Here is a 72,089-nt window from a genome sequence, read left to right on the forward strand (position 1 = left end):
TACTTTTAACTTACAATACCTTAATTAACTTACAATAATTACTTATTGTAATTAACTTAATTAACTTACAATACCTACAAATGTGATTGACTGCATAATTTTGAGCAGGCTATGTGGGTATAGTACTCCCACATCTGGCTTCAGGAGTACTATAACCCCAGGCAAAACGTACATTAGTGATTAGTGATGGGGGAGCCCCTCTTTTTGTGACAGAACTATGCACTGGCCACTTTAATAGCACCTGGCACTTTATCATCTTGGCGGTATAGTTTTTATGGAGGTTTAAACTTCATATCTATCATTGCAGGTTACCTGGATGGCGTTAATATATATTGCACTTTGCACTTTTTTGAAAATGGTTGCATAAAGGAAATGTTATGAGTAAATATACAGTATATCACTCAGGTTTCCTAATATGTTTACATTACCTGTACATGATATACTGTCTACTTATGCATACCTCTTATACCTTGATATTGAAATAGTAAGACAACGTTTGTTGTGCCAAATAGATACTTTGCTGATAGTTTGGTCTTCTGTTTTTATGACCATCTGTCCGCTTTTTTATGTGTGCGACTAGCTTCTGCACTTAATAAATTCATTGCACAGATAAACTCTTTTTCTCCCGTGTATATAGTGACAGGCATAGGCCTCTTGCTCCCAGAACACTGGTTCTACAGACAAGGCACCACTTGAAGACCCATATTGGAGTCTTGATATTTAAAAACATTGAAGCCAGACAACAGGACAGTTGGACAGTGGCATCAATCCTCCCCCATTTCCCTATATTGGGTTTGAACACTAGAAAAATATGGTCCATGCAATACACAGGATGTGGGTCGGCATTTTCATTTTAAAAAATCAAGAGATGCATGAGTGATATGCGTAGGCCTCTTACTCCCAGAACCCTGGCACTTCAGACAAAAGAGAAATTTGAGACTCATCTTGTAGCCATGAGATTAAAAACCTTTCAGGTAGAGAGCAGGACAGCAGCATTAATCCCCGCTCCCCAATTTCCCCATTGTGCGTTTGCACACCAGGAATGTGTGGTCCATGCAACACACAGAGTGTGGGCTGGCATTTTAATTTTAAAAATTCAAGAGATGCATGAGAAACAGCCATGGGCATCTTGCTCCCAGAAACCTGGCACTACAGACAAGACATAACTTGAAGGCCTAATTTGGAGTCTTGATATTTGAAAAAAATGCAACCAGACAGCAGGTCAGCATCACGGTAGCATAAATCCCCCCATTTCTCTATAGCGTTTTAGCACAGCAGCAAAGTATAGTCATGCAACACACAGGATGTGGGCTGGTATTTTCATTTATAAAAGTCAAGATATGCATGAGTGACAAGCATAGGCCTTTTGCTCTTATAACAATGGCACTACAGGCAAGACAACTTGGAACCCCATATTAGAGTCTTTATGTTAAAAAGTATTGCAGCCAGATTGCAGGAGAGCAGGACAGTCACATCAATCCCCCCATTTCCCTAAAGTGTGTTTGCACACCAGCAAAGTTTGGTCCATGCAACACAGGATGTGGGTTGGCATTATCATTTTAGAAAATCAAGATATGCATGTGTGATAGGAATAGGCCTATTGCTCCCTTAATCCTGGCACTACAGACAAGACACAATGTGGAGACCCATATTGGAGTCTTGATATGTACAACACTGCAGTCAGACATCAGGACAGGGGACTCAATCCCTCCCACTTCACCATAGGGTGTTTGCACAGCAGGATAGTATGGTCAATGCAACACACAGGATGTGTCCTCTGTGTCTTGGGCATATAAATGCGCATCCTCAGTCACAACTATGGCTGTAGTCAGCAGCGGTCATGGGTCTGCAGTTCGCAAGAAGGGTTGCCTAGCCTGGGCTTTTTTGGAAAATATAAAGAATGACCCCACTGTCGTTGTCTACCAACATTATAAACAACGAGTTAGTAGAGACAAAAAATCAAATAATTTGACTACTGCATGCATGAAGCGACACCTGTGCAAGCCATCTTACTGTGCTAAAATGCGGACAAACGGGCGTACCTAACCACCGACCGCCAATCAGCTGTGTCTGTTGCTTTTTTCTCCTCCTGCTTCACTGTCAAAACTATTCTCACACAGGTCTCCCACCACATAACTTACACTTGTTTACCCGTTAATGTCAGGGTGAGTGAGAGCCTGTCACCTGTTATGTAAGTGACCATGCCTGATGTTTTTGATATATGTGAGACACTGAGGCCACATCCTGTTTGTTGCATGGATCATCCCTCCCTGCTGTTCAAACACTACGGGGCAATTGGAAGGGTGAGGGACAATTGATACTACTGTTCTGCTCTCTGCCTAAAAGGTTTTTAATCTCAAGACTATAAGATGGGTCTCCAAATTGTCTTTTGTCTGTATTGCCAGTGTTCTAGGAGCAAGAGGCCTACACATTACACTCATGTATCTCTTCATTTTTATAATGAAAATGCCATTTCACATCCTGTGTGTTGTATATACCATACTTCCGTGATGTGCGAACACAGTATGGGGAAATTGGGGGCAATAGATGCCACTGTCCTGCTGCCTGCCTGCAATGTTTTTAAATGTTAAAACTCCAATATGGTTCTCCAAATTTAATTTTGTCTGTAATGCCATGGTTCTGGGAGCAAGTGGCCTACACCTGTCACTCATGCATCTCTTGATTTTTTTTTTTTAATTAAAATGCCATCCCACTTCCTGTGTGTTGCATGGGCCATACTTCTCTGCTGTGCAAACACACTATGGGGAAATGGGGAGAAATGATGCCACTGTCCAGCTGTCCTGATGTCTGCCTGAAAGGTTTTTTATTATCAAGACCCCAATATAGGTCTCCAAGTTGTCTTGTCTGTAGTGTCAGGGCTCTGGAAGCAAGAGGCGTATGCTTGTCACTCATGCATCTCTATTTTTTAAAATAAATATGCCAGCCCACATCCTGTGAAATTGTATGGACCACACTTCCCTGCTGTGCAAACACACTAGGGAAATGGGGCGGATTGAGGCTGCTTTTCTGCTGACTGGCTGCAATACTTTTAAGTATGAAGACTCCAATATGGGTCTCTAGGTTGTGTCTTTTCTGTATTGCCAGGGCCTTGGGAGCAAGTGGTTTACACCTGTCACTCATGAATCTGTTGAGTTTTTTAAAATGAAAATGCCAACCCAAATGCTGTGTGTTGCATGGACCATATTGACCTGGTTTGCAAACACATTATGGGGAAATTGAGCGGATGTAATTTATACCACACTCCTGTTGTCCTGCTGTCTGCCTGAAAGGTTTTTAAATATCAAGACTCTAATATAGGTCTCCAAGTTGTGTGTTTCTGTAGTGCCAGGGTTCTGTGAGCAAGAGGCCTATGCCTGTCACTCATGCATCTCTTCATTTTTTTAAAATGAGAATGCCATCCAACATCCTGTGTATTGCATGGACCATAATTTCCTTGTGTGCAAACCAATTATTGGGAAATGAGGGAGAATTAATGCCATTTTCCAGCTGTTCTGCTGTCTGCTGCAATGTTTTTAATCTCAAGACTCTAATATGGGTCTCCAAATTGTATTGTGTCTGTATTTCCAGAGTTCTGGGAGCAAGAGGCCCTTGCCTTTCACTCATTCATCTCTTGATTTTTAAAATGAAGTTGCCAGCCCACATCTTGTGTGTTGCGTGGACCATAATTATCTGCTGAGCAAACACACTATGGGGAAATTGGGGGGGGGTAGCAATTGATGCCACTGTCCGGCTGTGTGCCTGAAAGGTTTTTAATTTCAAGACTACAAGATGGGTCTCCAAATTGTCTTTTATCTGTAGTGCCAGGGTTCTGGGAGCAAAATTGGTTGCAGTGAGACAGCTGTCACTCAGCGTGGGGGCGTGTCTGACTGCAACCAATCATAGGCGCCGGTGGGTGGGGAAAGCAGGGAATCCGTGATGGATTAATGAGTGGCCGGCATTTTCAAAAGAGAAGAAGCCGCCACAGTGTTAACGCCGTGCAGCGCCGCGCCGGTGATCGTGGATCGGTGAGTATGAGATAAGGGGTGGGAGGGAGAGACAGACATAGATAGAGAGAGAGATAGAGACACAGACAGTGAGAGACCGACCGACAGACGTCACACAGTGGCCAGCCAATAGAAGCGGAGGGACGGAGATGAGCGGGACATAAACATCCCGCCCACCTCCTTCCTTCCGCATTGCTGGCGGCTGCAGGTAAGCTGCAGTTCATCATTTCCGGGGTGTCACATGGTGCGATATGTGCTGCCTCGGGAATGATGAACAACCGTAGCACAGATGGACGTTTGATTTTTAGAAAATGAGCGACATGTCAACGAGCAACGATAAGGTGAGTATTTTTGCTCGTTCACAGTCTCACGTAGCTGTTACATGCTACGATATGTCAAACGATGCCGGATGTGCGTCACTAACGTCGTGACCCCGACACCATATCGTTAGATATATCGTAGCATGTAAACGGCCTTAAGCCGGCCCCGTCTTATGCCTCAGTTAAGTAAAGGGCTGGTTTGACAAGTGAAAATTGCAGCCAGATGTACCCATTTAGGGCCCCATAGGGTCGAAAGTGGAGTTGGCATATCTGGTACCTCAGGGTATCATCCAAGATCAGAGTATATATGATAATAGATGTATATTAGTATGTTTCACAATTTACTATTTAAAGCTAATTTTAGAATACATTTGAACTCTTTTAAGATGCATTATATCAATATTTAGTCTCGGAAAATTCTCTGCCATGTGGAAATTCCCCTTAGTGAATAATCTCTGGGCAATTTTCTGTGACTGTTTTATATTTTAAAGTGCATTGTGCCCTTTCTGCCTGGTAATATAATGCAGAAACAGGATGCCTATTGTTAAATTTAAAAAATGCAAAGTAAAAGCAGTTGTGCGTAATTTGCAATGAAAAATTGAAACTGGTTTTTGATGTGAGGTTTTAGCCAAGCTGTGCGGCACGGCTTTTATTGAGGTTGACCTGGATAAAAAGTTGTTAGAAGTTGTAATTGTGGTTCACAAAGATCATGGAAAGAATGTATAATCCGCAACCTAAGAAGAAGTAATATGAATGAATTACTTCAGGGAAACATTTATAATTTCATAGGAAGCAGTTATAACGTTTTGCAGGAAGATAGAAGCAAACTAAGCAGCAAATTATTTTAATTACTGTCTAAAATTAAAAAAAAATGTTTATAACAAAATAACCAGAAATTATCTTATGTGATAATATTTGAGGGTTAATTTTTTTAAGTAATAAGAATGCATACAACAAAGTATATTTATTTATGTATTATTTTCCTTCCTTTGGATTATTCCTTTTATTGACTAAATAAGCATTAATATCAAAATGTCACTAAACTTAACTCCAACGCTGGTCAAAAGTTATGTCAAACTAAAACATGTACTGTATATCCCCTGTAAGGATTTACTTACTATGGCAATGCTTGAGGTAGGCACAGGCATGACATTGTTGGAGCAAAACAGGAAGGTTTATTATAGGTCCCAAAGCTTCAGCAAACAAGCATTTAATACGGTCTTCTCTTGACAAAAAGGTAGAAAATAAACTAAACAGTCCATATACCAGATCCAGATTCACAGAGCAGCCTCACCCGAGCAGAGTTCAATGCCCAGCAGATAAGTAGAGTGTTCAACATTCATATCAGGATCACAAGCGTCAGTCTCAATCAGCTGCTCAGCTCCACATCAAAGCCAATATGCTCCACATTTGCTGGTTTCTTCCCAGCTACAAGACTGCTCAGACTTTAGACCGACACTTTAATATTAAACCTTCTTATTTTCATTGGTCAGCTGCAGACTGCTTCAGCTACCAAGCTGACTCTTGCAGACTTTACTCAGACAGACTGTCTCAGTTGCAAAGTTTAACTATGGGTACGATTCCACTAGCGTATAGCTTCCGATGCGATAGCATCGAAGCAATATGCTGATGACTCTCAGCTGCGGGTGGAAGCCAATGGTCATGCGACAGTGATGCGATCTTGCGATTGTATCACAGTTGCGGAGAAGATGGAGGGAGCACTTTCTCCCCCTCTCCTCCGCTGCCTGTCTCTTCGCATATTGCACTGCACTCGGATTACATGTAAGTGCAGTGCGATGTTTCACACGCTCCCATAGACTTGTAAGAGGGTGCGTGAGCCGAGATTCGCTGCCAAATGCAGCTTGCTGCAATTCATTCCGCATCCTGCTATGGTATGAAAAATCAATTGCAGATGGAACCTGCCCCATTGTTTGCACTGGTGCAAGTACAGTCCGATGTTTTATCGGATTGTACTTGCCCGTGCAAAACACAAGTAGAACGTACACTGGCTTTCAGAAACTGACTCCCCAAGATAATCTATTCAGACAGACCCTTTGTCTTAGCCAGCACATGCAGTTCCCTCAGAAACTCACTCTTTCTGAGAATCTATTCTGACACACTCTCTGTCCCGGCTTCCACCTGCAGCCTCCTCCCAGAACAAAGTTTCCTTTTCTGTGCAGCCCCTTCAGCTGAACACATGTCTGGTTCTATAAAAAAGATTTCAGGTGCATTTCAAATCAATACATTCAGAGATAGGTTTTAATCCTTTATCACACTGACTTCACTACTGCCATAAATGGGTTGTTCATTTTTTACTAAATGCATATATTTCAGACTAAAATTTATTTTTGTAGTTAGGTTTCATTAAACATTTCGCACCAATAGACTTTTACAGTCTCTTTGTTTTCCTGTATAGTCATTTTTTATGTGATCTTGTCACTGATGTCACATCTTGATGTGACCTCTGGGAGATCTGAGATTAGAAAGTCACAATTCATTATTGATTGCACATCCTCATTGCTGCCTGCCTAACTCTTTTCATGTATTGAAGTGGTTTTACTTTCCTTCAGTTCTGAAAGGGATAAGGACTCTCTTCCTTCTGGCTTAGAACTTGTAGCTGTTATCTCAGCTGTAGCACTTTTGGACCCCACCCTTCTGCTATATGTATGTCCTACTGGCTGCCTTTCAGTGCCAGTTATATTCTTTATACTGAGCACTTTGAAGGAAGCTGCCTCAGGAGAAGCTTAGTAGTTCATTCAAGTTGCTACAGCAAAGTTCCTGCTGGAGCATTTGAAAATTTATGTTTTGTTGTGTACTTTTATATCTGTCTGTCTTACCTATCTTGTGTTGTCATATTGTAATAACAAGACTAGGGTCTTGTTTGCCTGCACACTTCTCAGGTTGAGTCTAGGGCTAGCAAGGTCCTAGACATGTGACAAAGATGGGGGAAGGACCTATATAGGGATGTTAGGGGAGCACAAGGCTCAGCTGCAGGTGAGTGTTAGGAGATGACACCTAACCCCCTCTTCCTAATGTCAGAGCCTTTTGTTATCATTTTCCCTGGTGTTCCCCTCTTTGTTGCACCTCACATTGAATGTTCCCTTGCCCATGTGTTACATTATAACCAGGCAACATTTTTTTTGGCAGGATTTGTCATGGATCTTGTCTATGCTCCTGTAGACCAGCTGCAGACTCTATCTTAGGTCTGGTTGGTCTGCGGTCTGATTTCCTTAAGTCTACAGTGGCTACCCGAGGTCAGGCAAACAGTTATGCTAAGCCTCAACCCAATGGGGCACTCCCAGACAGATTTTCTGGGGGACAAGACACATTTGTGGTTTTCCAGGAAGCATGTGAGCTGCACTTTAAACTTAAGCATTACTCATCTGGGAGAGAGGAACAATGGGTGGAGAGTATTATCTCCTACCTGCAAGGTGACCCATAGATCTAGACATTCTCTCTCCAATCCAACTGTGTCACTTTGGACTGTTGAGGTTTTTATGGTCCTAAGCCTGGTTTATGATAACTCAGACTGCATCTCCCTTGCTGATTCTAAACTCCATAGGTTCAAGCAAGGGATGGATTTTTTAAATCAGGGATGTGTTTTCTTCTGTGGGTATGGGGGTCATTTTATAGGGTTCTGTCGTGCTGTACATAAACTCAAAAAAATTGTGAAAACTTCTGACCTTAGGTTTTGTGGAGGACTACAACCTTGAAATGCATATTTTCTCCACATGTACACCTCAGTTTTATTCACTCGCTAAAACTGTGGGTAAAAAATATGATGCCATTTCTGTCTTGTTAGATAGTGGGGCAGGAGCCAATATGGTGGCTTCTTGGTTTTCTTGAACCCATATTCTCTTCTGTACTGAGTTGGTGAAGCCCATACCCATCTTTGCTATTTACTCGGCACCACTCGGTCAGGGAAGTATTATGCAGGCTGTGCATAATGTAAACCTTCATATAGGGCTCTTCACATAGAGCTCCTTTTTTGCTATGTCTTAGAAGGTCTCCCCACCCCACTGTCCTGGGCCTTTCTTGGTCGGTTTTGCACAATCCTGTAGTTGACTGGCAGTCTAGGGAGATAATTAAGTGGAGTAATTCCTATAAGGATAACTGCCTGTGTACTATTATCTCCACTGTTTCGACTAAAACTATACCCTCTTTTCTGTCTGATTTTGTGGCTGTGTCTCAGAAAAGGGGTGTTAGGAACTGCCTCCACATTGTGTGTATGATTGCTTACTTAACCTGCTTCCAGATGCAAATATTTCCAAGGCCAGATTAAATAATATTGTTACCTCTGAAAGGCAAGCTATGAAAGATTATATCTCGGAGAGTCTTGCTAAAGGTCATATTAGACCCTCCTTTCTCCTGTGATGGTGGGGTTATTATTTCCTAAGAAAAAAGATGGGATAATGTGTGACTGTTAGCAATATAAGTTAATTCAAATAGATACAAACAGGGACCCTTACCCTCTTCCGCTCATTCCTGACTTATTCAGTCAGATTGTTTGAGCTAAGTGGTTTTCCAAGGTGGATCTCAGGACAACCTATAATCTGATTAGAATCAAAGAGGGGGATGACTAGAAAACAGCCTTTAATACTCCAGCAGGGCATTAGGAAAACCTTGTCATGCCTTTTTGTTTAACTAATCCTCCCGCTGATTTCGGCATTTTGGTGGCCAAGGTTACTTCAGGATGTGGTCGTTTTTGTGTGTACCTGTATTTGTTATGCACGTTTTAGGACCTCACATACCCATCCATCCAGGTCCTTGCTATCACAGAATATACCTGATAAATCATCCACACATTTATCCATGGTTTTTACTGATCGCCTGTTTTCTGCTTGAAAGATTGTAATTTTAGTAGTGATGCAAAGGTTTAGTAAAATGATCCATTTCATAGCCTTACTAGTTCTTCTTAATACTAAAACCTTAGCCCAACTGTTTGTTACTGAAATCGTGAAGGTTCCCTTTGATCTGGTGTCAGATCAGGGTATCCTGTTTGTATCGAAATTTTGGAAGGAATTTTAATTCTTGCTTGGAAGTACATTTATCCTTCCCATTGGCATTTCATCTTCAATCTAAACATCAGACTTTCACTTACTTTCATCCTAATCAAAGTTTGGACACGTACCTTTGGTGTTTTGTGTCCAATTATCAAAAAGATTTGTTGTCATTAGGGATGATAGAACCCTAACTGTAAAGTTTGGTGTCCAAACCGAACACCTCATGTTTGGTGCTGAACACCAAACACAGACTTTTGACTGGTCCAGTTCCTGTTCAGATTTGTCATCCAAATGAAGCTTGTTGAAAGGCTGCAGAGCAGCCAATCAGCAAGATTTTAGGCTTTGGGAACTTTTAGAGCCATAGCAGCCATGCCAAGCATTGGCTTGGCTGTGATTGGCCAGTGAAATTACTGTAAAAAATTAAAAATTAAAAAAGAAAGACAAATGGTTAAAGCAAAACATACTTACCAGTCTCAGCGGCATAGCTGTATCACTGCTTCCAGGTCTTCTCATTACATTGCATACATATTCACTGCTTTCCCGGCCCACTGTGTGTGACAGCATCTGTGATTGGCTTCAGTCAGACTACTGGCGTGTCGGCATCTCTGCTTGGTTGCCCTCACAGAGGCTGTCTGACTGTCTAAGTAACGTGTAAAAATAATGAAATAATTGAAACAAATATGTAGGGTGCCCCATGTATAGATACCCAGCGCAGATAAAGCATATGGTTACATATAATAAAATATATATATATATATATATATATATATATATATGTATGTGTGTTTGTGTGTGTGTGTGTGTGAAAGACATGTGATTTAACTATATGGCGGTAAGGTAGGTAGGTTCTTCATTTGTAACATGTGTGTTACATTTCTTTAATTAACACTTCTTGAATATGCTTGTATCCAGTCTTTTTGTATACATGTTTGTCAGTTTTTGTATTGATATGCCTATGAGTAAGGACGTATGTCCGAAACACGTAAGACAGGGCTGTATGCCTAGAATATGCAATTTTATGAAAGGATTTTAATGTGTCAATAAAGTCTTGAAGAATTTTATGAGGAACTTCTCTTGCAGTGCTATGTTGAACATCCAGTTACCAGTATGAGAGAGTGTCGGAGCGATAATACCAAATTTAACACACATGCTCTAAATTGACTCCTGAGACCAGAGGCAATCCAGAAAGGAAAAAGACCGCACTCTCCACTGTGCCGAAAAACCTTCTTTATTCAAAAAGGTGCACAGTAAGAGGCAAGAAAGGAGCTAGGTGCAGGCTCCTCACAAGGACGACGGCCGTTTCGCGTCTGATTACGCTTCGACTGGTCCACATGGAGAGACGGGAAACGGCGCCTTATAAAGGAGTGCATTTAGTCAACGTCACTGCCATTAAAGACATGAAAGACATGCAATCACTCAAGTACAAAATAAAACATTTACATACAGTGTCCAATTTCTTTAGACAAAATAATATAAAGTACTAAAACAATCTAAGTACGGAGGCAGGGAGGTGGACTATATAAAAACAGAAAAATCATTCCTATCGTTTAAACCCAATTCTCCTTGGGCTTTAAATTTAATAATTAATCTCGCTTCGGTCTGCAATAATAATTTGTGAAGATTACCTCCCTTTGCAGGAAGAGTGACCCTTTGCAATCCGGCAAAATGTAATGTCTCTAATTTGCCCTCATGACTTTCACGGATGTGCTCAATCAAGCGAGGAGAGCCTTTACCTGTGAGAATGGAGTTAAAATGCTCCTTGAAGTGGACATACAGAAACCTTATCGTTTTGCTGATATAAATCTGCCACATGGGCTGTAGATGATATACACAACTAATTTTGTTTTGCATGAAATGAACTGTTTTACAACATGGGAGTGAGGACCAATCTGAAGGGGATTGCTGGTGAGATGCAGATTACAAAATCTGCAATTCCTGCAGCGATAATTGCCTGACGGACAATATTTGTCCAATCACGTGGTTTGTGTTTGGTGGATAATATTTTTTCACCACCTAGCTCCTCTCCTGCCTTTTACCCTGCACCTTTTTGAATAAAGAAGATTTTTCGGCACATTGGAGAGTGTGGTCTTTTTCCTTTCTGTATTGCTTCTGGAATTCTCATTCTACTTGGACGAGCACCCCCCAGCCATGATCATTTGGTGCCCGACCTATGCTCCATGCAAGTGCGTGATACTGCAAGGTAATACCCAGTGGTGTGGGACTGTTTTTTTCATTCATGATGCTCTTGACTCCTGAGACCAAATAACATGAATGAGTCACATGAAATCGGAGGAAGGAAAATCATATCACATTTGAACTGACTTGAGATGCCTAAGTGACAAAAGTGACATCATTCTAAAAACTGCACCCACAAACTGCTCAAAGCCACATACAAAAAGTTTGTTAACCTTTATGGTGCATCACAGGAACTATTGCAATGTTGGAGGAAAACATGAAAATTTAACTTTTTCCTGCAAAACTGTAATTTTTGCACCAAATTTTGCATTTTTACAAGGGTAAGAAGATAAAATGCAAGTTCAATTTGTTGTGCAATTTCTTCTGAGTACACTGATCCTCCAAGTATGGTGGAAACATACTGTTTGGGTGCATGGCAGGGCTCGAAAGGGAGGGGGCGCCATTTAAATTTTAGAGTGCAAAATTGTCTGGGAAGAATAGCAGATGCCATGTTGTGTTTGGAGAGCCCCTGACTTATGATCCAGGGTTGCCTGTTGATTGTGCGGGTTTTGGTGTGTGTGAGGGGGTCAGCTGATGCGAGAGCTGCAGAGATGGTGCTATTGTATAAAGTGGCAGCAGCATCTGCATCTTGTGAAGAAGCTATGTCTGCAAGAGGGAAAAGAGACTGAGAAAGTGCGTGTAAATCAAGGTGATTGAGATTTCTGCGAGGGTGTGAGAGTTTGTGGAGGGGGGTTGTGTACTTGAAGAAGAGAGGGAAAAGAATGTTAGTAGGTTGTGGTCAGACAGGGGGAGAGGCGCGTTTGAGAGGTTAGATAGGGAACAGAGGCGAGTGAAGATGAGGTGCAGCGTGTGGCCATCTTTGTGAGTAGCTGCAGAGGACCATTGGGTGAGGCCGAAGGAGGAAGCGAGTGTTAGATGTTTAGAGACAGATGAGTCAGACGTGTCAATGGGGATGTTAAATTCACCCATGATGGAAATGTAGTAGCCAGGGGGTGAAATTATCAAAAAAGGCAGTGGCTGGCCCTGGAGGGTGATAAATGACAGCTATTTGGGGGTCGGAAGGGGCGTAGATGCGTATGAAGTGCACCTCAAAAGAGGGGAGAGTAACAGAGGGTGGTAGTGGAATTGGTGCAAAGGAGCATTGGTTGAACAAGAGCAAACCAACTCCTCCACCATGCTTATTACTGGGGCGAGGGGTGGGAGAAAGTTGGAGACCGCCTCAAGAAAGTGCAGCAGGAGAGGCAGTGTCAGAGGGGATGAGCCAGGTTTCTGTGATGCCATGGAAGGAAAATGTATTAGTGATGAAAAGATCATGAATGTAGGAAAGTTTATTGCAGACAGAGCAAGCGTTCCATAGGGCTCCTGTTAGTGGGACTGGGGCAGCGGGGGCTGGGTGAATGGGTAAAAGGTTAGAAGGGTTGCGGAAATTTGTGTAAGATTGTGGATAGCAGTTAGATGTGACAATGGGGATGTGGTGAGGAGAGCCAGGATTTGGAGAGATATCCCCAGCAGTGAGGAGAAGCAGAGAGAGTTTTAGTAGGTGGGAGCAGGAGAGGCCATGAGATGGCCGTGTATGTCTGGAGACACAGGGTGTAAAGTGGAGGATCAGATCTGAGGAGAGGGTGAGGTGAGTGGGAAAGATGGAGTGAGAGATGACTAGTTCATTACAGGGCGTAGGGATCAGAGGGGAAATTAGAAAGTGAAGTATTATAGGGGTGAAAGTAAAAAGACACATAAACATTGTTTAAAGCGACTATGTATCCAGTTACCTTCTGGTACCTTCTGGCCCAATTCGGTCTAATTCATTTTCTGCACACTTATAGATCCACACACCGACAATGTCTAAGCCGACAATGTGAGCCACATAGATAGTGTTAGAAAGCACTCAGGTGGATCACAGAAGGGAGGGGCTGGTACTCATTCTGATTACTTAAATCAAAGCTAAGCCCAGCTGTGGGGTAGCATAGGCACAGATAACAAGTAGGTCATAAAGAAAAGTGAGAATGGAGGTTTCATGGAGTGGTCAGTACACACATACCAGATGCAGAGAAATCAGGATACATAGAAGGAAAGGCAACTCATGGGAAAGATGGGTAGTTGTCACACATACCAGATGCAGCGAAAACAGGATACATAGAACGCAACTCATGGGAAAGATGGGTAGTTGTCACACATACCAGATGCAGAGAAAAGAGGATACATAGAAGGCAACTCATGGGAAAGATGGGTAGTTGTCACACATATCAGATGCAGAGAAAACAGGATACATAGAAGGAAAGGCAACTCATGGGAAAGATTGGTAGTTGTCACACATACCTGTTAATAGAGTAGACATGATGGTTAGATGATGGAGAGAAGAGATGATGAATAAATAAGTGCATAATATGGAATTCGGTCTAATTCTTTTTCTGCACACTTATAGATCTACACTTAAGGATCCACACGCTGACATTTAAAAACTGTAATACTTGACAAAAGGGGCGCTATTAAGTACTGACCATGCAAGGTGCCCAAAGTTTTGTATTGGCTAATTTTCCTTTTTTGTTCATTTTTAAATGTACGAGATGAAAATATTTTTTTTTTGTTTGCCTAAAATACAAAGGAAATGTGTCTTCTTTAACTTTTGTGCCTTTTATAAATAATTTCATCTTCAACTTGCTTATCTGTTCACAATAACAGTAATTTTTACCAGGAGTGCCCAAACTTTTACATGGCACTGTATGTCCGTTTATAGTAAAATTGAGAAAATGTTTTTGAAAGGTAAAATAGAATTTAAATGATACCTATATACGATATAGACAGTCATTGTACAAATCAAATAGGAAGAAACTGTGATTTCCACTAACACAATGTACAATAATCCATTTTATGTAAAAAATGCACAGCTAACAGCATCAGTATAGTTCGTGCTTTATCCTCTCCCAAATATTACAGCATTTTCCATGGTAATTTCCACTTAAAGAGGCATAAATGTCGCTAGTATTGATTCTCTTTTCTCTTGTACTGTCATCACACATAGAGATAAAAGCCCTAATTGCTTAACAGTTACAAAATGTATTCATGTGCACATAACAGATGCAAATGTAGGAACTTTGTTAATATCTAAAGACCATTTTATTGTACAGACCTTGACAAATCGTTATCTTTTAAAACATAAAAGTTGCAGTTTTATTTGGAATTTTGAACACTTAAAGCTTTACACACGTTCAAAGCTGAGGAGGATAAAACATCATAACACTGCGAATGTGAACAATACAGATATAAACTAAATGGCCTGGAAATGTTACTCGTTGTACTTTAAAGATATCTGCTCACTTATGCAAATTTATTCTGTATTGTATTGCTGCATATGTGGCCTTTGAATTCTTGAATTTGCCTAATACCTGTGTCAATTAATATAGTGAAAAGTTGTATTTGAGTAAATGCCTAATGTTTTCTATTACAATTTGCTTTGCTCAGCAACTGCTAAATGCAAGAGATGAAACACTATCCTATATGTCACATATTTATTACAAAATGTATGCTTTACTTTTAGCACATAGAAGTACAGGTGGAAGAGATGAGCAGATCTTTCGACTTCCAAATACACTGGCTTAGCCAAATTTCCCCAATAATATTGCATAAATAGAAAGCCTGTAATTGCATGGAAAATCTGTGGCAAACTCTCAAAACTCCTTTTTTATTCTATTAAAACTATTTGAAGCTTTGTAATGAAACTACACCCTTTTAATGTACAAGAATATTCCACTGACCTAGCTAAAGGAAAAAAAATGGTAAGCAGTTTATTTAACCCCTTAGCGACTGCGGGCCATAAAGGTATGTCCTAACCTATATAGTTGTAATCACTGGCGGCTGCTGCGGGCAGCTGCAAATAATCCGTGCACATGTCAGCTGATTTGAACAGCTGACATGTGTGCCTCGCAGGCACGAGTGTATCCGATATCCAGCCGTGCCTGTCAACCCCTTGAATTGAGATGCCAAAATGTGACATTGTGATTTAAATCCCCACTGCGGTAAATCTTCACTTAACCGGCCCCATCGGCAGCGCTGTAATGTGATCACTGTGAGATGATCGTTGTCAGGGTAGCACAGAGTCATATGATGACTCCTGTAGCTATCATGAGTCACTTTCTGTTTCACCCGGCCGAGTGCTACCAGTGAAAAGAAACCAGTATTTTTGGGGATCACAGATGTATAGCTATGATCACCAGGAATGAATGAGCAATCAAATTGCTGATCCTTATAGTCCCCTAAGGGGACTAGTATAATAAAACAGTAAAAAAAGTTTTAAAAAATTAAAAAACCTAAAAGTTGAAATCACCCCTCATTCGCCCCTTTGAAAATTAAAGGGTTAAAAAAATAAAACATTGACACACATTTGGTATCGCCGTGTTCAGAAATGCCCGATATATCAAAATATAAAATCAATTTATCTGATCTGTAAGTGGCATAGCGGCAAAAAATTTCCAAACGCCATAATTACGTTTTTTGGTCGCTGATTATTTTGCACAAAATGCAATAACAGGCGATTAAAATATAACATCTGTGTATTAATGATACCATTAAAGATGTCAGCTTGAGTTGCAAAAAATAAGCCATCACTGAGCCATAGACCCGAAAATTGAGAACGCTATGTGTCAGGGAATATGGCGCAAAAAGTGCACCACTTTTTTTTTTTTTTACAAACTTCTGAATTTTTTTTAACCCCTTAGATTAAAGTAAACCTATGCATGTTTAGTATCTATGAACTTGCACTGACCTATAGAATCATAGTAGCACATCAATTTTACCATATAGTTAACACAGTGAATAAAATATCCCTAAAAAAAGAAAAAATCATGCAATCACACTTTTTTGCAATTTTTCCGCACTTGGAATTTTTTTTTTGTTTTTCAGTACACTAGATGGTAAAACTTAGGGCTTCATTTACAAGTACATCTTGTCCCACAAAAAACAAGCCCTCATATGGCAAGATTGACAGAAAAATAAAAAAGTTATGGCTCTGAGAAGTAGGGGCCATAAAAACCCCCTGAAAAATGGAAAATCTGCCAGGGGTGAAGGTGTTAGCCACATATAGCAGTTTCAGATTATTATGAATTGGCGCCACCATAGCCACAAGCAGCCTGCTACAGCCAGGAGTTGGCTGCCAGTCTTGGCCGTGCGTCGGGTCATCCAGCTGGCTGCCTATTCCTCCTTGTCTAAGTGTGGAGAGGTGGCTAGGGCACATGCACGTGCCGATTTACCCCAGCCAGAGCCTAATCCAGTGTTCTGCCTGGTGAGCATGCTCAGCCTGATAGGGGTATTTCTGAGGCTAAGTCCTCAGTTCAGGCTACTAAGCATGCTCCAACACTTAGTGCGAAAAGTCTCTTTGCACAGGTACTTGGAGTTTGTGCCATGTTTAAGTCCTGTGTTGTGCCTACTGAGCATGCAGTCTGATTTCGGAGGTTAAGTCCATTGTTCAGGCTACTGAACACGCTTAGGCACTTAGTGCATTGGAGGCTAAGTGCAGTAAGGAGTTCATTGGGCATGTCCGTGAGGTGGCAGGCCCTGATAGGCCAGAGGGCATCAGGTGTCCTGATGACGTGGTCACTCAAAACTGGCTTGCAGAGACCCACCCCTATGACCTGGCACCTCACCATTGGTTGTCAAACGATGACTGGTGATGTGTTTGGGGGTGGTGCTGCCATTGTGTCATCAGTAATGTGGCGGTTCCGGATAGACCGCTAGTGACGTCAATGATGATGTGGCACTCCACAATTGGCACCTGGAGACACTATTGTGGTTCCCCCTGGGTTTGGGCCAGACCCTAGGTGATAAAAGGGGCTGGAGACAGCATGGAGGTGTGCAGTCTTCATGTATGCTCTGACATAGCACACCTCCATGCATAGAGCCTTACTGTGGCTATAGCCTTAGTTTGGAAGCAGTAATCAGGGTTAGGCATCTGGGGCCTGTCATGCCAAGATTCGTGGCTCAGCACATTAGGGTAAGGCGCTGGGCTTCCTTCTCCTACCATCCAGTCCTGCATGGGCAGCCCAGTGGGGTTAACTGGGCTGCGGCTGCTGAGCCATCTGTCCATTGGTGTTCCCCTTATGCACACGGACAGCGTACCCCAGGACCCCTGTGGTATTAACAGGGGTTTTACTGGTCTGGATGTGTGGATCCTGTGGCATGAACAGGGTTCACTGTCTCCTGATCCAAGTGCTATTTAACTTGAATCAGGCTCCTATTATTTCTGAGTCACCCAGCTCTGTATTCTCCGCCTAACCTTCGGTTTTCCAGCAGCTCCTTTACCATCTGGGAACACGGTGGCCCTCAACTGGCGATTGAGATATATGCCACCTTATCCTAATCTGCCAGTCCCCCCGTAACACAGATTTTGAGTACAACTTAAAATGTATAAATAGTCCAAAAAGTTATCCCCTTTTGAAAGCAGCTTCATGCCTTAATGCACGTGAGAATTGAGAGGGAAATATTATTGCCATTTTATATTTCAATAGAGCTGAGGACAGCATATTATTTCTTGAAGGGCAGAAGAATCTGTAAGGCAGGAAAGCAGCAACTGCACCACCATCAAGTTAACAAGGTATGAGTTGAGTTTTCCAAAGAGGGAAGTACCTTAAAAGAAAAAAAAATAATATATATATATATATATATATATAAATATATATAAATATACTGTACAGTATATATACAGGGGTCTGCTGATAAGTCTTTGACTTTACCCGAAAAGAAACAAGATAGGATGATGAAATTTTTATTATTTACTCCACATACTCTCCACTGATTGCAACACTCTTCTTACATTGGTATTCCGAGCTCTCTAAGCCTAGCAAAAAGAAGGATTTCGGTTCTGCCTCTAACCAGGCATCTCTAGCAGCCATGGCATCAGAAATAGTGGGACGTTTGGTACCTTTGAGATGTTTCATCTGCTTTGGAAACAGATGGTAGTCGGAGGGAGCTAGATCTGGAATCAGCTGGAAGCCCAGCTCTGCCAGTTTTGCTGTTGTCACTTGTGCGGTGTGAGCAGAGGCGTTGTCTTGCAGGAAAAAGATTCCTTTGGACAGCTTGCTGCACCTTTGGTCTTTTAGAGCTCCCTCAATTGGTCCAAAAGTTCAACGTAATACCTTGCATTGATGGTGGAACCATTTTGAAGGTAGTCCACTAGCAGCACGCCCTCCTTATCACAGAACATAGACACCATCACCTTAGTGGCTGATTTTTGCACCCTGAATGTCTTTGGATGAGGAGAACCACTGTGCCTCCACTGTCATGATCCAGGACCGGTATTCTGCGCTCCAGAGTTTCACAGACCCCGCCTGGTCATGTAAGTGGTTAACTCCCATCAGCCTCATTCTGGTTTCAGGAGACACTATATATGGTCTCTGAACCTGAATTCCTGTGCTGGTTATAGTTTTGCTCTGCAGTCTGTGACTTGCTCTGGTGAGATTTCCTGGTTTATCTGACTCCTTGTTGTTGTGCCCTGACCTGTACCCTCCACCGTTTGTCCATCTGTCGCAGTCCCTGACTTCCTGCTCCTGTCTGTTGTTTGTGTTTCCCTCTGCATTCTTAATCTCCCGGCTTCTGACTTGCTTGAGTTTTCTGACTTGATTTTTATCCTCCCTTTACAGTGAGTTGACTTTCCTGGCTAGACCCTGACTGTTTGACTACTCTATTGCCCCCTGGTGGTTCGCCTGTTAGCTGTTTGCTGAAGTTACTTTGCTGTACTTCCACTGCATTTCTGTTACAGTGCAACTTTGACTCTCCTTCACTACTCTGTTGCCACCTAGATCCTGGTCAGGATTTTTGCTTTGCCTACCTCCCCCGGAATTAATTTATTTGCAAGGATAACCCCAAGATAAAAGGTATTTCTTTTCTCTAAAAAATTACTAAAAAGACAATCAGCAGAGTAAAAGGTCCCATATATGATAAGATGGAAAAAATAATTGCAGTTTACATCATCTCCAATTCTATGGGGGGTAGCATCTAAATTGGTTCAAAGAACATCCACCTTGGTATCTGTGCACTACTAGATTAGTGCATATAGTTCCAAATTACTCTCCGTTCTGTTGGAGTGGTAGTGCTCAGAGTTTCCCCTGGGCATATTTGGTGGTCATGCCCTAAAATAACTTTTTTTGGGGTTCAGTGGCTAAATTTTTATTTTACTTAACAGGGTTTCGAATAGATCTTAACCCTCCATTTGCATTGCTAAATATAGGTTTGGATATCCTGCCCCACAAATTGTTAGCTGTCGTTACTCACATTCTTACGTCTGATAGATTTTGTATTGCTTTAAAATGGAAGTCGCAGAATGTTCCTACTGTACAAGATTTAATTGTGAGAGTTAATAGCCATTACCATTATGAAGTAGCTTTAGCCTCAGATTTAAGTAAAAGAACAATAGTACTTTCCCAATCGAATATATGGGCATCCTCTCCTCTTGCTGTGTGTCTGTCCTGAAATTATGGATGTGGATATTCAGGTCGGAAATAAGAGTTATGTTTTCTTTGAATGTATTTGACCTGCCTTTGTAAAAATTTGTAAATTGATACAGTATATTGTTTAATTGATTATATTTTGACTGTGTCAAACTGAAGGAGTTTGTTTTTTTAGGCCATAATGTACATTGGCCGAGTGTTTGTTTATTGTAAAGCTGCTGTATCTGAATACTTTAATTTTCTTTTTTTTTTGTCTTGTTTTATGTGTGTAAAACTAGAAATCTTTAAATAAAAATTGGAATTAAAAAAAAGAATTCTAGAACAGCAATACACACTATATTGCATTGCTGTCTTAGAGAAAACCACTATTAAGATTGTACAAGTTGGTTTCGATACTCAAGCCTGCACTCGTCTCTTTCCAGAAGAAGCAGCGTGTTTGAAAATTTACTCTTGTACTGTGGATCTAACAGAGTGGCAATTCAGTATTCAGTACAATTTCTTATCCTAACAATTTAGGAATCATGTTACAGAAGGTGCTCAAGTGTCAAAAGCTTCCATTAGGTCCAAGTCTATGGTGTGTTGGTGGTGGGGTAACACTTAGGGCGGCTTTGCACACTACGTCATCGCAGGTGCGATGTCGGTGGGGTCAAATCGAAAGTGACGCACATCCGGCGTCACTTGCGATGTCGTAGTGTGTAAATCCTAGATAATACGATAAACGAGCATAAAAGCGTCGTTATCGTATCATGGTTGCAAGCTCCGACTTTTCCATAATTGTGCTGCAGCAATGGTACGATGCTGTTCCTCGTTCCTGCGGCAGCACACATCGCTGTGTGTTACGCCGCAGGAGCGAGGAACTTCACCTTACCTGCCGCCGGCGGCTCTACGGAAGGAAGGAGGTGGGCAGGATGTTTACATCCTGCTCATCTCCGCCCCTCCGCCGCTATTGGCCGCCTGCCGTGTGACGTCGCTATGACGCCGCACGACCCGCCCCCTTAGGAAGGAGGCGGGTCGCCGGCCAGAGCGACGGTCGCAGGGCAGGTGAGTGCATGTGAAGCTGGCGTAGCGATAATTTTCGCTACGCCAGCTATCACACGATATCGTACCTGCGACGGGGGGGGAAACTATCACGTGCGACATCGCAGCATCAGCTTGCGATGTCGCAACGTGCAAAGCCCGCCTTAAGCTTGCTTCACCAATCCTATCCCACTAATTACATACAACAGAGAGGTGATCAATATCTTCTTCATCTCCTGACTGTTGCACGCCCATTACCTTTTTCTCCTTGTCCCCCTCCATTTGTTCCTCAGCTGCTGAATTTTCACTAATAGTTTGGTTAGTAACATGAGCCCCCCTCGATTGCTGTACTCCCCCTTCCATGCACTTTCCTGTGCGATGACAAGCCAAACCTTGGAGATATTAGTCTCCCTTCCTTATCCTTCTCTGCTTCCTCTACTTCCTCTGGGACCACCACCTCCTCCCGTAGATTATTCAAATATCACTCCAGCATGTAGATGACTGGAAAGGAGATGCTGTTGATGGCATTGTAAGTCCTAAAAATTTTAGTAGTCATTTTCAAACTCTGCAGAAGGGTGCAGAGGTTTTTCATCTGTGCCCACTGCACAAACGTGACTTGCCCCATGACTGGACTGTGTTTTCCCAGACTTTTCATCATGACATACTGTACTAGGGCTTGTCGCTGCTGCCACAGTCACTGCAACATGTGCAGAGTGGAATTCCACCATGTCAGCACATAACATATCAACTGGTTAACCGGTAAGCTGAAACACGTCTGTAGCATTGCAGGTTGATAAGCTGAGGGGTGCAAATGGCAGAAGTGAGCACACAGCAACCGTGCTTTCTGCAGCAAGGCATCCAGGATGGGAGAGTGCCTCATTGTCGCAGACAGCCTTCCCTGGCTCTAGGTTCATTGGAAACAGCCATTGGTGAAACTTGGCCTGGATAACGGTCCAAAACTCTTCAGCTGTGTGACTGGGTTCTCTAATGCATTTTAATTTCAACACTGCCTGATTTCAATGAGTTCTGGCTGTGTTGTATGGAGATGGGTGGATCCTCTTTGCATTGTTGGAACATGTATTATAATAAGGGAGAGGTTGAGGGTGCAGATTGAGGCTTTAAAGGGGGTGGAGGAAGCAGAAGCAGTGGAGGAAGCGGTAGATCCAAAGGTTAGTTTCGCAATCATTGGGGATTTCATGACTTGAGAAGCAGGCACTTCCCCGTCTGCCCCCGCAGCCACCAGAGTAGCTCAGTGCCCAGTCAGTGAGGTGTAACGCCCCTGGCAATGCGTGCTCGCCCAGTTGTCAGTGGTGAAATGCACCCTGGGAGACAGTGTTTTTCAAGGAAAAGGTATTTTTTTCTGTTACATAATGGTGTAGTACAGGGACAGTTTCATTAGAGAAAGAATGGTGACTGCAACTTTTACTGGGGGAATGTAATGGCCATCAGGTTTTGGAAACTATCTGTACCCAAAAAGCATCTTTTCTGTGGCCAAGAGTTTATATATGGTGAAGTTCAAGCTCTTCGCTTTGGCATGTGTTGGAGGATTTTAACCGACTGATTGACTGTGAGGGAGGTGTAGGCGGAAATGTAATGGTGGATTGAGAAACATATGGATTATTGATTGCTATATTCATCTTTTGTCACCTTATATTGGGAGTATTCATATCTCCATTTAAAAAAAATTTATGTTATGTCTTTTATGTTTTATGTTGTCTACACTGGCTGTTGTTCTTCCTCCTATTTTGTTTAGTTCTCCTACCATTACCATATCAGGAGCTGCATTGAAGCAGTCCACACATGTGTTTCTGATTTTTGGAGGTGGGAGAATACAACAAAAGGAAGCTGGTTGCATTCAAAGTCAGAACATGATTAAGACCTGAGGCGTCGAAACGCGTTGTTCTGTTGCCATCCGACTGCTATGCTGTACCTGCTTGAATTTTAATATGCATTGGCACAATAAAATGGATTTTTAATTTTCCCATTCTTGGCGCTGGATCTCTCTTCTTTTTCTACTTTTGATTGACTGCCAAGTCAAATCCGTGCGCAGGACCTGGAACACACCAGCAAGGCTGTACGGTGAGCTGGATTACCCCCTTTCCCTTTTCACTTCAACTCTGGCTTTGAATCTCGTGCTCCCGACTGAGGACTTCTATATTGGAATTGCATATATTTTTTCCCATCTATGTCGGATCCTGGTGTAGATCCATCTATGGATCAAGATGAATATACCAACAGACTCCCCAAACTGGCATCAATTATCAATACAACGGAAATTGCATTACCATCATCTGAACAAAATTTATTACAGGAACACATGCTAGATCTTGAACGGAACATGGTCAAAGAACTTAAGATCTGGTGGGACTCTACCTCTTTAAAGACATACATCTAAAAAGGTATGCTACCTAGAGGCCTACGTTTAAGAAAATTTCCCACTACTAAATATAACACTGAGTTTATTACAAACTGGAATAATATACTAAGTGACTGTTCCATTAAATTAATGCATTTAATCGTTAAACAAGAGGAACTGGAATTGGTGCAGACAAAATCCAATATACTTAGTATAAAAGACTCTCTCAAAAAATTTAATAACTTGGACTCATGTAAAACCTCTTATGACAAAATACAAACAAAATTGTCCAAACTGGAGAGTAATATTATGGAGCTAAAAAAGAAAAAGTTTATGAGAGACTCCACTGATTATACTAAAAATGAGATTTACACCTGGAACTATAAACTGCAGTGGCCCGGTCCAGATTGTGTCTGTTTCTTTAAGTACATTTACTTATATGTAATATTATGCTATATGTTATAAGTAAAGCATTTTTCATTTGTTGTGTTCTAGCACCATCTACTGGTGAAAACTGTAAGAATCTGAAGTGTTCATTGGGTGTTATCCTATTGGCTAGTTCTTGGTCACATGGCTCAATAGGTGGAGCTATTCTCCAGCCTCTGTCTAGAAACAACTGGAATGAGCTGGTTCTGGCTGAGTCTCCTCTGAGGGAAGACATTATGTGGAGAATCTCTTCACCACAAGACTCCTCCTAGGCCCGAGGCCTAGAATTTCATCATTTCCTGATTTTTACAGCCAATATGCTGAAGGCTTCCTATCCTGACATTGTGCATCTCTTCAGACATTAGGGCATACTGACTATATACCAGACCCTACTGCACGCAGATTGGGGAAGTTTGAGGGTCTCCCGCCCCACTGCAATATTAGTGGCTTTCATGGCATTGTCCACGCACCAGCCGTCCGCTCCCCGTAGCACGCTGGGCAACTGTCTTCATTTGCTTACAAGTACTGCACGTGTCTGAACTAGCAGTGAAATTAACCCCAGGACTCCAGGTCTGTACAATCTTATCATATCTACCCTCTAAACTCAAGAGACTCTGAACCTAAAGCATACCAGTATTAATTCTGAAACAAATCGTGCACTTAAAGCTCCAGTACCCTAATTGCACTTCAGCATTCAACTCCAAACTGTATTTGCCGTGGCCTACCCACGAGAGACTGTGAAACATATATTCCGTATTGATTTGCTTTGTTCCTGCTATATTAAAGCAACTGTTATCCCCAAGACCGTGTCTGTGGATTATCCATCAGCTGTGGATACTGTGTGGGGGTGGCTAGCAGGGAACATCTGGGCCCTTACAAAGGTCAAATTTGGCGTCACAAACAGAATCATTCCTCTGTGCCTATCTTCTCTTACTGCACTACAAGTCTCAGCATTGCTCATTAACCTCTATCTTGCCAGTGAATACTGCCAAAGACTGTTTCCTGTTTCATGCTGGGGTTAACAGCACCTGCACGAGCTCTTCTACTCTGCTGCCTTTCAAGTTACTCAAATAAGTGCAAATCCTCATAAACCGCAGTGCTATTTTCAAGAGGGGGAGCCTTCCATCTCGGAGACTGTGTTGGTGCATAACAGTGCATCCCTTAAAGCTACAGTGTCATCATTATTCTTAAAGAGACAGTACTTGCATCATCACCAAAATGTCTGAACCTCTTCATAATGGCCAGGCCGAGTCTGTTAACTTTGTATCATCATCCTCATCAGCTAGTGCTCCAGTGGAACTGGCTAATGCCGCCAACCCAGTTCCAGCCCCTGTCATGGCTACCGGCATGCCATTCTTCATTGGAACCCCTAGTCTCCCAAGCTACAGAGGAGATCCTCTCACACTTGCTGGGTTCAAAGAAAAGATGATGCATACTCGAGCTTTTCTCACTTTCACCCCATCAGCAGGTACAACTTCTCCTGGGACAGCTTGATGGACCAGCTGCTGAGGAAGTCCGTTCCTGGCCATCTACTGAGAAAACCAATGTAGAACAGATTCTTACCCGCCTGAGAAAAGAATTTGAACGCCAATCACCCACCGAGGTTCGTCTCAAATTTTACAACAGATGTCAGGGACCAGGTGAGACTCTTAGGGACTACGCATTAGCCCTTCAGTCTGCATACAGGGCCTTACAGCAAATAGACACTATAGATCCTGCTGCTGTAGAAAACATAATCAACGACAGATTCATAGAAGGTGTAGACTCCAGGCTAGTACAAAGTCAACTCCACATGCTAGCAGCACAAAATCGAAACATGACTTTCTTAGACTCTCTTAGACTTTCTTCGGTGTGGGTCTTGTAAATTCTGTAAATTCATTTCCCCTCTAAGGATTTTCAATGCGCAAAGACAGGCAGAATATATACAAATAGAAACTTCGCCAACTGCTGGACCCAGGGTGTTATCTACCTATTCAGCTGTGGGTGCCCCAAAAATTATGTAGGTAAAACAAAAAGGCAGTTTAGGGTTAGGATAGGGGAACACCTTGGAGATATCCGGAATCAGCGTGACACACCAATTGCACGCCATATAAATTTGGAACACGCAGGAAAAACGGAAGGTATTGGCTTCAAAGCTATTGAAACAATACCTGAGCCAGAAAGAAAAGGGAACTGGGACGTTCTCCTTTTACAAAGAGAAGCGAGATGGATCTTCTGGATGGGCTCAGTGCATCCAGATGGCCTAAATGAACAGATTAGTTTTACGCCCTTCATCTGAACAAAACTAACTACCAGTCACACTATTTAGGGACACTATGTCTGTAGTGGACGCCCCTTTTATCCTATATACCCATAAGAATTCTATGGGCATCAGTTACAGTACTCAACACACTAGTAACTAGTCATTTATGACTTATTACATATATAAATAACATACCAATTTTATAATTGTCCCTCAATTTGTTATATTATGATAGATTAATTCCATCAATATATCTGTATTGTCAGGGCCAGGCGGTCGGGCAGACCCAGGAGGTGGATCCACTGGGCCGAACTCTAAGATGGTGGTAAGGAGTCCGGTAGCTGAAGCACTATGGGCAGTAGAACAGTCCGTGCCAGTGAGTGTAACGAAGAAGTCCCTGGGACCACGGAGTCACAGATGGTAGTCCGGGTGACGTAGCTCAGGTTCGGAAGCCGAGGTGATGTCAGGCGGGGTCCGGAACCTTTGGAGCGAGATGACGGGTCACCGCAGGGATCCGAGATGGTACGAACTGTCAGATGGCAGACGGACAGCGTGCGGGGTTCGGGATTCAGCAGGACCGGATGGCGAGGCAGGATCAGCTCTAGAAGAGAGATACGTGAGTATGGCACGAAGACACAAGGAGACCTGACTCCTAGCTTGGAAAACACGAAGATCAGGCCCCGCCCTCTTGGACAATACACCCCTTTATACCCTGTACCTGTTTAGCCTCATTTCCTGTTAATGGACGCTGGCCCTTTAAGAAAGGGTCAGTGACCGCGCGCGCGCCCTAATGCGCATGCGCGCAGCCCGGGTGCCAGAAGCCAGGGAAGGAGGCTGAGAAGAGGACGCAGGGGAGCCGGCCAGGGCCTGGGAAGCCGTCGGGCGCCGCGATCGGAGACCAGGGGGCCTGGGAAGGACGGGCACTGGAGCCAAGGACCCGGGGAGCGTGGCAGGTGAGCCGGGGAGCGGGGCTGAGGACCCGGGGAGCGGAGCAGAGGACCCGGGGAGGGGAGCCGAGGACCCGGGGAGCGTGACAGTACCCCCCCCACGCCCCCCTCCCCGCAACCGGGACAGGAAGGCACGGATCAGAGGAGTGCCCACGTTCTCCCTGGGCTCCCAGGACCTATCCTCAGGACCATACCCCTCCCAGTCCACCAGGAAGAACTGTCGACCTCGTACGGTCTTCATGGCCACGATATCCCTTACCGCATAGACGTCGTCATCGGCAATAGGTGGAGGAGCCGGACTGGCAGCAGCGGAGAAGGGACCAAGGACAACCGGCTTGAGCAGGGAGACGTGGAATGAGTTGGGTATCCTCATCGTGGCCGGGAGCTGTAGCTTGTAGGAGACCTCATTGATCTTGCTGAGGACCTTAAACGGCCCGATGTAGCGAGGACCCAGCTTGTAGGAATGTATCTTCAATCGGATGTACTGGGAAGCAAGCCAGACCAGGTCACCAGGAGAGAAACACGGAGGGTCCAGACGCCTCTTGTCAGCGTGTTTCTTCATCCGCTGGGAAGCGCGTCCAAGGGACGCCTTGACAGAGTCCCAAATGGTAGCGAAGTCACTGGCTACAGTATCAGCCGCAGGGACATCCGAAGAAGGGGATATAGGCAATGGGACGGAGGGCTGAAGTCCGTAAACGACATGGAAGGGAGACTTGGAGGACGACTCACTGATGTGGTGGTTATGTGAGAATTCAGCCCAAGGCAGAAGCGTGGACCAGTCGTCGTGATGGGCGTTGACATAGTGACGTAAGAAGGATGTCAAGATTTGATTGACCCTCTCCACTTGGCCATTAGACTGAGGATGGTATGCAGAAGAAAAGTCCAGAGTTACTCCCAGATGTTTGCAGAGCGCCCTCCAGAAGCGGGAGGTGAACTGAGTTCCTCTGTCGGACACGATGTGGGATGGAAAGCCATGCAAGCGGAAGATGTGATGTATATAGGCTTCCGCGAGTTCCTGAGCAGAGGGCAGTCCAGCCATGGGGATGAAGTGAGCCATTTTGGAGAACCGGTCCACCACGACCCATATGACTGTGTGTCCAGAGGATAATGGCAAGTCCGTAATAAAATCCATCGCTATGTGTTGCCACGGAACTGAGGGTATAGGCAGAGGCAGAAGACGGCCATAGGGCAGGTGTTTGGGCGTCTTGTTCCTGGCACAAGAGGAGCAGGCAGAGACAAAAGCAGCGACGTCCGTGCGAAGGGATGGCCACCAGTAATGGCGTACAATCGTACCCCATGTTCTCTTCTGGCCTGCATGACCGGCTGTTTTTGAGGCATGACCCCAGTGTAACACTTTTTTCCTGTCAGTCTCAGAGACATAGGTCTTTCCGGGCGGTATCTGGGCCAGGGTGACAGGGGCCACCGGAATGATCTTGCTAGGAGAGATGATGGGTTGGGTAGTCTCTTCCTCCTGCTCCATGGGCATGAAAGACCTAGACAAGGCATCAGCGCGTACATTCTTGTCCGCGGGTCGGAAATGGAGCTGGAAGTCAAACCTGGCAAAGAATAGGGACCACCTGGCTTGCCGTGGGTTCAGTCGCTGAGCGGACCGCAGGTATTCCAGGTTCTTGTGGTCCGTGTAGATAATCACGGGGTACACTGCTCCTTCCAGGAGGTAGCGCCACTCCTCCAGAGCCAGTTTGACCGCCAATAGTTCTCGGTCACCGATGGTGTAATTACGTTCAGGCGCTGAGAAGCTCTTGGAGAAGAAACCGCACGTCACCATCTTGCCGGAGGAGGACTTCTGCATGAGCACTGCTCCGGCTCCCGAGGAAGAGGCATCCACCTCCAAGGTGAACTGGCGGTTTAACTCCGGACGGTGGAGTACGGGAGCGGAGGCAAATGCTCGCTTCAGTGAGCAAAACGCGGCGTCGGCCGCAGGTGACCAGTCCTTTGGATTAGCCTCCTTTTTGGTCAAAGCGGAGAGAGGAGCAGTCAGGGCAGAGAAGTGAGGGATAAACTGGCGGTAGTAGTTGGCGAATCCCAGGAACCGTTGGATTGCCTTCAGTCCAGAAGAGGGAGGCCAGTTGAGTATGGAGGAGACCTTCTTTGGATCCATCTGCAGTCCAGTGCCCGAGATGATGTATCCCAGGAAAGGGAGAGAAGACTGCTCAAAGACACACTTCTCGTATTTGGCGTAGAGACGATTCTCTCTCAGTCTTTGTAGAACCAGCTGTACGTTCTCTCTGTGGGTCTGGAGGTCCGGAGAGAAGATAAGGATGTCATCCAGATAAACTACTACACAGATGTAGAGGAGGTCCCGGAATATGTCGTTCACCAATTCTTGGAAGACTGCTGGTGCGTTACACAGGCCGAAGGGCATCACGCAGTATTCATAATGCCCATCGCGAGTATTAAACGCGGTCTTCCATTCGTCCCCAGAGCGGATACGAACTAGGTTGTAGGCACCCCGAAGATCCAGCTTGGTGAACACACGGGCTCCTCTGAGCCGGTCGAACAATTCGGGGATGAGCGGCAGAGGGTACTTGTTTTTTACGGTGATCTGATTCAGACCCCGGTAGTCGATGCATGGGCGTAGGTCACCCTCTTTCTTCTTAACGAAGAAGAAGCCTGCTCCCGCAGGAGAGGAGGATCTCCGGATGAATCCCCTTGCCAGGCTCTCTGTGATGTAGGTAGACATGGCCCTGGTTTCGGCTGGAGACAACGGATATATCCGTCCTCGAGGCGGTGTAGTTCCTGGGAGCAGGTCGATGGCACAATCGTAGGGACGGTGTGGCGGAAGTACCTCAGACTCCTTCTTGTCAAAAACGTCTGCGAAGGACCAATAGGCCGAAGGCAGTTCCGGTAGGTTCTCTGGAACCGGAGGTCGTCGGATGGGTTGTATGGACTTCAGACACTTCTCATGACAAGCAGGACCCCATCGGGTGATTTCGCCAGTACCCCAGCTGACTGATGGTTCGTGTGTCCGCAACCAGGGAAGTCCCAGCAGGATTTGATGGGACATGTGTGGAAGGACGTAGAGAGCGATGTTCTCGGTGTGCAGGGCACCGATACGCAGTTCGACCGGACTGGTGACCCAGGAGATGGTATCAGAGAGGGGTCTCCCATCCACAGAGGCAATCACTAGGGGCTTCTCGAGTGGAGTAACCGGCAGCTGGTACTTGTCCACCGTGGCCTGCTGGATGAAATTGCCTGCTGCTCCAGAGTCGAGGTATGCCTCAGCCGTGAAGCGCGTCTCTCCCGTTGACACTTGCACAGTCCACATAACCGGGTCTGAGAGAGTCCCAGCACCTAGGGTGGCCTCTCCTACCAACCCTAGGCTTTGGAGTTTCCCGGCCTTTCCGGACAGGAGCGTAGGAGGTGTGTGTCCTCTCCGCAGTAAAAGCAGAGACCCTTGGCGAGCCGCTCTGCTCGACGTTGTTCAGACTGTCGTACTCGGTCGATCTGCATGGGCTCGTGGACGGGAATCCCAGCTTTTGATGACTGAGATACGGAGGGCTTCTGTGGAGGAGAGGAATGCCGTACCGGACGTCTCTCACGAGACAGCTCTTTGGAGCGCTCCTGAAAACGAATGTCCACTCGAGTTGCTAGGGCAATCAGGGCATCTAGGGTGGAGGGCACGTCACGACCCGCCAACTCATCTTTGATGCGACTCGAGAGTCCTTCCCAGAAGGCGGCTGTTAGGGCCTCATTATTCCACCCGAGTTCTGAAGCCAAAGTGCGGAAACGGATGGCGTATTGGCCCACCGTCAGTGTTCCTTGACGTAAGCGGAGGAGGGATGAAGCAGACGCAGAGGCGCGTCCCGGCTCGTCAAAGGTGCTGCGAAAGGCCTGCAGGAACTCTTGAAGATCCTTGGTCATAGGGTCCTCCTTCTCCCACAACGGGTTCATCCACGCCAGTGCCTCGCCCTCCAGGTGAGACATGATGAAGGCGACCTTGGCTTGGTCGGAGGCAAACAGATGTGGCAGCTGCGTGAAATGGAGGGAGCATTGGTTTATAAACCCCCTGCAGGACTTGGGATCTCCGGCGTACCGGGGTGGTGAGGCCAAACGCAGTCTGGAAGCATCCGAAGAAGCAGCCACGGGAGCGGGGGACGTGGCTTGACTAGTGGCGGCTTGGGATGTCGAAGACGTGACTGCCGCTTGTAGTGTGGTCAGGCGGGTGTCCACGGAAGTCATAAAGTTCAGCATGCGGGTCTGGACTTCACGCTGGCGTTGGAGTTCCTCTTGCAAGGCTGCTAGTGCTGCAGCGGGATCCATGGCCTGATCTTACTGTCAGGGCCAGGCGGTCGGGCAGACCCAGGAGGTGGATCCACTGGGCCGAACTCTAAGATGGTGGTAAGGAGTCCGGTAGCTGAAGCACTATGGGCAGTAGAACAGTCCGTGCCAGTGAGTGTAACGAAGAAGTCCCTGGGACCACGGAGTCACAGATGGTAGTCCGGGTGACGTAGCTCAGGTTCGGAAGCCGAGGTGATGTCAGGCGGGGTCCGGAACCTTTGGAGCGAGATGACGGGTCACCGCAGGGATCCGAGATGGTACGAACTGTCAGATGGCAGACGGACAGCGTGCGGGGTTCGGGATTCAGCAGGACCGGATGGCGAGGCAGGATCAGCTCTAGAAGAGAGATACGTGAGTATGGCACGAAGACACAAGGAGACCTGACTCCTAGCTTGGAAAACACGAAGATCAGGCCCCGCCCTCTTGGACAATACACCCCTTTATACCCTGTACCTGTTTAGCCTCATTTCCTGTTAATGGACGCTGGCCCTTTAAGAAAGGGTCAGTGACCGCGCGCGCGCCCTAATGCGCATGCGCGCAGCCCGGGTGCCAGAAGCCAGGGAAGGAGGCTGAGAAGAGGACGCAGGGGAGCCGGCCAGGGCCTGGGAAGCCGTCGGGCGCCGCGATCGGAGACCAGGGGGCCTGGGAAGGACGGGCACCGGAGCCAAGGACCCGGGGAGCGTGGCAGGTGAGCCGGGGAGCGGGGCTGAGGACCCGGGGAGCGGAGCAGAGGACCCGGGGAGGGGAGCCAAGGACCCGGGGAGCGTGACATGTATCCACACTGGGTGTCCTAACGTAACAGAAAATTAGGACCAACGACCCCGTACAACAAAAGATTAAGGTCCCAGGGTTAAATGACCCATATATACCAGGGTACTACGCAATATTAAATTATAACTTATGTTACAACCCTTTATATATGCACCTATACTTCCCCTTTAAAACGGGAACAATATTGACACTGCGCATGCGCGAGTACGTGGAACAGTTTCCACCACGGAACCATTACTTCTAAGACACAGGGAAGGGAAACATGGCTGCACATCACCCGGTCACATGATCGGGTGATGACGTAAACCTAGCACCGGGAATCAGAGGAGGTGGGGAACAAATGGCGTAACGTCACTTCCGGTTTCTCCGGATTATGGCGCCAAACCCTGCTTTAAATGGGGTGCTCAGTCTAGCCAGGCAAGCGATCACTGAGCACCGGACCTGGGACCCTCCATACGGACCTCAAAAGGTAGGAGCCCTTATATCATGTGGGAATACAGGTTAAAAGATTTAAATAGACCGATATATTCTTTTTTGTTATATATCTTAGATACCTGCTGCTGGGGATTTCCGTCACCCCATTGTGGGATATTATCCAGGTATTTAATTATGGTTACATTGCCAATTCCTGGGTTACGGGGCATGGCTTATAATTGTGATACATACTAAGTATTGTATGTTTTCATATAGGTCCATGGCTGTGCTAGTCCCTGCCTATTAATGCAGGAGTCAGCACTGATCCAGCGTGGTGTTACCACAGGGTGATTGACCATCTGGAAGTATTCACTCTCTCAGATCTAAGTAAGGTAGTTCTACTCTTTTTACCTTTTACCTGTGCCAATGTAATGTATATTATCTTAGTGAGTCCTATTCCATGTGCCTTTCCTAAAATTATAGGCTGCTGGTGTGAGGATCACAAGGGCCACACTTTAAAGGTATAGGCGTTGTGAACTCTTTGAGTACCCATAGAGAAAAATATATGAAAATCGGACCAATCTGGAACCTTAAACTAAGTATGTAATTATTGTTATACAGACGTTATGTAAAATTAGCTCTTATTGATGACTATGAGCAATAGGTTGTTTTTTGTTTCTGTTGGTAGGGCCCAGCCACTTTCTGGGCACAATATTGCCAGACTACGGATTAGAGTACTATCACGTGGAGAGGTATAACTTTGAGAACCTGTACACTGAGTGATAGGAATGTCAATCCATGAAGGGTATTAACAAACTGTATATATCAATTTAGGCAATACCCTCACCCTGATACATCCTGGGATACTCCAGCTGTGAAACAACACTTCGTCATCCCACTTATTTCTTAGAGTGGTGAAAAGGAATTTATCAGTACGGGTTAGTGGTAGTGTCCTGACACATATTTGACACCCTTTTGAGATAATCATTGGATAATAATGAGGGCATTATTTATTCTGTGTTTTTTCAGAATTGCCAAACGGAATATCCTTCAAGATACAGTTGTAAAGCCCCTGATGAGCCCTTAGATTTAAAAGGGCGAAACGCTTCGGGCAGTTTTTTGAAAAACTAATCGGGCATTTCTTGAATAGCAAATCATCTTATATGTTTTCTTATCTGTATCTGTTACTGAGCACACAGACCGACTGACAGTCTCTGACCCTTAGGCCCCCAAATCCCCGTAGGTCATATGGTGATACGGACAAATTAGCCATTATTGACTGAGCACCTCTTCCTCACAGTGGTGTTACTATTGTTGGGGTTGATTCATTCTTTAGAGGGATGCACATGCTAATCAGTAGGGAGGGCAACCCAGGGTCAGTCGTCGAGGAACGGGGGCGTCTATAATTGTAGGACGCCGACCCCCGTAGTAGAGGTAGGAAAAAGGACAGGGTTAACTATCCTCCTTTTTTCCCCCCTAGTTTTATGTAATTCATGTATGTATGTTCATTTGATATTAATAAAGCATTAATTTTATATAAAAAGTAGAAAAATTCCTATGGTTGAGCATAATACCTACTTTAATATTTAAATCGGTATACAATTTATGGCAAAATTGTGATGGCTGGTTTCTTATCAGGGCCTATCAATGATCAATCTTGGCTAGATTATGCCAAAGAGGCCTTTTCAGAGGCATCCGCAGATGAATCATCAAATAGAACTCCTTCTCTGAAAACCAAATTTGAGTCACTTTATCAGATTTATAAAGAAAACATCAAGTCGTGGTGGGAGGTACAGTCGCTAGACAACTACATAAAACAGAGAGTGGTCCCTAGAGGACTCATGATCCAATTAGTCCCGGCAAATAGGTGCAAGTCACCAGAACTCAAGAAGTGGGAGGAGGAGTCCATTAGTTCCTCCATTTGCTTCATGACCTTACTAAGAGAAGAAGAAAAATTAACCCTTGAACGTACATCTCTTAAACTCCAGGAACTTATTAGTGATATTTTGAAATCAAAGACAGAAAGTGATTTCAAGACAAGGGAACTATCACTAAAATCATCGGTCGATAGATATCGCACTACGCTGAAAGAAAGGAAACACAAAAGGTTCGTTAGAGACTTGGTGGACTTTAGGGATAGACAGGCCTACAGCTTCCTAAATAAAACAACAACATTGGTGGACGCCTCGTCCACGGACGGAGAGACGTCAGATACAGATTCTAGGACCTTTGTGCCTGGAGGTTATAAAAACCAAAAAAGGAGATGGAGGGGTCAGGGGAACTGGAGGAGAGGAAGAGGTTCCGGATATCAGAATGTAGGACAAACGTATGACAGAAATACATCAACAACATATTCATCATCTGTACCATCACCGTCATCTGTTTCCCCTGGATCCCTCTCTTTTTTAGAGCAGGGCAAGGCCAACCATTACAACCTGAGGAGCGGGACAGACACAAGATCAAAAGAGATGCACCAATTGTAAACAGGGAATTTGAGATGCAAATTGTGAATCTGTCCAGACATAAGTTGTCATCTAATGAAGAAAAAATTCTTAGATCTGGACTTAGCTTTGTGCCTACCACACGTTTTGATGCATTTAATTGGGTTAAGGACGTCCATTTATTTGTAAGGAGAGTTGAAATGGAGAAAACACTTCTGCCTGGAAAATAGAAAGAGGAGTCAAGAACTGGGGATCTCAGGGGATATGTTGGAGGACGTGGACACCCTTATCGAGTTGGAGAATGAGGGAACACGAGAAATAGGAAGGGGTCCATTCTCCACTCTTAAAAATAAAAGCAAAAAGACCCCTCCTTTAGGTGATTACACTAACCTTGATCTGTTCTGTAAAATCGTCTCGGATGAAATCAAAATGATACATCCTAAGAAACATGCGACGATTTCAAATGTTACAAAGGATGAAAGGGATGCCATAACTAATCTGGAACAAAATAATAACATCGTGATAAAGCCCTCTGATAAAGGGGGAATATAGTGCTCCTTGATCGAGAAACGTATGTACAGATGTGTGCCCAACTATTAAGAGATCAGAGAGCTTATGAACGATTAAAAGAAGATCCCACCCCCACATATTCTCTTCAATTGAAACAAATATTAGATATAGCCCAACAAGACAAATAGATTTCTACTAGCGAATATGAATTTCTATTCCCGCGGTACCCTAAACTGGCCACGTTTTATGCGGTTCCAAAAATACACAAAGGGACCAACCCCATTAAAGGCAGACCTATAGTGTCTGGAATAGACTCCTTAACACAGAATTGTAGCACGTATATAGACCAAATATTAAGATCTTTTGTTACCACTTTACCTTCTTATATAAGGGATACGTTAGACCTGCTAGCTAAAATTGAGGACATTACCTCGGAAGACAATATGATTCTTGCTTCCATAGATGTTGAGGCATATACACAAGCATTCCTCATGATAAAGGGATGGAAGCAGTCAATTATTTTTTGAGCATGCGGGGAAATCAGATGGAGGCACACAATAGGTTCATTGGAGAATTATTATATTTCGGCCTCACTAGAAACGCGTTTCTGTTCGACTCCAGGTTCTACCACCAGCTCAGGGGCACAGCAATGGGGAGCCCGTGTGCCCCCACTTATGCCAACTTGCTCCTGGGCTGGTGGGAGAACACAATCGTCTTTAGGGATGATGGGGATAACCGCTGCTCCCAGATTATATTCTGGGGCAGATATATAGACGACATTCTGGTTATCTGGTCAGGGAGTACTCAGTCCTTTAAAGAGTTTGTGGAAGATCTTAACATCAATCAAATAGGACTCAAATTTACCTATGAGATTGGAGGGGACAGACTTGCGTTTCTTGATATTTACATCAAGAAAGGACTAGACGGGGGTCTGGAAACAACCCTATACAGGAAACCGAGTGCCACCAACAGCTTTCTCCAGTGGAATAGCCACCACCCCGAGAGTTTAAAAAGAGGTATACCGAAGGGCCAATTCCTGCGGATACGCAGGAACTGCTCAGATAAACATGAGTTTGATAGACAGGCAGGCCAACTCACTAGGAGGTTTTTGGATAGAGGATACCCAGATAGGGTGATCCATAAAGCCTACAAATTTGCGGCAGGTAAGGATAGACACGTGTTACTAAATTCTACACTTAGGGAAGAAGTAGGAGGGTTAACCAGACTAGTAGGCACCTTTGATGACCAAAACAACCAGGTCATGAAGATACTTGGGAAGTATTGGGGTATACTGAAACAGGACTTGGACATTGTGGATAATATCCTTCCTTACCCCTCAGTGACCTTCTGAAGAGGTCGAAATCTGAAGGACCACATAGTTAGAAGTCACTATGTGGCCCCAACGATATCCAGGAGTGCGTGGCTGAGGTCAAGAGAAAATGGCACCTTTCAGTGTGGGTCTTGTAAATTCTGTAAATTCATTTCCCCCTCTAAGGATTTTCAATGCGCAAAGAGAGGCAGAATATATACAAATAGAAACTTCGCCAACTGCCGGACCCAGGGTGTTATCTACCTATTCAGCTGTGGGTGCCCCAAAAATTATGTAGGTAAAACAAAAAGGCAGTTTAGGGTTAGGATAGGGGAACACCTTGGAGATATCCGGAATCAGCGTGACACACCAATTGCACGCCATATAAATTTGGAACACGCAGGAAAAACGGAAGGTATTGGCTTCAAAGCTATTGAAACAATACCTGAGCCAGAAAGAAAAGGGAACTGGGACGTTCTCCTTTTACAAAGAGAAGCGAGATGGATCTTCTGGATGGGCTCAGTGCATCCAGATGGCCTAAATGAACAGATTAGTTTTACGCCCTTCATCTGAACAAAACTAACTACCAGTCACACTATTTAGGGACACTATGTCTGTAGTGGACGCCCCTTTTATCCTATATACCCATAAGAATTCTATGGGCATCAGTTACAGTACTCAACACACTAGTAACTAGTCATTTATGACTTATTACATATATAAATAACATACCAATTTTATAATTGTCCCTCAATTTGTTATATTATGATAGATTAATTCCATCAATATATCTGTATCCACACTGGGTGTCCTAACGTAACAGAAAATTAGGACCAACGACCCCGTACAACAAAAGATTAAGGTCCCAGGGTTAAATGACCCATATATACCAGGGTACTACGCCATATTAAATTATAACTTATGTTACAACCCTTTATATATGCACCTATACTTCCCCTTTAAAACGGGAACAATATTGACACTGCGCATGCGCGAGTACGTGGAACAGTTTCCACCACGGAACCATTACTTCTAAGACACAGGGAAGGGAAACATGGCTGCACATCACCCGGTCACATGATCAGGTGATGACGTAAACCTAGCACCGGGAATCAGAGGAGGTGGGGAACAAATGGCGTAACGTCACTTCCGGTTTCTCCGGATTATGGCGCCAAACCCTGCTTTAACTGGGGTGCTCAGTCTAGCCAGGCAAGCAATCACTGAGCACCGGACCTGAGACCCTCCATACGGACCTCAAAAGGTAGGACCCCTTATATCATGTGGGAATACAGGTTAAAAGATTTAAATAGACCGATATATTCTTTTTTGTTATATATCTTAGATACCTGCTGCTGGGGATTTCCGTCACCCCATTGTGGGATATTATCCAGGTATTTAATTATGGTTACATTGCCAATTCCTGGGTTACGGGGCATGGCTTATAATTGTGATACATACTAAGTATTGTATGTTTTCATATAGGTCCATGGCTGTGCTAGTCCCTGCCTATTAATGCAGGAGTCAGCACTGATCCAGCGTGGTGTTACCACAGGGTGATTGACCATCTGGAAGTATTCACTCTCTCAGATCTAAGTAAGGTAGTTCTACTCTTTTTACCTTTTACCTGTGCCAATGTAATGTATATTATCTTAGTGAGTCCTACTCCATGTGCCTTTCCTAAAATTATAGGCTGCTGGTGTGAGGATCACAAGGGCCACACTTTAAAGGTATATGCGTTGTGAACTCTTTGAGTACCCATAGAGAAAAATATATGAAAATCGGACCAATCTGGAACCTTAAACTAAGTATGTAATTATTGTTATACAGACGTTATGTAAAATTAGCTCTTATTGATGACTATGAGCAATAGGTTGTTTTTTGTTTCTGTTGGTAGGGCCCAGCCACTTTCTGGGCACAATATTGCCAGACTACGGATTAGAGTACTATCACGTGGAGAGGTATAACTTTGAGAACCTGTACACTGAGTGATAGGAATGTCAATCCATGAAGGGTATTAACAAACTGTATATATCAATTTAGGCAATACCCTCACCCTGATACATCCTGGGATACTCCAGCTGTGAAACAACACTTCGTCATCCCACTTATTTCTTAGAGTGGTGAAAAGGAATTTATCAGTACGGGTTAGTAGTAGTGTCCTGACACATATTTGACACCCTTTTGAGATAATCATTGGATAATAATGAGGGCATTATTTATTCTGTGTTTTTTCAGAATTGCCAAACGGAATATCCTTCAAGATACAGTTGTAAAGGCCCTGATGAGCCCTTAGATTTAAAAGGGCGAAACGCGTCGGGCAGTTTTTTGAAAAACTAATCGGGCATTTCTTGAATAGCAAATCATCTTATATGTTTTCTTATCTGTATCTGTTACTGAGCACACAGACCGACTGACAGTCTCTGACCCTTAGGCCCCCAAATCCCCGTAGGTCATATGGTGATACAGACAAATTAGCCATTATTGACTGAACACCTCTTCCTCACAGTGGTGTTACTATTGTTGGGGTTGATTCATTCTTTAGAGGGATGCACATGCTAATCAGTAGGGAGGGCAACCCAGGGTCAGTCGTCGAGGAACGGGGGCGTCTATAACTGTAGGACGCCGACCCCCGTAGTAGAGGTAGGAGAAAGGACAGGGTTAACTATCCTCCTTATTCCCCCCCTAGTTTTATGTAATTCATGTATGTATGTTCATTTGATATTAATAAAGCATTAATTTTATATAAAAAGTAGAAAAATTCCTATGGTTGAGCGTAATACCTACTTTAATATTTAAATCGGTATACCATCTACTGAGAAAACCAATGTAGAACAGATCCTTACCCACCTGAGAAAAGAATTTGAACGCCAATCACCCACCGAGGTTCGTCTCAAATTTTACAACAGACGTCAGGGACCAGGTGAGACGCTTAGGGACTACGCACTAGCCCTTCAGTCTGCATACAGGGCCTTACAGCAAATAGACACTATAGATCCTGCTGCTGTAGAAAACATAATCACCGACAGATTCATAGAAGGTGTAGACTCCAGGCTAGTACAAAGTCAACTCCACATGCTAGCAGCACAAAATCGAAACATGACTTTCTTAGACTTTAAAGCTCTAGCCCTGCAAGTAGTGGGTCCTGACTCACCTTGTACCAGCTATGCTCTTGTGCCTCGTTCCTCAGACCTTGCTGCTGGAACTTCTACTGTATCTCCTCTTTCACCTGTTTCCCCTATGCAGGCCACACAGTCTGTGCAAGCCCCTACTCTCATTCATGCACCATCTACCACGGATGCACTTGTCCAAGTCCTTGAATCTGTATGCCAAGCCTTAAAGGAGCTAAAAGGCCAACCCCCTGCATCATGTGAATCATCTGTAAATCGGACATTGTCCCAAGAGCCACATTCTAGTATGTCAAGTCCTGATAGGCCCCCTCCTGGAAGGCCTCCATCTGGTGATTGTGTGTACTGTACTTATTGTGAGCGTCTTGGACACTGCAAGTATCAATGTTATAAGTTAAACGGGACACCCCCGAGGCCAAGGGCCATCCCTCGGGAGGTGAATACAAGGGCCCAAAGGGACAATCACAATGGATTTCCCGGTTCATCTCCAAATGCCCGTATATAACCATATGGATTGATGGTGTACCTGTAGAAGCTTTAGTGGACACTTGTTCACAAGTCACCACAATTGAGCGATGAGCCTTTGAAAAGAATTGGGACTTTGATCTCCTGAATCCAGTGGGTAAAGCAAAGTTAGACTTAATTGCAAGTAATGGTCAACCTATTTCCCAGCTAGGCTACTGGGAACCCACAATCCAAATTGGTGATCGCAAGTTACCAGGTCAAGGTGTAATTGTTACTGAGGCTGAGGGAGATACAACAGCAGTAGTTTTAGGCATGAATGTCATTCACCATGTGTTTACTGAATTGCTCGCTGCCTTGCATGCTTCTCTCCCTTCTGCTTCTTACCCTTACAGGCAAGCTGTTCAGTGGACTATCAAAGTGCTCTGCGTCCAACAGACGTTTGCCAACAGTAAAGGTGAGATCTGCCGTGTTCGAATCACCGACGCACGATCAGTTACCCTCTCTGCCAACAGCGAGACTCTAGTCTGGTGTCGAGCTCGACCAGGAATTGACAATGAGGACTATGTAGCTCTTCTTGACTCCATCCAGATTGAAGGACAGCCCCTGGTAAAAGCTGCCAGAAGTATTGTCACCGTTTCAAACAGTAGAGTACCAGTACGGCTAGTCAACCTAAGTGATATTCCTATCGAGCTATACAAGTTTAATTCAGTTGCTCAACTGTATAGTCTTGATCCAGAAGACATCATAGATGAAGAGACACTTGCTCATCAAAAGTCATTAAAAGCCACTCCCAAAGGCTCTAATACACCCACTACCTTCTGGTGGAATGAACTTAATGTTGGAGATGCTAACACTCCTATCGAATACATCAATGGTGTAACTAAACTTGCTAAGCGACACAGCCAAGCTTTCAGCAAACACCCCCTTGACTTCGGCAAGACTACTCTGATCCAGCACAAGATCAACACAGGTGATCATCCTCCTATCAAAGAAAGACATCGTCCAGTACCTCCTGCTAACTATCAACAAGTAAAGAAGCTGTTAAAAGAGATGAAAGATTCTGAAGTCATCCGAGAATGTCAAAGCCCATGGGCTGCACCCATCGTCCTGGTGAAGAAAAGGATGGTAAAATCAGATTTTGTGTCGACTACTGAAAGTGAATAATGTTACACACAAAGATGCCTATCCTCTTCCACGGATTGAAGAATCCATCACCGCTCTTGGCTTAGCTGCATACTTCTCCACTCTTGATTTAACCAGCGGTTACTGGCAAGTACCCATGGCTCCTGAGGATAGAGAGAAGACAGCTTTCACCACCCCAATGGGACTCTTTAAGTTTAACGGTATACCATTTGGGTTATGCTACGCCCCTGCTACATTTCAGCGACTCATGGAAAAATGTCTTGGTCACCTCAACTTCCAGAGCGTTCTGTTATATCTTGATGATGTTGTCGTATACTCTCGCACTTATGAAGACCACCTATGCCACCTTGCAGAAGTATTCTAGGTACTTATTGAACATGGCCTGAAACTAAAACCGTCAAAGTGTCATCTGCTCAAGCCGAAAGTCAACTACCTGGGTCATGTTGTAAGTGCCGAAGATATCCAGCCTGATCCTGAAAAGATCTCAGCTGTGAACAACTGGAACACCCCAAGAACCGTCAAAGAAATCAGAAGTTTCCTAGGTTTTGCAGGCTACTACCGCTGCTTCATACCTCATTTTGCGCAAATAGCAGAACCCCTTACAGAGCTCCTACAAGGTTGCCCTAGAGACAACTACGACAGATGACTTCCAATTAATTGGTCTGATCGACAAGAAACTGCCTTTCAGATGTTTAAAAGTCTATTGACTTCACCTCCAATTCTGGCGTACCCTGACTACCATCATCCTTTCCGTGTCTACACTGATGCCAGCCACCAAGGCCTCGAAGCGGTACTATCACAAGTCCAGGGTGACAAAGAGAGAGTCATTGCATATGCCAGCCGAAGCTTGAGAGGTGCAGAGAAAAACAATAGCAATTACAGTTCGTTCAAGTTAGAGCTGCTAGCTCTTGTGTGGGCAGTCACAGAGAAGTTCAAAGATTACCTCGCTGCTACACCCTTCACCGTTTACACGGACAATAATCCTCTCGCTCATCTCAATACTGCACGGCTAGGTGCTCTTGAACAGAGATGGGCTTCAAGATTAGCGAATTTCTGCTTTGATATTAAGTATCGCAGTGGCAAGATCAACATCAATGCTGATATGTTATCCCATTTGTCCGAAGGAGAAGAGCCTCCTGAGGAAGATCTGTGGGAAGATGTTGCGATGCCTCCCTTCTATCAAAGGTTTGCTACACAAACTGATGATGTTTCTCCACAGAAACCTGACCTATTCCAAGATCCATCGAGATGGAAAACTCTTCAAAATGAGTCTCGTGTCCTAGGTGAGATCTATGATTACCTGACTACTGGGAGAATACCTTTCAGACAACGTAGAAGATGTTCTGATGTTGAGCTTAATCGTCTCTGGAGACAGCGCAAAAGACTCTTCATTCAAAAGGGCTTGATCCTGCGCAATACCTTTGACCCGGTTTCAGGTGAAAGGCTACATCAGATTCTAATCCCACGGCGAGATGCCAGAATTGTTCTTGATGCCTACCACGACCAGTCTGGGCACTTTGGCATGCACAAAACTGAAGCCACCATACGCCAACGCTTCTATTGGATTGGGATGTGGTCAGACATAGAAAATTGGTGTAGTGAATGTCCAGCTTGCAACCTCACCAAAGTCGGTAAGAAAGATGCCAGAGCTCCTCTTCATCCAATCCATTCTCAGAAACCAAACGAGCTAGTCGCTCTTGATCATGTGAAGCTAGCACAAACTCATTCAGGCTACACGTATGCCTTAACCATGGTGGATCACTATACTAAGTGGGTTGCTGTTGTGCCAGTAAAAGACCTTACAGCTCAGACTACAGCTATCACCTTCTACCGTGAATATGTGAGACATTACGGTTGCCCTGAAGCAGTCCTCACAGATCATGGATCTGCCTTTGAGTCACAATTATTTCAAGAACTCTGCCAATTCCATGAATGCAAAAAGCTGAGAACAACCGCCTATCATCCCCAAGGGAATGGCCTCTGTAAGAAAGTCAACCAGACTGTTGTGAATGTTAGTTATGTTTTGGCTGCTGGGAGGCTCCCTCTGGTGGCCAGGAATGGTTTGGACAGAGACCAGGTGTGTTGTGCAGTGGGTGTTTCCTTTGCTAACTCTCTGCTTATTTAAGTCCTGTTAGAGATAAGAGGACAAGAGTTTTTTTAGTGCAAAAGAATTACAAATTTTATTAGACATAGTGGGGAAATACATCCAAACAGTCATTAAAAACAAGTTAAAAAATTAATGACGGATTGCCCCCACATAAGACATAATACAAGGGCTAAGGTGTATACATGTGGAACATATGGGTAAAGCACACTCAATTGTACAGAGAAAGCATGTGGGTATTTATCTGTCAACCTGCTGAATACTTCATAATCATACTGCCAGACAAAAATGCTGCAGTATTGAGCACAGCTATAATTGAATTTATGACCCCACTGGAGAAACTGCACAAGCAAATACCGGTACCAGTAACGCCCTGTATCGGTCCAGCCAGGTAAGGAGGGGAGCTCCGTCAGGGGTAGAGCCTCTAGAAGAGTCTTCTAGAGGCTCTACCCCTGACGGAGCTCCCCTCCTTACCTGGCTGGACCGATACAGGGCGTTACTGGTACCGGTATTTGCTTGTGCAGTTTCTCCAGTGGGGTCATAAATTCAATTATAGCTGTGCTCAATACTGCAGCATTTTTGTCTGGCAGTATGATTATGAAGTATTCAGCAGGTTTACAGATAAATACCCACATGCTTTCTCTGTACAATTGAGTGTGCTTTACCCATATGTTCCACATGTATACACCTTAGCCCTTGTATTATGTCTTAGGAGGGGAGCTCCGTCAGGGATAGAGCCTCTAGAAGACTCTTCTAGAGGCTCTACCCCTGACGGAGCTCCCCTCCTTACCTGGCTGGACCGATACAGGGCGTTACTGGTACCGGTATTTGCTTGTGCAGTTTCTCCAGTGGGGTCATAAATTCAATTATAGCTGTGCTCAATACTGCAGCATTTTTGTCTGGCAGTATGATTATGAAGTATTCAGCAGGTTGACAGATAAATACCCACATGCTTTCTCTGTACAATTGAGTGTGCTTTACCCATATGTTCCACATGTATACACCTTAGCCCTTGTATTATGTCTTATGTGGGGGCAATCCGTCATTAATTTTTTAACTTGTTTTTAATGACTGTTTGGATGTATTTCCCCACTATGTCTAATAAAATTTGTAATTCTTTTGCACTAAAAAAACTCTTGTCCTCTTATCTCTAATATGTTAATGAGTTTGTGCTAATTGGGTTGGGTTCCAGAAAAATCTGGACCTACCCTTTATTTTGCTATGGTATTTTGGAGTACCCCTCCCTTATTTAAGTCCTGGTCTGATTGCAGGCTGTTGCCGGATGTCAGTTGTTCTTTGTATTTTCAGCCTGCTTAATCCTGCTCTACACCACATCTACTCCAGATAAGTGCTTGCTCTTTATTTATTGTCTGGTTCTTTTGCTTATCAGGGTTTGTCATTTGTTGTGGTTGGTTTCAGTTTATTTCCTTCCAGGGGTTTTCCCCCTCAGTGGATTGTTGAGGAACTCCCTGCAGTTCTGTGTGGATTATAGCTCCTTTGGGTTCATGTGTTTGTGGCTTGTTGACTTTGTTATAATTCTTGTTTTCTGTTCATTGGTATGATAAGGGCACCTGGTATAGGACGGAGTTCAGATTGAGCGATCTGAGGGCCTTTTTGTACTATCAGGAAGTTGGTATTTTGCAGGGTTTTTCTCTGGCCACCATCAGTCCCTTTCCTGTCCTTTCCTATTTTAGTCAGCGGGGGCCTCACCTTTTGCTTATTCTGTCATCTACCTGTGTATTGTGTTTTTCCTATATCACCGCAGTCTTTGAATGTGGGGGGGCTTGCTATTCTTGTCTATTTTCTGAGGTAGAGAGTTATTCATCTCTCCTACCTTTAGGATAGTTAGTTCTCCGGCTGGGTTCGCGGTGCACAGGATGTTAGTTCACCCCTCGGCTACTTCTAGTTGTGATGGTTAGTAAGGGGATGGCGGCCAGATTATTTGCCAATGCTCTTGTCACCTTTTTGCCAATGATTTGTGGTGGTCTTCCATGGTTCCGGATCATAACAGTATATCCGGCCAACAAATTTAAAGGGTACTCTTAAGAAGGGAAAAAAAAAAAAAGCTGCTGAGAAAACATTTTTTTTTTTTTTGGTATTTTTCCTCTTCTTCTTTGGGTTCTGTGGAAGATTTCTTTTGTCTAGCATGGATGAATTGGGTGAGCGTGTTGCTCATCTTGATGCTAAGGTTCGTCGTATAGAGTCTTTTCTTGGACAGACTCCCCTTGCAGAGCCTAAGATTCCTGTTCCTGAATTTTTTTCGGGAGATAGGTCGAGATTTTTGAGCTTCAAAAATAATTGTAAATTATTTTTTGACCTGCGCCCTAAGTCCTCAGGGAATCCCGTACAGCAGGTTAAGATTGTCATCTCCTTGCTGCGTGGTGACCCTCAGGACTGGGCCTTCTCTTTAGTGTCTGATGATCCAATTCTCAATGATGTGGACTCCTTTTCTCAGGCCTTGGGATTATTATATGACGAACCCAATATTGTGGACCCAGCAGAAAAGGTATTGTTGTCCTTAACTCAGGGTTTGGATTCTGCAGAAACGTTTTGTCAGAAATTTCGTAAGTGGCCGGTCCTTACCAAATGGAATGATGATGCGCTTGCGGATCTTTTTCACAAGGGTATTGCAGATGCTGTGAAGGATGTAATGGTAGGATTTCCCGTCCCTTCTGGTCTTGATGCCTCTATGACCTTGGCCATTCAGATTGATAGGCGTTTACATGAGCGCAGGAAGATACCTGCTGGTTTTGTGCCTGTGGAACAGCCTTTGGAGCCTATGGAGTGTGATAGGGTCCTTTCTAATGCTAGTCGGCAGGGGTTCAGATGGAAGAATAGACTGTGCTTCTATTGTGGAGATGCTTCTCATAACATCTCTGTCTGCCCTGAACGTGAAAGGAGATTGGCTACTTCTGTTACTGTGGGTTCTTTGCAACCAAAGTTTCTTTTGTCTGTCACATTGATTTGCTCATTGTCTTCCTTTTCTGCATTTGCCTTTGTGGACTCAGGGGCAGCGCTCAATTTGATGGATTTTGGGTTTGCTAGGGATTGTGGTTTTCCCATGTTTCCTTTGCAAACTCCTATTCCTTTAAGGGGCATTGATGCTACCCCTTTGTGTTACGGGGGGCTGTCTGATAATAACCTAAAGGAGTATCAGACAGTCAGGGTCCACCGTGCAAAGACTCTGCTGCAGACTATGGCAGAGTGCAATACCTCTGTTAACTCACAGAAGGATATAATAAGAAAGCAAAGCAATTCCTCCCTTACTTGGAGGGTGCGTGGAATGATCCCTGTTAATAATCACAGAGACAAAGGCAATGTGTGCGAAATGGCACCTACCTAGGTCCGCTCTTCTAGTGGTGCAAAAGAGACGAACAGCAGCGTAAGCCGCACAAAGCTCCTACCTGCGTTCGCTCCACTAGTGTGCGAGGACACGACCACTAGATATGGCACCTGCCTAGGTCCGCTCTTCTAGTGGTGCAAAAGAGACGAACAGCAGCGTAAGCCGCACAAAGCTCCTACCTCTGTTTGCTCCCCTAGTGTGCGAGGATACGAACAACTGCTAGTCGCAGTATAAGGAACGTTACCCTAGCGGCAACGTCCACCTACGAGTCGAACCACAAGGCCCAGCCAGACCATGTGCCTCAGGCACCTGCCTATGTCCGCTCCCCTAAGAGGTAAGGATACGGACAGCAGCCGAAGCTGTAAGGTATAAGAACGCTACCCTGCCGGTAGCGCTCACCTAGCATAGACAGAGGAATGCCTAGAGGAACGCGCACAGAGCGTCTACTCTTATGCATGAACCAAGAGGACTGAGTGCCATGCGGCATGTGTCAGGGTCTTATATAGACTCTGTGCCTCATCCAAGATGGAGGACACCAGAGCCAATCCGCTGCCAGAACGACAGGAGTGACATCATGCTGGCCTATCACCGAGCAAGGCATCACAAGCACATGACCAGCGACCAATCGGCATAGAAGGTGTCAGAGACATGTGACCTCGTGTCAGCGATGATGTCACCCGCACATGTGCAATGGCTCCAAGATAGGACTTAGTCTCCGGCGCTCGCACATGTGCAGTAGCAAGAAATCTGGACTTAGTCTCTGGCGCTCGCACATGTGCAGTAGCAAGAAATCTGGACTTAGTCTCCAGCGCTCGCACATGTGCAGTAGCAAGAAATCTGGACTTAGTCTCCAGTGCTCGCAGCAACCGTAACACTTTGGCAGAACATAAACCCCAATTTTGGACCCAGGTGCCTATGAGAATTGCACCAGCGCATCAGGAAACGTGTACATTTTTAGTATTGCATAATCTACAGGATACCTTGGTACTGGGATTTCCGTGGTTGCAGACCCATAATCCGGTTCTTGACTGGAGATCCTTGTCAGTAGCTAGTTGGGGTTGTCAAGGTTTGCATCAGGACCTTTCCGTGTCGTCCACGTCTGCTCAGGCAGTTGATGTTCTGGCTTTCTTGTCTGATTTCCGTGATGTATTTAATGACCAGGAATCAGATTCTCTGCCCCCACACCGGGACTGTGACTGTGCCATTGAGTTGGTGCCCGGTTGTAAATTTCCCAAGGGGCGGATTTTCAACTTGTCTGTGCCCGAACATGATGCCATGCGGTCATACATCAGAGAATCATTGGAGAAGGGGCACATTCGGCCCTCATCTTCTCCTTTCGGTGCTGGCTTCTTCTTTGTTGCTAAGAAAGATGGTTCGTTGAGGCCTTGTATTGATTACCGTCTTCTTAATAAAATTACGGTCAAATATCAGTACCCTTTGCCTCTGATGTCTGATCTGTTCTCTAGAGTGCAGAGTGCCAAATGGTTTACGAAACTTGATCTCAAGGGTGCGTATAATCTCATCCGTATTAAGGAGGGTGATGAATGGAAGACGGCTTTTATTACTAGGTACTCAAAATGCCCCTCAGGAGTATTAAAAGCCGTCTTCCATTCATCACCCTCCTTAATACGGATGAGATTATACGCACCCTTGAGATCAAGTTTCGTAAACCATGCACCCTTCGTAAACCCTTCGTGCACCCTCCGTCTTCCAAGCCTTCATGAATCATATTTTTCAGGACCTTATTGGTAAATTTTTGATTGTCTATTTGGATGACATTTTGATTTTTTCTGATGATTGGGACTCTCATGTTGGGCAAGTACGGGATGTTTTTCAGATACTTAAGGATAATGCACTGTACAATAAGGGGTCAAACTGCCTCTTTGGGGTGCAAAGGATTTCCTTTTTGGGCTTCATCCTGTCTCCCTCCGTTATTGAAATGGACCCAGTTAAGGTTCAGGCTATTTACGACTGGGTGCAACCGACTTCTCTAAAATCCCTGCAGCGGTTTTTGGGGTTTGCTAATTTTTACCGTAAATTTATAGCCAATTTTTCTGCCATTGTCAAATCTCTGACAGATTTGACAAAGATGGGAGCTGATGCTGAGCATTGGACCCCTGAGGCTATTGTGGCCTTCCAGGAGCTTAAAAGGCGATTCACTTCTGCCCCAGTTCTGCAGCAACCTGATGTGTCTCGCCCATTTCAAGTTGAGATCGATGCTTTAGAGATCGGAGCAGGTGCTGTTCTGTCTCAACGAGACGCTACTTCGGGTAAACTTAAGTCCTGTGCCTTTTTCTCTCGGAAGTTTGCTCCTTCTGAATGGAATTATGATGTGGGGAACCGGGAATTATTGGCTAAGAAGTGGGCATTTGAAGAGTGGAGGCATTGGTTGGAGGGGGCTAGGCATCAAGTTGTGGTGCTTACGGACCACAAGAATCTCATCTATCTGGAATTGGCCAAGAGGTTGAATCCTCGGCAGGCCAGGTGGGCTTTGTTTTTTACCCGGTTTAATTTTGTGGTCTCTTTTTTGCCGGGCACCAAGAATGTTAAGGCCGATGCCCTTTCCAGGAGTTTCTGCGCTGACTCTTTGGAGGTTGTCGAACCGTCTACTATCCTGAATGATGGTGTAGTTTTCTCGGCTATTTTGCCTGATCTGCGGTTGGCACTGGTGGAATTTCAGGGGGATAAACCTGAGAGATGTCCTACAGGGAAACTGTTTGTCCCAGACCAATGGAGAGACCGAGTTGTCTCTGAGATTCATAGCTCTGTTTTTGCGTTTCATCCTGGCATTTTTGGTACTTGGGATCTTGTGAGACGCTCTTTTTGGTGGCCTTCCCTGTCCCGAGATGTCCGTCGTTTTGTGCAGTCGTGTGGAGTTTGTTCTAGGTCCAAGTCTAGTTGTTCACATTCTAGTGGGCTATTATTGCCTTTGCCTGTACCTAAGAAACCTTGGACGCACATCTCTATGGATTTTATTTCAGAGCTTCCCGTCTCTCAGAAAATGACTTTGATTTGGGTGATCTGTGACAGATTCTCCAAGTTGGTCCACTTGGTTCCCCTATCTAAGTTGCCGTCTTCATCAGAGTTGGTGCCTTTGTTTTTCCAACATGTTGTTCGTTTGCATGGTATTCCCGAAAACATTGTTTCTGACAGAGGGGTGCAGTTTGTATCCAGGTTTTGGAGGATCTTTTGCTCCAAATTGGGTGTTCAGCTGTCTTTCTCCTCGGCGTTTCATCCTCAGACCAACGGTCAGACTGAAAGGGCTAACCAGACCCTGGAGACCTATTTACGGTGTTTTGTTTCTGCGGATCAGGATGACTGGGTTTCGTTTTTACCTTTGGCTGAATTTGCCCTTAACAATAGAGCTAGCTCTACCACATTGGTGTCCCCCTTTTTCTGCAATTTTGGGTATCACCCTAGGCTCCTCTCAGGGCAGCTTGTGGCGTCTGACTGTCCGGGGGTGGATTCGGTGGTCAACAGAATTCAGCAGATTTGGGGGCGGGTAGTGGATAAATTGTTTCAGTCCCAAGAAACTGCCCAAAGGTTTGCCAACCGGCGTCGGACTGTTGGTCCCCGGTTTAAAGTAGGGGACATGGTGTGGTTGTCTTCTAAAAATATTCCTATGAGAGTTCCGTTTCCTAAATTTAAGCCCAGATTTATTGGACCTTATAAGATCCTGGAGATTATTAACCCTGTATCTTTCCGTTTGACTCTGCCTGCGTCATTTAAGATTCACAATGTCTTCCATAAGTCCTTGTTGAAGAAACATGTGGAGCCGGCAGTTCCTGCAGCAGCGCCTCCTGACCCTGTTTTGGTACAAGGGGATCTGGAGTATGAGGTTGAAAAAATTCTGGATTCCCGTCGCAGTAGGCGTCCGCTTCAGTACCTTGTGAAATGGAAGGGTTATGTGCAGGAGGATAACTCTTGGGTTGTGGCTTCTGACATTCATGCGGACAGGTTGGTTTGCGCCTTCCATCATGCTCATCCCGAGCGACCCGGTGGTGTGGGTGAGGGTTCGGTGACCCCTCCTCAAGGGGGGGGTACTGTTGTGAATGTTAGTTATGTTTTGGCTGCTGGGAGGCTCCCTCTGGTGGGCAGGAATGGTTTGGACAGAGACCAGGTGTGTTGTGCAGTGGGTGTTTCCTTTGCTAACTCTCTGCTTATTTAAGTCCTGGCCTGATTGCAGGCTGTTGCCGGATGTCAGTTGTTCTTTGTATTTTCAGCCTGCTTAATCCTGCTCTACACCACATCTACTCCAGATAAGTGCTTGCTCTTTATTTATTGTCTGGTTCTTTTGCTTATCTGGGTTTGTCATTTGTTGTGGTTAGTTTCAGTTTATTTCCTTCCAGGGATTTTCCCCCTCAGTGGATTGTTGAGGAACTCCCTGCAGTTCTGTGTGGAGTATAGCTCCTTTGGGTTCATGTGTTTGTGGCTTTTGAATTTTTTATAATTCTTGTTTTCTGTTCATTGGTATGATAAGGGCACCTGGTATAGGACGGAGTTCAGATCGAGCGATCTGAGGGCCTTTTTGTACTATCAGGAAGTTGGTATTTTGCAGGGTTTTTCTCTGGCCACCATCAGTCCCTTTCCTGTCCTTTCCTATTTTAGTCAGCAGGGGCCTCACCTTTTGCTAATCCTGTCATCTACCTGTGTATTGTGTTTTTCCTATATCACCGCAGTCTTTGAATGTGGGGGGCTTGCTATTCTTGTCTATTTTCTGAGGCAGACAGTTATTCCTCTTTCCAACCTTTAGGATTAGTGATGAGCGAGTACTAAAAAGCTCGGGTGCTCGAAGCTCGGGCCGAGCCTCCCAAGATACTCGTGTACTCGGGCCGAGCAACGAGCCCAATGTTATCCTATGGGAGACCCGAGTATTTTTGTGAAATGACCCCCCGGCAGCATGGAGAAACCCTAAAAATGTCACAAAAGTCTCAGAAGAGTGCTCAAATGACAGGGCAACAGCATGGGGAAGACCCCTTGAAGCATATATCACTGAAAAGTCACAGCTGTGAACAATTTTGTCCGCGTTTTACGCCATTTTTACGGACTCACCAGAAAACCTTCCAAAATGACCCCAAAATGATTTTTCATGGCGGAAATGTTAAGGGCACATACCCAATAGTGAGATAGAGCTGGTGTATGTTACTTTTTGAGATTAATACATGAAAGATTTTACGTGAAAACATTGTGTGGCACTCCGATGTCCCTGAGAAGAGACGTACATGAAGGCCTCTGGAGTCTAATGTGCCCATTTTGAGGAAGTGAGTCTTTGTAGTATTTTTCTTTGCCAGGGCAGTCCAAAATTGTGAGGATCACCAATGCCCCTGCATACAGACGTGCATGAGGGCCTCAAAACATTAAGTGTCCATTGTCAGGAAGTGGGTGTATTATAGTATAGCCCTTAGGCAGGGCAGCCAAAAATTGGGAGGCTCCACATTGTCCCTGGATAGAGACGTGCATGATGGCCTTTAAACCTGAAGTGCCCATTGTAAGGAAGTGGGTCTATTTCAGTATAGCCCTTTTCCAGGGCAGCCAAAAATTGGGAGGCTCCACATTGTCCCTGGATAGAGACGTGCATGATGGCCTTTAAACCTGAAGTGCCCATTGTAAGGAAGTGGGTCTATTTCAGTATAGCCCTTTGCCAGGGCAGGCAAAAATTGGGAGGCTCCACATTGTCCCTGGATAGAGACGTGCATGATGGCCTTTAAACCTGAAGTGCCCATTGTAAGGAAGTGGGTCTATTTCAGTATAGCCCTTTGCCAGGGCAGGCAAAAATTGGGAGGCTCCACATTGTCCCTGGATAGAGACGTGCATGATGGTCTTTAAACCTGAAGTGCCCATTGTAAGGAAGTGGGTCTATTTCAGTATAGCCCTTTGCCAGGGCAGCCAAAAATTGGGAGGCTCCACATTGTCCCTGGATAGAGACGTGCATGATGGCCTTTAAACCTGAAGTGCCCATTGTAAGGAAGTGGGTCTATTTCAGTATAGCCCTTTGCCAGGGCAGCCAAAAATTGGGAGGCTCCACATTGTCCCTGGATAGAGACGTGCATGATGGCCTTTAAACCTGAAGTGCCCATTGTAAGGAAGTGGGTCTATTTCAGTATAGCCCTTTGCCAGGGCAGCCAAAAATTGGGAGGCTCCACATTGTCCCTGGATAGAGACGTGCATGATGGCCTTTAAACCTGAAGTGCCCATTGTAAGGAAGTGGGTCTATTTCAGTATAGCCCTTTGCCAGGGCAGCCAAAAATTGGGAGGCTCCACATTGTCCCTGGATAGAGACGTGCATGATGGCCTTTAAACCTGAAGTGCCCATTGTAAGGAAGTGGGTCTATTTCAGTATAGCCCTTTGCCAGGGCAGCCAAAAATTGGGAGGCTCCACATTGTCCCTGGATAGAGACGTGCATGATGGCCTTTAAACCTGAAGTGCCCATTGTAAGGAAGTGGGTCTATTTCAGTATAGCCCTTTGCCAGGGCAGCCAAAAATTGGGAGGCTCCACATTGTCCCTGGATAGAGACGTGCATGATGGCCTTTAAACCTGAAGTGCCCATTGTAAGGAAGTGGGTCTATTTCAGTATAGCCCTTTGCCAAGGCAGCCAAAAATTGGGAGGCTCCACATTGTCCCTGGATAGAGACGTGCATGATGGCCTTTAAACCTGAAGTGCCCATTGTAAGGAAGTGGGTCTATTTCAGTATAGCCCTTTGCCAGGGCAGCCAAATATTGGGAGGCTCCACATTGTCCCTGGATAGAGACGTGCATGATGGCCTTTAAACCTGAAGTGCCCATTGTAAGGAAGTGGGTCTATTTCAGTATAGCCCTTTGCCAGGGCAGCCAAAAATTGGGAGGCTCCACATTGTCCCTGGATAGAGACGTGCATGATGGCCTTTAAACCTGAAGTGCCCATTGTAAGGAAGTGGGTCTATTTCAGTATAGCCCTTTGCCAGGGCAGCCAAAAATTGGGAGGCTGCACATTGTCCCTGGATAGAGACGTGCATGATGGCCTTTAAACCTGAAGTGCCGATTGTAAGGAAGTGGGTCTATTTCAGTATAGCCCTTTGCCAGGGCAGCCAAAAATTGGGAGGCTCCACATTGTCCCTGGATAGAGACGTGCATGATGGCCTTTAAACCTGAAGTGCCCATTGTAAGGAAGTGGGTCTATTTCAGTATAGCCCTTTGCCAGGGCAGCCAAAAATTGGGAGGCTCCACATTGTCCCTGGATAGAGACGTGCATGATGGCCTTTAAACCTGAAGTGCCCATTGTAAGGAAGTGGGTCTATTTCAGTATAGCCCTTAGGCAGGGCAGCCAAAAATTGGGAGGCTCCACATTGTCCCTGGATAGAGACGTGCATGATGGCCTCAAAACATTAAGTGTCCATTTTAAGGAAGTGGGTGTATTATAGTATAGCCCTTAGGCAGGGCAGCCAAAAATTGGGAGGCTCCACGTTGTCCCTGGGTAGAGACGTGCACGAGGGCCTCAAAACATTAAGTGTCCATTTTAAGGAAGTGGGTGTATTATAGTATAGCCCTTAGGCAGGGCAGCCAAAAATTGGGAGGCTCCACGTTGTCCCTGGGTAGAGACGTGCATGAGGGCCTCAAAACATTGTTCCCATTGCAAAGGAGCGGGTCTCCTGTCGTTGTAATGTCCATTCTGCAAAGAATGGGCGAAAAAATTTACCACTGGGGGTATACCTGAAACAAAGGCCTAAGTATTGCAATTTGTAACGGTCATCATCATGGTGGCGCATGAGGAGAAGGAGGAGCAGTCCAGCGATTATCCAAAGTCCAGAAGTGTGTACCCATGGGTGAGTGGAGGTACATGGCAAACTTTAAATTCCGCTCTCATTTGCTGGTGGTGTGGTGAAGTCTGGCCCAATCCAACCCTTGTTCATCTTGATCAGAGTCAGCCTGTCAGCATTTTCAGTTGACAGGCGGGTGCGTTTATCTGTAATGATTCCACCTGCGGCACTAAAAACACGCTCTGACAAAACGCTAGCAGCAGGGCAGGCCAGGACTTCCAAGGCGTAGAGAGCCAATTCATGCCACGTGTCCAGCTTGGATACCCAATAATTGTAAGGCACAGAGGAATGTCGGAGTACAGTTGTTCGATCTGCAAGGTACTCCTTCAGCATCTGGGCAAACTTAGGATTTCTTGTGGCACTACCCCGCACCTCAGGGGCTGTGGTACGTGAGGGGCTGAGAAAACTGTCCCACATCTTAAAGACTGTTCCCCTACCTCTGGCGGATTGGACTTGTGCCTCTCTCGGCTGTACGCCTCGGTTGTCCACTGATTCATGACCTATGCCGCTAGCGTTTTGTGAGGGGAATGCTTTGCCTACTTCCGTGAGTATGGCCTTCCGAAACTGCTGCATTTTGGTTGACCTCTCCTCCACGGGAATAAGAGACAAAAAGTTCTCCTTGTAGCGTGGGTCTAACAGTGTTACCAACCAGTAATGATTGTCGGCCAAGATGTTCTTAACGCGAGGGTCACGAGACAGGCAGCTTACCATAAAGTCAGCCATGTGCGCCAGACTCTTAACAGCCAGGACTTCAGTAGCCTGACCAACAAGATGACTGAACATGCTGTCCTCCTCCTCCTCCTCCTCCTCCTCCTCATCTACCCTGTCCTCTGGCCAGCCACGCTGAACCGAGGATATGACTGGTGTGCATGTCATATCCTCAATTTGGCCGGAGAGTTGCTCCATGTCTTCATCCTCCTCCTCGTCATAGTCCTCCACTGCACGTTGTGATGAGACGAGGCTGGGCTGTGTGTTATCACCCACACCCACTACTGTTTCTTGCTGCAACTCATCGCGCTCCGCCTGCAATGCATCATGTTTGTTTTTCAGCAGAGACCATTTTAGAAGGCAGAGTAGCGGTATAGTGACGCTAATAATGGCGTCATCACCACTCACCATCTTGGTGGAGTCCTCAAAGTTTTGGAGGATGGTACATAGGTCTGACATCCATCTCCACTCCTCAGGTGTTATGTGTGGAGTTTGACCCATTTCCCGACGGCTTAGGTGATGCAGGTACTCAACAACTGCCCTCTTCTGCTCACATATCCTGACCAACATGTGCAGAGTTGAATTCCAACGCGTGGGGACATCACACACCAGTCTGTGAGCCGGAAGATGCAAACGGCGCTGAAAGCCGGCAAGGCCGGCTGAAGGAGAAGGTGACTTTCGAAAATGTGCAGACAGGCGGCGAACTTTTACCAGCAGATCAGACAGCTCTGGGTATGACTTTATAAACCGCTGAACCACGAGGTTGAGCATATGGGCCACGCATGGAACATGTGTCAGCTGGCCTCGCCTCAAAGCCGCCACCAGGTTCCGGCCATTGTCACACACGACCTTTCCTGGCTTTAGGTTCATAGGTGTGAGCCAGTGATCTGCCTGCTGTTTCAGAGCTGTCCACAGCTCTTCTGCATTGTGGGGTTTGTCACCTATGCAGATTAGCTTCAGCACAGCCTGTTGCCGCTTCGCCGAGGCAGTGCTGCAGTGCTTCCAGCTTGTGACTGGTGTGGAGGGCACAGTGGATGAGGATGCGCAGGAGGAGGAGGAGGCTGAAGAGCATGACATTCCGGAGCTGTAGAGTGTGGGTGAAACACTGACTGAGGTAGTGCCTGCAAACCTTGGTGTGGGAAGGACGTGTTCCGTCCCTCGCTCAGACTGGGTCCCAGCTTCCACAATATTAACCCAGTGTGCCGTCAACGAGATGTAGCGGCCTTGCCCACAAGCACTTGTCCACGTGTCTGTGGTTAGGTGGACCTTGGGTGAAACAGCATTGTTCAGGGCACGTGTGATGTTTTGTGACACGTGGTTATGCAACGCGGGGACGGCACACCGGGAGAAATAGTGGCGGTTGGGGACCGAGTAACGTGGGACAGCTGCCGCCATCAGGTCACGGAATGCTTCTGTCTCCACCAGCCTAAAAGGCAACATTTCCAGCGCAAGCAGTCGCGAAATGTTAGCATTTAGAACTGTGGCATGTGGGGTGTTGGCAGTGTATTTGCGCCTGCGTTCAAAGGTTTGCTGAATGGATAACTGAACGCTGCGCTGGGACAAGGACGTGCTTGATGATGGTGTTCTTTCTGCGTAGGCAACTGCAGGTGCAGGAGTGGAGGAGGCTTGTTCGCAGGCAGCATGGACAGAGGATTGGCTCGCATGCACAACCAGCGAAGACGTAGCAGTGACATCAGCAAGCACTGCTCCTCGACTCTGTTGTACTTCCCACAAAGTCGGGTGCTTGGCTGACATGTGCCTGATCATGCTGGTGGTGGTCAGGCTGCTAGTTTTGGTACCCCTGCTGATGCTGGCACGGCAGGTGTTGCAAATGGCCTTTTTTGAATCATCTGGATCCAACTTAAAAAACTGCCAGACTCGGGAAGACCTAACATTTGTACAGGCAGCTTGTGTCGTCGTGTTGTTCCGGGGAACGGTTGCCTGACTTCTGCCTGGGGCCACCACCCTGCTTCTTACTGCCTGTTGTGATGCTACGCCTCCCTCCCCCTGTGCACTGCTGTCCTCGCTCTGCATATCCTCCTGCCAGGTTGGGTCAGTTACTGGATAATCCACCACGTCGTCTTCCTCTTCCGCACCCTGCTCCTCCTCCTGACTTGCTGACAATTGTGTCTCATCATCGTCCACCACTTGTTGAGACACGTTGCCAACTTCGTGAGAACGTGGCTGCTCAAATATTTGGCCATCTGTACAGACGATCTCCTCATGACCCACTTCAATATGAGCTGGCGAGAGGCCAGAATGTGTGAATGGAAACGTGAACAGCTCTTCCGAGTGTCCAAGTGTGGGATCATTAATGTCCGAGGAGGACGTGTACTCAGCCTGGTGGTAGGAAGGAGGATCAGGTTCAGAAATGTGCGGTGCAGTATCACGGCTACTGACACTTGACCGTGTGGAAGACAGAGTGTTTGTGGTGGTGCCAATCTGACTGGAAGCATTATCTGCTATCCAACTAACAACCTGTTGACACTGGTCTTGGTTCAAGAGCGGTGTACTGCTGCGGTCCCCAAGAATTTGGGACAGGATGTGCGAGCGACTAGATGTGGCCCTTTGTTGTGGCGAAATTAGAGCTTGCCCACGACCTCGGCCTCTGCCTGCACCACCATCACGTCCACTTCCTTGTTCCTTGCCAATGCCCTTGCGCATTTTGCAATGCTGTGCACTGCTGACGTGTATATTCACTACTTGTGCGTTATATCAAAGTGTGTGGAAATTGCACACAAGTGCACTTGTACGCTGCCACCAACAGGCACACACGTGCGGTTTTAAAAACCAAGCACGGACGCAATAATAACCTAACAGGTTTTTTTGGGGAGCAACAATTACAGACAAGTCAGACACTATCTGGACTGTTTTACACTGTGTACACCAGCCCCAGATATGATGAAGGCTGGTATACGGTCACCACTACCCTGCCTGCCTGCCTGCCTGTATACTGGTACAATAGTCCTGACAAGGACTCTTTTGGTCACTAGCCTGTATTCAGACCTGGCTATACCCTGCCTGTATATAGCAACAATAGTCCTGAGAAGGACTCTGCTACTGTACTCCGACCTGGCTATACCCTGCCTGCCTGTATACAACTAGAATAGTCCTGAGAAGGACTTTTGGTCACACTGTTTGCAGCCCTGCAACTGAAAAAGCTATAAAGGGCCGCAAAGCTTTCCCTGAATCAGCGACACTCTCCCTACACTGACTGTCTGAATAGCTGTGAGCAGAGCACAGCGCGCCGGCCGATATAAAGGCTCGGTCACGCTGTGCAGGCCGGCCAATCACTGCAATTCCACAACTAACAGGGCTGTGGCATTGCAGTGGTCTGCCAGCCACGAGTATCGCGAGATTACTCGGTCCCCGCCGAGCAGCCCGAGTACAGCGATACTCGTGCGAGTACCGAGTAGTGACAAGCATGCTCGCTCATCACTATTTAGGATAGTTAGTTCTCCGGCTGGGTTCGCGGTGCACAGGATGTTAGTTCACCACTCGGCTACTTCTAGTTGTGATGGTTAGTAAGGGGATGGCGGCCAGATTAGTTGCCAATGCTCTTGTCACCTTTTTGCCAATGATTTGTGGTGGTCTTCCATGGTTCCGGATCATAACACCAGACCTTCATCAATATGCTGCGAACAGCATCTGTTACCAAACAAGCTGAATGGCCTCAATTGCTTGACGAGTTAGTGGAAATCTACAACAATACTGTCCACTGTTCTACAGGCTACTCGCCATATTATCTGATGTTTGGAAGACAAGGTCAGCTCCCAAAAGATCGTTCTCTTGGAATCCAAGTCCCTGATGTGATCAATCCCATGCCAAAAACTGATTGGGTCTCAGAGCATCAGTGAAGAATACACGAAGCCCAACAGATTGTTGATTACCGCATGGGTGAAGCTCACCGTCAACAAGAAGAGAGCTACAATCAAAGAGCTAATGCTTCCCCACTTCAAGTTGGAGACAAGGTATGGCTAAAGAAGTACCACCATACAGGAAAACTCGACTCACTCTGGGAAACAGAGCCATACACAGTTACAGCTATCCCATATCCTGAGTCAGATGTCTATGAAGTGAATAAACACAGAATGGCCCCACAGACAGTGCACAGGAACCGCATGAAGCTATGCACCAAAGAGGATTTACTGGTGATGTCATCACCTCCTCCACAAGTCTTGCCGGTCTACACACCAATTCCTGCAATGGAAGCACCAGCCAGACAACCTACTGTGGAAGAGTCCCTCTACAACACTCAATTTATCCTTCCATGCTTTCAATATGTCCCCGTCTCGGTTCCTGCTCCAGTTGCTGCTCCTCTGCCAACTTCACCTGAGCCAGCAAACAATATCGTTCCTGCTCAAGAGGAAGATCAAGTGTTGAGGCGTTCAGAGCGAAGCACAAAAGGAACACTTCCAGCCCGCTACAGAGACTAAAAGGTCATATCCTTTTCCATGAGTATATAATCTTGTGTTTATTTATTTAGCTGGATGGTCAGTTTAGTAATGTTTAAGCCTCTGCACCTGAGTAATACCAAGCACCTTGTTTATTATTTGCACAATTTTCTGTATACAGCCATGGACTTATAGACTGAACCACTTAAGTGCCTTTCCAGAGCCTTTCATATGGACCATAGTATATTGCGGAAAGAGACTCTATCTCATATTGGCACTACCACATTCATGTTTTGCATTTGTTCATTGCCTTATTGTTACTGTGCCTTAAATATATATTTCCTTCCTTTTTAAGCAGTCCTCCACTCGCACAATCGCCGAGGACGGCTCACCTTTAGAGGGGGAGTATGTAGTGGCCCGGTCCAGATTGTGTCTGTTTCTTTAAGTACATTTACTTATATGTAATATTATGCTATATGTTATAAGTAAAGCATTTTTCATTTGTTGTGTTCTAGCACCATCTACTGGTGAAAACTGTAAGAATCTGAAGTGTTCATTGGGTGTTATCCTATTGGCTAGTTCTTGGTCACATGGCTCAATAGGTGGAGCTATTCTCCAGCCTCTGTCTAGAAACAACTGGAATGAGCTGGTTCTGGCTGAGTCTCCTCTGAGGGAAGACATTATATGGAGAATTTCTTCACCACAAGACTCCTCCTAGGCCCGAGGCCTAGAATTTCATCATTTCCTGATTTTTACAGCCAATATGCTGAAGGCTTCCTATCCTGACATTGTGCATCTCTTCAGACAGTAGGGCATACTGACTATATACCAGACCCTACTGCACGCAGATTGGGGAAGTTTGAGGGTCTCCCGCCCCACTGCAATATTAGTGGCTTTCATGCCATTGTCAACGCACCAGCCGTTTGCTCCCCGTAGCACGCTGGGCAACTGTCTTCATTTGCTTACAAGTACTGCACGTGTCTGAACTAGTAGTGAAATTAACCCCAGGACTCCAGGTCTGTACAATCTTATCATATCTACCCTCTAAACTCAAGAGACTCTGAACCTAAAGCATACCACTATTAATTCTGAAACAAATCGTGCACTTTAAGCTCCAGTACCCTAATTGCACTTCAACATTCAACTCCAAGCTGTATTTGCTGTGGCCTACCCATGAGAGACTTTGAAACATATATTCCGTATTGATTTGCTTTGTTCCTGCTATATTAAAGCAACTGTTATCCCCAAGACCGTGTCTGTGGACTGTCCATCAGCTGTGGATACTGTGTGGGGGGTGGATAGCAGGGAACATCTGGGCCCTTACAAAGCCATGATCGATTATTAGAAGGAGACGTCACTCCAGTTTCAATCGAGTCAATTTTGACAACTCTGACACTACAGGTGATACGTCTCTGCCCTCCACTTCAGATGGAGTAACTGATTTTTCCAATTCCTCACTGGACTTATCTGGCATTACTACAAGATCTAAACAATATAAAAATAAGAATTCAGCACAAGTGTTCCAAAAAAAGTCAAAAAACGTACCAGAAGAGCGGGCAGGAAACACCAGAAACAATATTTTTCCTGTGCACCACCAACATCAGAGACATTAACCCTTCCTGTGTGGAATTTGTCCAGTTATGTGCTGTCCGAAGAGCAGATTTCTTTGTTCAGCAGGGGATTGGGATTTGCCCCTAATATAAACTTCAACATTTTCCAGACCATATTGGATTTGAACAAATTTGCACGCAATTTTACACTAAAGCGTAATTTTTTTAGCAATAAGAATGAGATTTCCCCACAGGATGCTGATGTCAATGTTGATGCTGACATGGTCATTTCTAATTGCATTAACAACCCTTTTTTTCCTTTTGTGAACAGAAGGCAGTAATGGATCTCAGACTTCTTCTGCTAATGGTGACATAGCTTTAACTAAACCCAGCATGCTTGCTCAACCTGTACTTTCTAATTGGGAATATTACCCGGTACAATCAAGACCCCCAATACTGGATTTGTTCCAGGAGCTTATTGTCACCAAACTCATAGAGTTGAATGATACAATGGTCCCTCCCAAAGATAATTTAACACACAGGGAAAGATTTGCCCTGAAAGAGTTAAAACTTAACCCTGATCTCACAATCAGGGAGGCCGACAAGTGGGGGGGGGCATTGTATTGTTGAATTCAGGTCTTTATAAAAAATTGATACTTCGGGACTTACAGGATGAAGACACCTATATAGAGTTAGACCAGGACCCCACCAGACACTATAATAATTTATTATTGAAAAATTTGGAGGAGGGTGTCTGTGTGGGTGCTATTAATGAGAAAACCAATGATCTTTTATTCAAAAAAAATCCTGTAGTTCCGATTTATCATTGTCTCCCAAAAGTTCACAAAAATGTATTTCCTCCCCCACTGAGACCAATAGTTTCAGGCATTGGCTCACTGGGGGAGAATTTGGGTGGCTGGATAGACCACTTTCTCCAACCTTTGATTCTTGATATACCAGGTTATATCAGGGATACAAAAGAGGTGGTCAAAGCTCTGGACAATTTTTGTTGGAAATCTCATTATTCCTGGCTTTCATGCGACATGATTTCGCTATACCCATCTATACCTCATAACGTTGCATTACGCTGTCTATCTCAACATCTAGATAGATTCAGTGACTATGACACTAGTTTGAAGGACTTTTTAATCTCATCTATTGACTTTCTCCCAAAGCACAATTATTTTTCTCTTGACAAAAAATTTTATTTGCAGTGCACAGGAGTTGGCATGGGAGCTCGCTTTTCCCCCTCGCTGGCAAATATTGTTATGGCGAGGTGGGAGGAGTATTTCCTGTATTCAGATGAGAATCCATTTTCCAGATTTCTGCTATGGTATGGCAGATATCTGGACGATCTGCTGATGATTTGGTGCGGTCCAGAGGATCGTATTCAGGGTTTTGTTTCATATTTGAACACTAATGAATTCAATTTGAAATTTACCTCCTATCATCATCTGACCACAATGAATTTTCTAGACGTCACCTTATCTATCAGTGATTCGAATTTTGTCATAGTCTCTCCTTACCGCAAACCCACTGCCACTAATTCCATCTTAACGGCAGATTCTTGTCATGCGGTACAGATAAAGAATAATATCCTGGTGGGGGAACTGATTCGAATCAAACGAAACTGTTCCCAATCCAGTGATTACAATAGGGAAGAAAGACAGGTTTGCCGCAGGCTTTCTAAGAGGGTCTATCCTCCTTGGACTCTTAATAGAGCCAAAACAATTGTAGGTGCAGTTAGTAGGGAAGACTTATTATTTAAACATAAATTATCTCATATGAAAAATAAAACTAATAATAATATTGTCTTTTCAACCAATTTCAGTAATCAATATCATACTGTTACTGATATTGTTAAAAAATACCTACCAATTCTCAATGAGGATCCTATTCTTAAACAGGTTATTCAGAATAATGTTAGGTGTGTTGCAAAACGGGCACCTACACTAAACACTATTCTTTCCCCCAGTCTTTTCACAAGTGACAGTGGCTATACTGGGGGATCCTCCTGGATCACATTGAAGGGTTTTTATAAATATGGTGCAGCCAGATGTAAAGCTTGCAATTTTGCACAAAAAGGAAAAACATATTTTTTTCAATAGCTAATAAAAAACATTTACCATAAAAAATGTAATTAATTGCAATTCTTCTTACATTGTATATTTAATATCATGCAAAATTTGTAACATCCAATACACTGGTTGCACCACGGGACCCTTGAAGGTTGGAATCAGGAGGCATCTCTCAGATGTGTCTAATCACAATGCAGTTGCGATCTCGGCAGTGTCAAAGCACTTTGCCATAATTCACAAGGGGGATGTTAGCGGCTTTCACTTCAGGGGAATAGAACAGGTGCATAGACCGGTTTGGGGTGGAGATCACAGAAGGAAACTCTTGAATAGGGAGTCCTTCTGGATCTTCACCCTGGGCACCAGATCTCCAAATGGAATAAATAGCCGACAAGATCATATATTGCACTATTAATGTTAAAATTATACATCCATACATTGATATGTTCATTTTAGATTCCCTCTTTGGGGCTTTAATATAATATATGGATCACCTATTATATACTGGTTGGGATCCTCTTTAACTGAGGTTCATTTTCCGTGGGGTTTTTTTTTCCAAAAGGGTAAAATAATAATAAAAAACTTTTGCTCTCTGCTACAATCTTTATGATGTGACTTTTATGTTTTTAGTATATCTAGTATGCATCAAACTTATATAACCTGGATAATGGATTTGTGGTATACTACATATAAGACCCAAAAAAAAAGAAAAGGCAAAAAAAAAATAACAATTATGGATTATTGATTGCTATATTCATCTTTTGTCACCTTATATTGGGAGTATTCATATCTCCGTTTTAAAAATTGTATGTTATGTCATTTATGTTTTATGTTGTCTACACTGGCTGTTGTTCTTCCTCCTATTTTGTTTGGTTCTCCTACCATTACCATATCAGGAGCTGCCTTGCAGCAGTCCACACATGTGTTTCTGATTTTTGGAGGTGGGAGAATACAACAAAAGGAAGCTGGTTGCATTCAAAGTCAGAACATGATTAAGACCTGAGGCGTTGAAACGCGTTGTTCTCTTGCCATCCGACTGATATGCTGTAACTGCTGGAATTTTTATATGCATTGGCACAATAAAATGGATTTTTAATTTTCCCATTCCTGGCACTGGATTTCTCTTCTTTTTGTACTATTGAGAAACATATGGTGTGTTTGATGTCTCACATGGATCAAAAACACCAATCATGGTTACTTCCGTAAAAGCTGACGGGCTCTCACTCACACTGACTGCAGCGGGTAAACAAATGGAGGTTCTGTGTGAGAATACACTGTGTGCAGAATTATTAGGCAAATTGTATTTTAGAGGATTTTTTTATTATTGATCAGCAACTATGTTCTCAATCAACCCAAAAGACTGATAAATATGAAAGCTTAATATTTTTGGAAGTTGGAGTGTTTTGGTTTTTTTTTAGATTTGGCTATCTTAGGAGTATAACTGTTTGTGCAGGTAACTATTACTGTGCAGAATTATTAGGCAACTTAATAAAAACCAAATATATTCTAATCTCACTTGTTCATTTTCACCAGGCAAACCAATATAACTGCACAAAATTTAGAAATAAACATTTCTGACATGCAAAAACAAAACACCAAAAAATTAGTGACCAATATAGCCACCTTTCTTTCTGATGACACTCATCCACCTACCATTCATAGATTCTGTCAGTTGCTTGATCTGTTTATGATCAACATTGTGTGCAACAGCCACCACAGCCTCCCTGACACTATTCTGAGAGGTGTACGGTTTTCCCTCCCTGTACATCTTACATTTTATGAGGGACCTCAGGTTTTCTATGGGGTTCAGATCAGATGAACAAGGGGGCTATGTAATTATTTTTTCATCTTTTAGACCTTTACTGACCAGCCATGCTGTGAAGAAGTTTAGATGCATGTCATGGAGCATTGTCCTGCCTGAAAATCATGTTTTCTCGAAAGATACCAACTTCTTCCTGTATCACTGCTTGAAAAAGTTGTCTTCCAGAAACTGGCAGTAGGTCTGGGAGTTAAGCTTCACTCCATCCTCAACCCAAAAAGTCCCACAAGTTAATCTTTGATGATGCCAGCCCATACCAGTACCCCACCTCCACTTTGCTGGCGTCTGATTCGGAGTGGAGCTTTCTGCCCTTTACTGATCCAGCCTCTGGCCCATCCATCTGGCCCATCAAGAGTCACTCTCATTTCATCAGTCCATAAAACCTTTGAAAAATCAGTCTTAAGATATTTCTTGGCTCAGTCTTGACATTTTACTTTATATTTCCTGTTCAAAGGTGGTTGTTTTTCAGCCTTCCTTACCTTGGCTATGTCCCTGAGTATGACACATCTTATGCTTTTTGATACTGCAGTAATATTGCAGCTCTGAAATATGACCAAACTGGAGGTAAATGGCATCTTGGCAACACAATCATATGATCTATGCTGGGAAAGAATTTCACTTTCAGTTTCAGAAAAAAACATCCTCAAAATCCTGAATACAATATGGAAGAAGAAATCTCATAGATGCCATGGATTTAGATAAACAATTAGAAAAACCAAAACTCTCCCACGACTCAGTCTCACAAGTTTCCAACTTGAAGATGGGTTTGTGTTTACCAACCAGAGCATAATCAACAAAATTTTAGCTGGTAAGGAAGGAAACAAAATGAAAGGAATAGATTATGTGTGTAAGACTCCCACTCTCATGCACACATTCTTAATATTAGAAGCAACATAGATTTGGGTAAGGGGAGAATTATCAATTGCTGATACTTTAATAGGATGACCAAGAGTAGGAATCGTGTACCCACGTTTGATAGCAAAATAGGTATAATTAAGAGACAAGGTGGAGCCTCAAACAATAATTACAAAGGTAGTTACAGCACCAGTGTTATACTCGTGGGACGAGCACAGGATTAGTGGTTCCACTTGACTGAAGGTACCATTCACTTGCCCGGCGGAGTGAACTGGACCGGCAACTGAATCCTCACTACCACCACCTAAGGTGGCAAAAGGTTCAGACTCTTTTATGTAGCTGGTAGAGGGCAGCCCCAGGAATCAGTGGTACAGCGGACATAATACAGTCTCTCATAGCAACAGCAGTAACAGTCTGAGTTGTGGATTTATAAGGTAATGGTAATTTCAGGCTCAACCACTTGTTTTAGGTGCTAAGGGGAAAAAGAGTCATAAATAGTACATAACCCCAGCACTCAAAATGAAAGCAAGATAATTTTTTGTGATGCAAGTGTGAACCTAAACCAGAGCAACACCGACGTTTCGGCGTAGAGCCTTTCTCAAGGTAGTTGCATCAATGGTTACAGCTGGTTGACACGGGTCACAAAAGACAACCGAAATGCATAAAAGGAGGCAAGGTTCTTTCACAATTGCAGAGTGTGCTCGTATGCAGAGGAGTGACAGTGTCACTGTGGAGGATAGGTGAACGCCTGCAGAAACGGCCTGTTGAAAATAGCAGAGGCTGGGTGTATGGAAGAAGAGATCTCATAGATGCCATGGATTTAGATAAACAATTAGAAAAACCAAAACTCTCCCACGACTCAGTCTCACAAGTTTCCAACTTGAAGATGGGTTTGTGTTTACCAACCAGAGCATAATCAACAAAATTTTAGCTGGTAAGGAAGGAAACAAAATGAAAGGAATAGATTATGTAGCTGGTAGAGGGCAGCCCCAGGAATCAGTGGTACAGCGGACATAATACAGTCTCTCATAGCAACAGCAGTAACAGTCTGAGTTGTGGATTTGGCCGGTATGGATGGATAGATGGATGGATGCAGTAGCAGTGTCAGATAAGGATACTTGCGGCAGCGGGTATCATGGTAACCGGCCTCTATAATGCTGTAAAAAGCAATGTCCATCATCAAATTGCAAGTAGACAAACAAAAACAAAAATAATAATACATTTCAAGCACTGATTAGGCAAGAATAATCAAGATGTAGCCTGAAAGCTGATATCCAATTGCAAATGATTTGAAATATAAGGATCAACACTGAAAATATTGTCTTTGAATAAATTTGATATATTTATGATTGAAAGTTTTGCTTTTACAGAATAAGTCAAGTTTAACTTGACATATAAATCTTGATCACTTGCTAAGAACATTATCTCACATAACCCCCTAAGGACTAAGCCAATTTTGACCTTTATGACCAAGCCAAATTTTAGAAATCTGACCATTGTCACTTTACGAGTTAATAACTGCAATGTTTCAATGGATCCTGGTAATTCTAAGAATGTTGTTTCATTACATATTGTAGGACATGATAGTGGGAAATTTAGGAAGATATTTTTTGCTTTTATTTGTGAAAAAATCAGAAAGTTGACAAAAATTTGGAAATTTTGCAATTTTTTTTAATCTTTATGTCCTTAACCCCTTCACCCCCGGCCACTAAAACACCCTAATGACCGGGCCATTTTTTGCAATTCTGACCAGTGTCACTTTGACAGGTTATAACTCTGGGACGCTTCAACGGATCCTGGCAATTCTGAGATTGTTTTTTCGTGACATATTGTACTTCATGTCAGTGGTAAATTTAGGCCGATATTTTTTGCGTTTATTTGTGAAAATTTAGGAAATTTGGCGAAAATTTTGAAAATTTCGCAATTTTCAAACTTTGAAAATTTATGCCCATAAATCTGAGAAATATGTCACACAAAATAGTTACTAAATAACATTTCCCACTTGTCTACTTTACATCAGCGCAATTTTCGAAACAAATTTTTTTTTCGTTAGGAAGTTAGAAGGGGTCAAAGTTCATCAGCAATTTCTCATTTTTCCAACAAAATTTAGAAAATAATTTTTTTTAGGGACCACATCACATTTGAGGTGACTTTGAGAGGCCGAGGTGACAGAAAATACCCAAAAGTGACCCCATTCTAAAAACTGCACCCCTCACTCTGCTCAAAACCACATCCAAAAAGTTTATTAACCCTTTAGGTGCTTCACAGGAACCAAAGCAATGTGGAAGGAAAAAATGAAAATTTTACTTTTTAACACAAAAATGTTACTTTAGCCATAAAATTTTCATTTTCACAAGGGAGAAAAGAGAAAGTGCACCCTACAATTTATTGTGCATTTTCTCCTGAGTACGCCGATACCCCATATGTGGTAAAAATCAATTGTTTGGGTGCACAGCGGAGCTCGGAAGGGAAGGAGCGCCATTTGAATTTTTGAACGCAAAATTAGCTGCACTCATTAGCGGACGCCATGTCGGGTTTGAAGACCCCCTGAGGTGCCTAAACAATGGAGCTCCCCCACAAGTGACCCCATTTTGGAAACTAGAGCCCTCAAATATTTTTTCTAGATGTTTGATGAGCACTTTGAACACCTGGGGGCTTCACAGAAGTTTATAACGTTGAGCCGTGAAAAGAAAAAAAAATTTTTTTACCACAAAACTGTTGCTTCAACTAGGTAGCTTTTTTTTTCACAAGGGTATTGGGAAAAAATGCAACATAAAATATATTGTCCATTTTCTCCTGAGTACGCAGATACCTCATATGTGGTGGAAATCAAATGTTTGGACACACGGCAGTGCTTGGAATGCAAGGAGCGCCATTTGAATTTTTGAACGCAAAATTAGCTGCACTAATTAGCGGACGCCATGTCGGGTTTGAAGACCCCCTGAGGTGCCTAAACAATGGAGCTCCCCCACAAGTGACCCCATTTTGGAAACTAGAGCCCTCAAATATTTTTTCTAGATGTTTTATGAGCACTTTGAACACCTGGGGGCTTCACAGAAGTTTATAACGTTGAGCCGTGAAAAGAAAAACATTTTTTTTTACCACAAAACTGTTGCTTCAACTAGGTAGCTTTTTTTTTCACAAGGGTATTGGGAAAAAATGCAACATAAAATATATTGTCCATTTTCTCCTGAGTACGCAGATACCTCATATGTGGTGGAAATCAAATGTTTGGACACACGGCAGTGCTCGGAATGCAAGGAGCGCCATTTGAATTTTTGAACGCAAAATTAGCTGCACTAATTAGCGGACGCCATGTCGGGTTTGAAGACCCCCTGAGGTGCCTAAACAATGGAGCTCCCCCACAAGTGACCCCATTTTGGAAACTAGAGCCCTCAATTATTTTTTCTAGATGTTTGATGAGCACTTTGAACACCTGGGGGCTTCACAGAAGTTTATAACGTTGAGCCGTGAAAAGAAAAAAAAATTTTTTTACCACAAAACTGTTGCTTCAACTAGGTAGCTTTTTTTTTCACAAGGGTATTGGGAAAAAATGCAACATAAAATATATTGTCCATTTTCTCCTGAGTACGCAGATACCTCATATGTGGTGGAAATCAAATGTTTGGACACACGGCAGTGCTTGGAATGCAAGGAGCGCCATTTGAATTTTTGAACGCAAAATTAGCTGCACTAATTAGCGGACGCCATGTCGGGTTTGAAGACCCCCTGAGGTGCCTAAACAATGGAGCTCCCCCACAAGTGACCCCATTTTGGAAACTAGAGCCCTCAAATATTTTTTCTAGATGTTTTATGAGCACTTTGAACACCTGGGGGCTTCACAGAAGTTTATAACGTTGAGCCGTGAAAAGAAAAACATTTTTTTTTACCACAAAACTGTTGCTTCAACTAGGTAGCTTTTTTTTTCACAAGGGTATTGGGAAAAAATGCAACATAAAATATATTGTCCATTTTCTCCTGAGTACGCAGATACCTCATATGTGGTGGAAATCAAATGTTTGGACACACGGCAGTGCTCGGAATGCAAGGAGCGCCATTTGAATTTTTGAACGCAAAATTAGCTGCACTAATTAGCGGACGCCATGTCGGGTTTGAAGACCCCCTGAGGTGCCTAAACAATGGAGCTCCCCCACAAGTGACCCCATTTTGGAAACTAGAGCCCTCAAATATTTTTTCTAGATGTTTGATGAGCACTTTGAACACCTGGGGGCTTCACAGAAGTTTATAACGTTGAGCCGTGAAAAGAAAAAAATTTTTTTTTACCACAAAACTGTTGCTTCAACTAGGTAGCTTTTTTTTTCACAAGGGTATTGGGAAAAAATGCAACATAAAATATATTGTCCATTTTCTCCTGAGTACGCAGATACCTCATATGTGGTGGAAATCAAATGTTTGGACACACGGCAGTGCTCGGAATGCAAGGAGCGCCATTTGAATTTTTGAACGCAAAATTAGCTGCACTAATTAGCGGACGCCATGTCGGGTTTGAAGACCCCCTGAGGTGCCTAAACAATGGAGCTCCCCCACAAGTGACCCCATTTTGGAAACTAGAGCCCTCAAATATTTTTTCTAGATGTTTGATGAGCACTTTGAACACCTGGGGGCTTCACAGAAGTTTATAACGTTGAGCCGTGAAAAGAAAAAAATTTTTTTTTTACCACAAAACTGTTGCTTCAACTAGGTAGCTTTTTTTTTCACAAGGGTATCGGGAAAAAATGCAACATAAAATGTATTGTCCATTTTCTCCTGAGTACGCAGATACCTCATATGTGGTGGAAATCAAATGTTTGGACACACGGCAGTGCTCGGAAGGCAAGGAGCGCCATTTAAATGCAAAATTAGCTGCACTAATTAGCGGACGCCATGTCGGGTTTGAAGACCCCCTGAGGTGCCTAAACAATGGAGCTCCCCCACAAGTGACCCCATTTTGGAAACTAGAGCCCTCAAATAATTTTTCTAGATGTTTGGTGAGCACTTTGAACACCTGGGGGCTTCACAGAAGTTTATAGCGTTGAGCCGTGAAAAGAAAAAAAATTTTTTTTACCACAAAACGGTTGCTTCAATTAGGTAGCTTTTTTTTTCACAAGGGTAACAGGAAAAAATGCACCATAAAATGTATTGTGCATTTTCTCCTGAGTACGCAGATACCTCATATGTGGTGGAAAGTAATTGTTTGGGCGCACGGCGGGGCTCAGAAGAGAAGGAGCGCCATTTGACTTTTCAAACGCACAGACGCAGTGCACTGATCGGCCGCTGCAGGACGCACGGTCGGATGCGATAAAAAAAGCGTCGGGGATACGGAAAAAAAAAGTCACGCCAAAAATTGACCATGGATGCCGATCCGTTATGTGCATCCCTGATCAGCGCTCGGCGGGACGCACAGACGGATGCCATACAAAAATTGTCGCGAATACGGAAAAAAGTCACGCCAAAAATTGAGCAGGGATGCCGATCCGTTATCTGCATCCCTGATCAGCGCTCGGCGGGACGCACGGACGGATGCGATACAAAAAGCGTCGCGAATACGGAAAAAAGTCACGCCAAAAATTGAGCAGGGATGCCGATCCGTTATCTGCATCCCTGATCAGCGCTCGGCGGGACGCACGGTCGGACGCGATACAAAAAGCGTCGCGAATACGGAAAAAAGTCACGCCAAAAATTGAGCAGGGATGCCGATCCGTTATCTGCATCCCTGATCAGCGCTCGGCGGGACGCACGGACGGACGCGATACAAAAAGCGTCGCGAATACGGAAAAAAGTCATGCCAAAAACTGACCACGGATGCAGATCCGTTATCTGCATCCCTGATCAGCGCTTGGCGGGACGCACGGACAGATGAAGTGTAAAAATGGACAGGATACAAGAAAAAAAAAAAAAAAGTTATACTCACAGTACCAAGAGGATCACTGACCAGAAGAGTTGCAGAGGAACAAGAAGGCAGTGAGATAGACAGCTTTACACCAGCAGCAGGCAGGACGTTGGACAGATCAGCAGAAGGACCC

Source organism: Anomaloglossus baeobatrachus, chromosome 2, assembly GCF_048569485.1.
Source record: "Anomaloglossus baeobatrachus isolate aAnoBae1 chromosome 2, aAnoBae1.hap1, whole genome shotgun sequence".
NCBI classification, from domain to species: domain Eukaryota; kingdom Metazoa; phylum Chordata; class Amphibia; order Anura; family Aromobatidae; genus Anomaloglossus; species Anomaloglossus baeobatrachus.